This window comes from Bidens hawaiensis, unplaced genomic scaffold (genome assembly GCF_021521415.1).
Source record: "Bidens hawaiensis isolate Kalapana, Puna unplaced genomic scaffold, B.hawaiensis_p1.1 tig00011824_1, whole genome shotgun sequence".
NCBI lineage: Eukaryota > Viridiplantae > Streptophyta > Magnoliopsida > Asterales > Asteraceae > Bidens > Bidens hawaiensis.
The window spans coordinates 730805-794687 of NW_027491941.1; the positions used below are offsets into that span (position 1 = coordinate 730805).

The 63883-nt window shown below is 41.2% G+C and overlaps 2 protein-coding genes across 2 annotated transcripts; one reads left to right on the plus strand and one right to left on the minus strand.

The window, feature by feature from the left end:
- The first annotated feature begins 30512 nt into the window (after positions 1-30512).
- On the plus strand, positions 30513-31550 carry LOC143539203 (uncharacterized). The gene has a single exon (XM_077032584.1). The coding sequence runs from the start codon at positions 30513-30515 to the stop codon at positions 31548-31550; it is 1038 nt and encodes a 345-aa protein (XP_076888699.1).
- Positions 31551-58171: 26621 nt separating this feature from the next.
- On the minus strand, positions 58172-59337 carry LOC143539198 (F-box/kelch-repeat protein At3g06240-like). The gene has a single exon (XM_077032580.1). The coding sequence runs from the start codon at positions 59299-59301 to the stop codon at positions 58219-58221; it is 1083 nt and encodes a 360-aa protein (XP_076888695.1). The 5' UTR covers positions 59302-59337; the 3' UTR covers positions 58172-58218.
- Positions 59338-63883: the final 4546 nt, after the last annotated feature.

Consider the following 63883-nt stretch of genomic DNA (forward strand, 5'->3'; position numbering starts at 1 on the left):
TAACCAGGTTTAAAAGCTATATGAGTTTGGTGAGACCCAAGATCCGTTTATTTTTTTACCATAAAATTGTTTCTTATTTATAATAATATATTTTAAAAAATCATATATTAATTTTTAATATATTCCTATTTTATAAGATTTTTACATCAAATATTTAGTGAGATTAAGTTTTAATTTAATGAGATGTTACAACTCGTTTAAGGAATATATGGGTTTGGTAAGATCCATACCCGTGAATTCGGGTCAAATGCATTAGAAGTCTTCATTTAAAAATCAAGCAATCTAGTGGCTTCCATAAAAAAAGGGGAGCGACCACATCGCGACACGCAGGATTTTGAGTTTTCGTTTATATATATTACTAGTTTTTATCCCCCCCCGTATTACAGGGGTTGTTTATATTATTTTTTTAATATTTATTTATTTTTTGAATTTTTATTTTTTATTGTATGAAAGTTAGTAATATACTTATGGTTTGATGATAAATTGTTTCACAAATAAATGAGATGTTATAACCCGGTTTAAAAGCTATATGAGTTTATGAGACCCAAGACCCATTTATTTTTGTTACTATAAAATCGGTTATTTTAATTATAAATTATATATATATCTTTTTTTAAATAAATCATATATTAACTTTTAGTATATCCCTACTTTATATAATTTTTATAACAAATATTTGGTGAGATTAGTTTTTAATTTAATGAGATGTTATAACTCGTTTAAGAAATATATGAGTTTCATAAGACTCATACATGTGAATTCGGGTCAAATGCATGAGAAGCCTTAATTTTAAAATCAAACAAATCTAGTGACTCCAAAATAAGGAGGAGCGACTACATCGTGACACCAGGATTTTTATGTTTTCGTTTATATATATAGATAGATAGAATATTATAGATTCTTTAATATAAAAAGTATAGAGGTAGGGTACCAAAAAGACCCAAATACCCTTAAGTACCACCCGCGGGTCATTGAGGAACCTCTCATGTATCACCCGCGGGATATTCAGATCACCCGCATATCACGGAAGAGGAAGAACGTCCTCATACCACGCGCGGAAGCATCCGGGCATCCTCAGAAGTCATCCACAGGACAAGACATTGGTCCGCCAAAATGACTGGAGGGCAATGGCAATTAAACAGCTGTCAATAACTAACTACACTCTAGAAGAACGTCCACGATTGTTACTTGAGGAATACTTAGCCAGTTTGTTATAACCGTGCACATGGCCAGGGTACAATTCGTCCTATCATTAGGTGACGCGTGTCCAGGTTGTTATACCCATGCACATGGGACGTATAGCTCAACCTATCATAAGAGGACACGCATCCAGGCGGTTATCAAGATCTTCTAGAAGAGGAAAACTGGCCCAATAACCTTCCTACCTCCTTCGGCTATAAATACCTAGTCAACCCGCATGAGGTATTTATCCACACTCACTTACTCGTATTCTGACTACACTTAGTCTACTTTACTTCAGTACTTTCTCCACTGCGAACGTTACTGATTCTCACGCCGGAGGGTGGTTACAGGAAGACCCCCCACCTTGTCCTTCTTGTAACGAGACTCATGGTGTCTGTTTTGCAGGTTCCGGTCATTGGACTTTGGGAAGTTGTGCTCATACTGTGTTAGTAGTTATCGTATCATACCCTGTGGACTCATTGGATCAAGGACCCATAACAGGGGATCAGATCCGTGTTTCTTCATTGGCGCCATCCGTTTTGGTGTTAGAACTGCACAATTTTTTCTTCGTTGGTTTTTCGGTTCGTTTAAAGTATGAGTAAACTTCCTGAAGGGCCGTCGGGAACTCCTGTACAAACACCACGTGTCGATAATACTGAAGCACCCGAAGGTTTTGCTTCCAGTATTTTTGCACGTGGCTTGGCTTCGGGTTCACGTGCCACCGGTGTAACACCGGAAGGTCGTACCCTTGAGCGTGTTGTTGCGCCAGCCGGACCAACTCCCACCAATTTGGGACGTGTTACGGCTCCGGGGGTTCCAATTTGGCAGATCAAGGACGAATTACTAGAGAGACTCGCCGTATTAGATCAATTATGGATCTAGAAGGTGATTCCGGAGACTCTGAACTAGCGAGATCTCATCGTCATGAATCTAGATCTAGAGGAATGTTGTCTCCGGATGAATGGCTCCACGTGCAACAAGAAAGTTTGGTAGCTGAATACGAACGCATGGTACGTAATGAACGTTATCATGCCCGTTCTTTGACTTACGAAGAGTCTCCTCAGAGATCTCTTTCTCCTCCTCCAACGGTGAGAGAAAGTCAAATTCGTTATAGCCAACAAACTGATCTAGAATTTATTGAACCACGAAGGCTACGTCCTCGACCTCGCATAGACATGCAGATGCCTTCCTACTTGGACGAGTATGACAGTTATGACTCAACTTATCACCCGGAAGATAGCTTCTATACGGGCAATAGCAGGATGAGTTCAAGAGCAAGAAGTAGTCGTCTGCGTGATGTCGTCCGCCATACCGATTATCACAGCGATGCTGAGGAAGATTTCACCAAGCCATACTGTCTGGCAGCCTTTGCCGAGAAGTCAAAATTTATAGCTAGCATTGCGACATCACCCTTTCCTGTCAAAGCTAAAATACCTACAACGGTGGGTAGATACAATGGCATGACTGATCCAAGTGATCATTTGCAAAACTTCGTGGTGGTAGGTGGTGTGAGCGGATGGACGCTCCCTTATTGGTGTCATAGTTCGCATTGACACTAACAGGGGCTGCGAGAGAATGGTTCAAAAAACTCCCTGATGGACAAATTTCTAGTTGGGATGATCTGGTGAAGAAATTCTCACAACAGTTCAGCCAACAGAAGAAACACACGCGTGATCAATCAGAAATTCTGGATGTTATCCGCCGGGATAATGAATCCATTGAAGACTTTATTACCAGGTTTAATGACGAAAGTCTGAACATTGGTGGAATAAGTAAGGACATGCTTCGCGGTGCCTTCCGCAAGAATGTCAAGTGTCACGAATTGATTCGTACACTTACTGGCCGTGATGTAATGCCAAAGGAGTGGGATGATCTTATGACCGCAGCAAAGTTATTTGCTAATACCGAAAAAACATTGGGGAACAACAGTTCAAAACAAAAATTCGAAGTTGAGTTTCAAACTCCACGACCCAATAAACAAGCAAAGGGACCAATTTGGTCAAGACTTCAGCCAAATAGAGAGGCATCAAAACCATTTGACGCAAGATCCCTCACTGGCAATAAGAACAAAACAGGACCCTCGAGTCAAGGTCCTCACAGGTGGACTCCTCTTTCAAAAACTCCTGCGGAAATCCTCACCACTGAAAACGTGAATTTCTGGAAGCCCCAACCACTCACGAGGAGGTCATTCCTCGATAACAAAAAACATTGTTCGTTCCATAATGACATTGGCCATAATACGAACGAATGTAATGCTTTAAAAAGCGAAATTGAAGCGGCTGTGAAGTCCGGTAAACTTGGACACCTAGTGAAACATGGAAATCCGGGGACTGGTAAAGCTCCTATGCGGGACAACCAGGGCCCATCCAAAAAACAAGTCAAGGACTTGAACGTCCATATGATCCAAGGCGGATGAAAGACGGGAGGAAAGAGAGGAGAATGTGATGAGGAAGAATGGAAAAATGAACCAATGATTTTTCCGCGATCAAAGGTGGTCCCAGTAACAAAAATTCCTTAATTATCACTGCTGTTTTCGGTTATTATCGTTCCCAATATGTTTTCTTTGACACTGGAAGTACATCGGACATCATGTACGAACAGTGCTTTGAGCAATTGGATGACGAAGATAAAGAAAGGTTGAAACCTATTCATGCTCCAGTATCAGGATTCGGGGGAGAAATAATGCTTCCGCGGGAGGTGATTTCCTTCCCGGTTACTTTGAGCAATGGAGTTCGATCAAGGACTGAGGAGGTTGAATTTTTAGTTCTGCCAGCAACATCGAAACATGATATCATCCTTGGGCGAGAAGCCATTGGTGACTTCAATGCTCATCCGTCAACTTCTCACGGTGCGGTGGGAGTTCCAACACTCACCGGCGTGGCAATAATTCATGTCAATCGACATTGCTTTGCAACTGAGAATTCAAAACCCAGCAACATTCCAAAACAGACTCAACGACCTGAGCCTGAAAAGTGGGTTTTGAACAAAATGTTTCCTGATCAAACTGTAACAATTGGACCTGTTATCTCTGAGATAGTGGGGACTTTTCTGAAGCAGCTATTGTCAAAAAATATTGATGTCTTCGCGTGGCAGCCCGCGGACATGTCTGGTGTCCCGCGGAGCATTACGGAACACAAAGTGAGGGTAAACCCTATGTTTACACCGATCGTTCAAAAACAGCGTAAGATGGGTCCGGAACAAACAAAAGCAATGAATGAGCAAGTTCAGGACCTCTTACAGGCTGGAATCATCCGGCCAATTCAATATCAAACCTGGGTCGCCAATCCGGTTATAGTTCCCAAAAGCAATGGGACGTGGCGGATGTGCATAGATTTCAAGGATCTCAACAAGGCGTGCCCCAAGGATTGCTATCCTCTGCCCGAAATAGATCTAAAAGTTGATGCTGTGGCACCGTTCAAGTTCAAATGTTTTCTCAATGCCTACAAAGGCTATCATCAGATCCGCATGGCTGCGGGCGATGAAGAAAAAACAGCATTTCGCACCGATCAAGGCACTTTTTGCTACAAAATGGTGCCCTTCGTATTGAAGAATGCAGGTGCCACATACCAACGTTGATGGATATAGCGTTTAAGGACAAATTGGTCGAAATCTGGAAGTGTATATGGACGATCTTGTGATCAAAAGTGTTGAGGAAGACCAGATGCTGAGAGATATCGAAGAGACGTTCGAAACCTTGAGAAGCATCAACATGAAGTTGAATCCAGCTAAATGTTCGTTCGGGATGGAGGAAGGAAAATTCCTCGGAGTAATTGTCATGGGTGCGGGCTTCAAAGCTAATCCGGATAAAGTCCAAGCTGTAGCCCGCATGCCTTCTCCTTCCAACCTCAAGGAAGTTCAGACACTCAACGGTCGGTTGGTTGCTTTGAATCGTTTATTGGCGAATCATGCAGCCAAGTCTTATCCTTTTGTAACAACGCTGAGAAACTGCCTCAAGAAAGCACAATTCAGATGGACCGTGGAAGCGGAACAAGCTTTCCTGGAGGTCAAAAAATGTTTGATGGAACTACCTTCGTTGACAGCACCTTATGCGGGAGAACTTTTAACGATGTACTTGTCAGCATCAGACATTGCTATCGGGGTTGTCCTTCTGACTGATAGAAAAAATGTTCAAACACCGATCTATTATGTCAGTAGAACACTTTCAGACCCGGAGACGAGATATTCCATGTTGGAAAAACTTGTCCTAGCATTGGTCTATGCAGCACGACACCTCCGTAGGTACTTTCAAGGGCATCCCATCAACGTTTTAACTGGATACAAGCTTAAAAACGTCCTCAGCAAGCCGGAATTGTCTGGGCGATTGGCCAAATGGGCCATCGAACTAGGTGAACACGCAATAGAATACAAACCTAGACAAGCAATCAAAGGGCAGGTGTTGGCGGATTTTGTCACTGAAGTCCCGCAACACAAAGAGAAAGAATGTTGGATCGAGCAACAACCCCAAGTACCTCTGGAACAAGAACAGATTTGGTCTTTGTTCACGGACGGGGCTTCAAGCAACGAGGGATGTGGCGCAGGCCTCAGGCTAGTCAATCCCGAAGGGCATGAGTTCACATATGGCATAAAGTTAGATTTCAAGAGTACCAACAATGAGGCAGAATATGAAGCTTTCTTGGCAGGCTTACTAATAGCCAAAAAACTTGGGGTTAAACATTCGGAAGCTCGCGTGGATTCCATGTTAATTGCAGGGCAGATCAACGGCACATATGAAGCAAACAATGACATCATGGCTTCATATGTATCACAGGCGAAAGAATTAATGCTTCAGTTCTCCTCATGCAAGGTCATTCACATAAAGATAAGCGAGAACAAATCAGCAGATGCTCTCAGTAAATTGGCTTCAACAAACTTTGAACATTTTGCCAAAGACATCCACATCAAAATATTGGATCGCCCGTCCGTTCCGCAACACCAAGTGCTAGTGATCCAAACGGGAGTGGAATCTTGGATGACACCCATTATAGCATACTTGTCATCCGGAGCTCTCCCAGAAGGAAAGGCAGCGGCCCGGAAGATAAAACACAAAGCCTTGAACTATCAGCTACACGATGGTGTTCTATACCGACGTTCCTTCCTCGGACCACTACTTCGTTGTGTGGACGCCGAGGACGCGAATTATCTAATTACAGAAGTTCATGAAGGCATATGTGGTCTTCACGCTGGCCCGCGCATGGTCGTAGCAAAGATAATGAACACCAGATATTATTGGCCAGGAATGCATGTGGATGCTGTGCATGAAATCAGAATGTGTGATTCATGCCAGTGTCATGCTCCTAACACGCTACGACCAAAGAACGAGTTAGTTACAGTCACTTCGGCTTGGCCGTTCCAGAAATGGGAAATTGATATAGGGTTGTGCACAAAACCGAAAAAACCGAACCGAAACCAATAAAACCAAAAAAACCGAACCGAAAAAACCAAACCGAAATATAAACCGGTGGTTCGGTTTTGAACTTTAGCAAAAACCGAAATGTTGGTTTTGGTTCGGTTTTGTACTTTGTTAAAAACCGAAAAAACCGAACCGAACTGAAATAACCATAACATCTTAACCATAACCATTAAAACAAAATCTACCGATGAATGTTTGTTTAGTTTTTACTTATTGTTAATACAAATATATTTTCTTTGAAAGTATGATTAAAAACCAATAATAGGTACTTTCGGTTTTGATTTTGAATTTTAATTTCAAATATGTCTTTTATTATCTTTTAATATCTTAGGTCCAAATATTCAATTTTTTATTAATCATTAGTTTAAAGAAAAAAAATGGCATGCTCGATTTCAATATCTTGGGTCAAGTGTTTTTTGCCCAAAAAGCTTTGGCTCGACTAGCAAAAACGAAAAAACGCATTCAAAACCAAACTGAACCCAAAAACCGAAAACCAAAAACCGAAAAAATCGAAACCGAATGGTTTAAAAAAATCATAAAACCAAAAGTTTGGTTTTTGGTTCGGTTTTAGTCAAAAACTGTACCGAACCGCACCACGCACACCCCTAAATTGATATAATGGGATCGTTCCTGAGGCCCCAGGACGTGTCAAATTCTTGATAGTAGCCATCGACTACTTCACAAAGTTGCTTCCATAACAGCAGCAAGTGTTAAGAAATTACTGTGGGAATTCATAATATGTCGGTTTGGTCTTCCTCTGGAACTCGTTAGTGATAACGGAACTTGGTTCGCGGACAGTGGGCTACAAGAATGGTTAAAAGAGTTACACATTTCTCAAATTTTCACCTCTGTAGCTCACCTTCAAGCAAATGGTCAGGTTGAGAGAACCAACCGGACGATTAAGGAAGGAATCAAAGCAAGATTAGGGACTAAACGGACGGGTTGGGTCGACGAATTTCCCCACGTACTATGGGCCTTCCGCACCCAAAAGAATTCAAGCAATTCTGAAACCCTTTTTAGTCTAACTTATGTCACAGAGGCCATGATTCCAGCCTAGATTGGAATCCCATCCGCCCGAGTTTTATTGATTGAGGATAACGATCATGAACTCCGGATGAACCTTGACCTCCTCAAAGAGAGAAGAGAACTAGCATCAATCCGCGAGCACAATTACAAACGACAGTTGCAAAAGTATTATAACTCGCGGGTCCAAAGATGTGAGTTTGATGCGGGAGACTATGTCTTCCGCAATAATGAAGCCTCTGAGCAAGTTGGCCCCAACATGGAAGGACCCTATAAAATTCAGAAAGTTTTATCTAAAGGTGCCTACAAGTTAGAAAAGTTGGATGGGACTGAGATCCCTAGAACTTGGAATGGGGCCCAACAAAAGAAATGCTACATATAGTTTGTTTTTCTTTTGGCATGTGTGCCTAATTAGATATTCACAATTTATGTAATTTGATCTCTTGTAATTCGGCTTATGCCTCATTTATAGAAATTTTCATTTCAGTCGTTTAAGACTTGTATTGTTCTGTAATCCTCTATTGGTCTACAAAGAAGATTTTATAAACACTTATATCATGAAAAATAAACAAAGTGTACCGGATACAAAAAAACGCCTTCTTTATTCATACAAAAGGGATTACAGAGATATGAAGAGGTTAATTACAAAGAAAAAGAAAAATTTATCTATGGCGCGACATCATTGTGTCCCGCACTTTCGCCTTCCGCATCCTCAACATCTTCTTCATCCTCTTCATCTTTTTCATCAAGCTCAAGGAGAGATTTTAGCTGCTTGATGCTGTCTTCCTTGTCCGCAAGCTCGGATATCTGCTCTGTCAAAGAAAATTTCAAATAATCAAAATCCTTTGATTTTTGTATAAGGACGGCAGTAGTATCCTAGCCAGCCAAAATATACTCCTCAGGAAGCCTGGAAGTTGAACCAAACTGGTAACCCTCCTCGAAACCTAGTTTACGGCCGGCTTGTTTGGACGCCTTAAGAAGTATAGCAACACAGTTCCCAAGCTCATCACTTGCCCGAACATCGGCGATGACCTGTTGGAACAATCATGTATAAGTAACTTTAAATACTTAGATTATTTATAATAAAAACAATGTACATACCTTGGGGATAGCTTCCGCCAACAGCCATTTTTGGTCCGCCTTGGCCCGGACAAGCTCCATCTTATGACCGGCGCATTCCAAAGCTTGATCCCGGTTCTTGGCGTTAAGGTCAGATAAACGCTTGTCCTTGGCTGCCGATTCAGCTCGAAGAGCCTCCACTAATTTGGCTTGCTCATCCATTAATTTGGCTTGATCATCTAATTGTTTATGGAGAGCAATCCTGGCATCCTCGGCAGCGGACCGAGCAACCTTCTCCTCCTCCAGAGCCTGGCGGGCCTCTCGGGCCTCGTTTATAGCTTTCATACATTCCTCATTGGCCTCAGTTTCGGAGGCCGCCAGCTCATCCCATTGCTCATTCATCGCCAACCAGTCCCTGGCTATTTTCTGGTTAGTGGAAATAGTATTCGCCAGATAATAAGAATTGGAGTTCAATAATTCTTGGCGAATACTACGGCGACGTCGCTCCCTTTCACCAGGAGGAAGACTCACCACAAGTATTCAAAACATAAGTCCACGTCACGGAATGTTGAATCCCGACGTAAGGACCAGCGTGGTTGGTGTGGGGTAGGATCTTCCTCCTGAGGAGCTGGAGAAGTCTGAGGAGCATGAGGAAACATGCTCACGCCTCCTTGGTCCCTGAAGTGATGAACATTATAAGAAGGAGACAAACTGACATGTTCAGTATTGTCGACCTCCTTATTCTTCAGAGGAGAGTCATCCGCCACCTCAATCGGATCCTTAGCACTATTATGCGGTGGTGGCGGAAGAGGAGTTGAACTTTTCAGACCGGAAACACCTTAAGAAAGGTTATCCAGGTTCACTGAAAAACATTACAATGGGTTAGAAACATTCCAATCCACAGCAGCTAACAAGTAAAAAGATTTTGCGTACCTAAGGAAGGATCGTTTGCGTCTTCTTAGGGGCGGCTTTGGCAGGATTAACCTTGCGCCTGCCAACCACCTTCGAAGCATCCGCATCAGTAACTGCATGTTCACCTGCAGTAGTGGCATCGTCGGGTTGAGGATGGTCTCCTCCCGCAGCAGTGTCAACGTTGTCTTGACCCGCTGCCTAGCTAGTAGTGGCTCTTTGGCGGGTAAGACCTGCAGTTGAGTCCACAACTTTGTTAGCATCAGCCGAAAAACTTCCCTCACAGAGTGACAACTCTTCGTTGGAGGAAAAGAGTACAATCACTCCGCTGGAAGTAATAGCAGTCACAGGTCGAGGTTTTAAGATGCCCTCACCTTTCTGGATGCAATATTTAACGTATGCCTCACCTTTGGCGTACATCACCTCGGAAACTACGGGTTCCGAGCGAAACGCGGTGGGGAAATACAAAATTGGAACGGGTGCGCTCAAGAAAAGGCACATCTCGTTCATCGATTGGGCGGCGTACCATCATTCCTCCCTCATGATCTAACAAAGTGCTGAAGGCGGAACCCTCACCTGCACAAATAATGATAACAGTCAGAAATCTGAGAAATATTAAAACAAGAGAAGGAATACTCCCAAAACTTACTCTTGTCAGTCTGTTTGTAGTACGGTTCCAATGAGGGAAAGGGCCATAGATGACTCATCCTCGCACTCACCATTGCCCCTTCATGGATTGGGCGCATGGGAGTTGGAGTAGCAGTCAAGGCTGTAAACCAAGCAAGCCCCTCATGGGCAGAAGCCGGAACCACCGGCATGGCCTCCTCCGTCTTCCGATAGGTCATCAGGAACGGGATAACCTCCTCCCGGATCCAGAAAATTTTAGGCTTCTAGCCATGAAGGCTGCGGATCCATTCCGTGCCTATAACGTTCTTCCCAGTGGAAGCAAAACTGTACCATCTGTCGCGGAAGGTCATTTTGTAGAATAAGGCAAACATGCCGACAGACGGTTCGAAATTTCAAACTTGACAACAGAATTCGAAGTGCCGAATTCGTAACATCCCGAAAGGATGGACTTGGGAGATATGAATCCCATAAGTTGTCAAGACCGACCGGACAAAGTTCGTCACCGGAATCCGGAAGTTCCCGGTCGTGAAATGATCCATATATAAAGCTATCTTCTTCGGTGGTGGACTGGTGGCAACAAAACCCTCTGCCGGATGTTCTGGCTCCCATTCCGGGGCCAGATCGTACACATAAACGACGTCGTTAAAGTCTTTATCCTTAAGATTTATGACAACGTCATGAATAGTGGGGGTACCTTTCTTTTCTCCAGCCATTTGATAAAGAAGAAGGAGGAAATCTCAAGAAAGCTCTTATGCTTCGAATATTTGAAAGAAGAAAAGTTTTGATTCTAATAAGAGTGGAATGAAATCACAACTGCTATATTTATACTTATCGCAATTAATGCGATTGATGGTGTGCCAGAGGAGAGAGAAACCGCGGACCACCAGATGATTGACACGTCAGGCGAGAGACTCAAGAAACTGTAGACAGACTGTCAAAGACGTCATACCCGTCTTATCAGTTGTCTCCAGAAATTTCTCTCTCCGCCACGTCATACGAGTCATCCGACTTTCAAAATTCAAAAATATCTTCTAAAAAGGTATTTTTTTAGAAACAATTGGATATTTACAAAATGCCCTTTCTCATTAATTGTCCAAGAAATGATTGCAAAAGTGGAAAGGAAAATTGCAAGTTACATAAATATTTAAACCTATTCTAAAGGGTTTGAGGTTGTTTTGTCTTCCGGATCCCTCAATGACGTGTCTTCCGAAGAGTCATCCTCAGACTCCTCACCTAAATAGATCTTTAATTGTTGCACACCGTCATGAGCGGAAGAAAATTCCAGAAGCATGTCCTGAAGCGGGAAGCGTAGATCATCGTGTTCCTCAACCCGTATCCTCCACTCTTGTTTGACGTCAAGGCCGTGAAGAGGATGATCTTTGAATGAACGGTTATTTTGAGCATAATTCATCCCTTCATGAAAGCTTATCACACGTCCAAGTGAAGAAGAAGCAGCCATTATATTAGCAAAGCTGTCAGTAAGCTCCTTGCTTCCCTTGATATGGCGGACGACCTATCAGGATAAAAATACAAAGTTTTCAGTATCAGAAATAAGAAGTAAGCAATGAACACTTAAAAGAGGAGAAAGCTTACAGCATCAACCCCTCGGGTGAGGAACCACTGACGGTCCTGTTCCGCGCGTTCAGCTCGCATTTGAAGCGCCCGAGATTCCGCGACCATTTTCCCATGAGCTTTCAGGAGGGAGTCATAAGATGCTTGAACCTCAAGGGCACTTTTGTCTTTAAGATCATTTTGCTCTCTCTGCAACTTCAATTCTGCCTCAAGCTCCTAGATTCGAGTGCTTTGGAGAGACACTTGATTTTCCAAGGCCGAGTTTGCTCCATGCGCCCGGACCAAATCATATCTTTCCTTTTGAGCCTTTGCCCGAGCAGCCTCAAGAAGGGAATTTTGCTTTTCACAAGCTTCCTTCCATCGGCGGGCAGATTCAGCATTGCGATCTTGTTCACTTTTGAGGGTGTTCTCCGCGTTGGCCTGCTTCCATCTAGCAGTATGGGCCGCAACGCGATGCTCCTCAGCCTCCTTCTTTGCGGCCTCAGCGGCTCGACGAGCTTCTCCCACCTTCCCGCCTAGAGTGTGCCACTCACATAAAACTTCCTGGCTACTAGCTAAGGCATTAGCCAGGTGATAAGCTACATTCGTATGAAGATCATGGCGGGAGAGGTCACGTTTATATGCCATCTCAGCAGGTGGCGCACAATGCTTCATAAAACTCATACAGACCCCGGGGTCAGTAAACCGGGATCCGTTAGTAATGTCCCATGGAGGGACAAACAAATCATGCATATTAACCAAGTTCGCGTCCCCATAGTAACGGGAAACTGAAGGTTCTAGGCGAACCAGGAAGGACGACGATTGTTGTGGAGGAGGACGAAGAGGAGACTCATCAGTCCGGAAGCCTTCCTCATCAACAGCAGGATTAGTCTGCTGATCACCAGTAATAATTCCAGTCTGGAAAAGGCCTCTGGCCGATGGGTTCTTCCATCGAGGTATCAACCAAAGGATTAGTCTGCTGATAATCAAGACGATTATCAGTCCCAGACTGGCCGATGGGTTCTTCCATCGAGGTATCAACCAAAGGAGTTGACAACCTCTCTTCTAGGATAGTCTCAGTTGGAGGAGACGTTGGTTGATCATCCGCGACGAACTCAGCGGAAGGAGTATGAGGCTTGTCTCCCGCTTCTCGTTCTGGAGGAGGAGACGGCTGCCTTCCCGTCTGAGGAGTTGGGGTAGGCAACCTCTCAGACACGTCCTCTGGTAAGATCAATGGATCTGCACAAAAGTTACGCTCAGCTAAACAGTCCAAAATGGTAAAGTATTTCAAAAGTAATACATACCTTCTACCGTGTCAATGCGATCGGCAAGACTGTACTGTGGCTTCTTAGGACGATGGGTTTTTCGTTTCTTCTTGGAAGGACCCGCCTCAGCATCCGCAGTCTTGGCGCCCGCTGGACCTGCTTGGAAAGCCAAAAAAGCCCTCTTTTTGTCTAATTCTGCCAATAAATGGGAGACAGAAGAAGATTCAGGTGTATCATCATCAGACCCCCTCTCCTCTTGAGAGGTGGAAAATCAAAACCATCGCCATCATCATCACTCGATAATAAAGTGGTGATCATCCCATCAGAAGTAATAGAAATAAACGGATGAGGGTTTAAAACATACGCACCTGTCTCAAAGGTGGCGTCCGAGACAATAGGCTCAGCTCGCACCTTCTTTGGAAAAAGGAAACGAGACTTGGTTGTCTCAAGAATAGGTTGGTCCCCGGCTTCCCGGATGCTATGTCGAACACAACCTCTCTCCTCAAAAAGGGCATTGAGCATAGAACTCCGACCTGAAAAGATAAGAATTTAATCATAAAAAACTTCAAAGAAGAAGAAAGAACAGTAGGTAAATTACGTTCATATAAGTCAACAAAGATGGGCTCCATAAACTCCGAAGCCCATAAACGGCTCATGCATGCCCACACCAAGGATTCCTCACGGAGTGACCGCATCGGCGTTGGTTCCGCCATTAGAGTGCGGAACCAATCACGCCCCTCATGGGCAGCCGTAACAACGTCCGGAAGACGAGAATTAACCGGACGGCGGACCATGGCGATAGGTACCACGTCCTCGGAAATCCAAAAAAATTTACTACGCCAATCGGTTGACACCTTCTCAACCTCGTATCCAATACTTCGGTCGGGGAATCCTTGACAAGTATACCAACCATCACGGAGGGCAAGTCGGTAGAAAACAGGAAAACGATCAACATGCGGTACTAGGTCACGTGCTATATATACAAATTCGTAATGGCGAATTCGCATTACAGTACGTGGGTGTAACTGGGATAAATGAATCCCGTAGGCAGTTAATACTTTCACAAAGAATTTCGTCAAGGGAAGACGAAAATTTCCACAGGTGAAATAATCGGCTGATGTGTAGTAAAACACACTTACTTTCCTTATGATTTTATCATGGTTTTTATGCTTAATTGTTTATTTTATGAAAGTATTGGGGGTTAAGTGCAATAATTTTCAAAGTTTAAATGTTAATTGTAGGTTTATGAAAGATGGTGAAAAAAGAGTTAAGTTGGAAGACTTTAGGGGCTTTTTTGGTCAAGTTTCAAAGCTACAACTCAAGGCCCGACCCAAGCCCACAAGTTAGAAGCCTTACATGATATTATATTAAGTTAATTAACTTAGTATTCAGCCATGATCCAGCAACAAAACCGAAATCAAAATAATAAAACCCTAACTCCTACAACTTGCGATCGGCAGCAGCAAAGGAAGAGAAAAAAAGAGCTTGTGGCGGCTGTGGTGGCTGTTGTACGGCTGGAGAGGAAGAAGAACACCAAGGAAAGTCTTGTGCAGCTGCTAGGCATCATATACATTCATAATCTCAGCCATATAACCCTAAGTAATCATCTATAAACTATGTTTTTTGTTCAAGAACCCTAACTAGTTGAATTGATCTTTTTCTTTGGATTGTTTTGCAAGTAATTGATTGTTTGACTTTGATTTAGTTATTCTTGGATTTTGAATGACTTTGATTATGTTTATGTTGATTTTTATGATGTTTTACTTGAATTTTAATGGCTGTCCAAAATTAATGAGTAGTTAATCTTGTTTGTTCTACCTAGGTTTGATGAATATTGTTAGGTTTTGACTAGTAATATGGATTGTTAATGATCATGGCTTATATTGTTAATGTAAAGTTTGATTTAATAGTAAATTAGATTGTGTTTGGTGGCTGTGTTTTGTTTGATTATACCTAATAACCTCGTGCTTTAATTAATTGAATCGGTTTTGATTAGTTGTTGCATGTTTAAGGCTCTTTACTTTGTGTTTAGGGTTTATTTGCGGGAAGTACAACCGTAGGGATAAGTGGGTAAATTAATTAGATAAAATTAGTTGTGAAACACCTTCTTAGAGACCGAGAGGTGATTAGAAGTAAACTCGTCTCATTACTTTTACTTGTTAGAATTAAGATCGCGCGAGAGCGGGTTTTGTTCTTGTCGGGTTTAGATGTTTGAGCGATTAGTTGGTCTAGTTTAAGTTAAGTTGAATTGTTCCTCTATCCTTGGTTGCGTAGTATTCGTTTCCATTAGGCTAGTTTGTCGGTGAGACCGAGAGGTGAGTCGGCATTAGAACACGTTAATAATTTGTTTTCCCGGTTTGTTCTTAAAATCAACTAAAATAAGTTAGAGTTTGTTAGTGAGACCGAGAGGTGATCTGACCTTCTTGAGCGAACCTTAGTTGTGTCTTCCTTTAGGACCGGTGTCGTGAGAGTTTTCAATCCTTTGTCTTGTCATCTCCTTCAATACGATTCTTACCTAGGTAGACGTTTTTATCACTGTAGTAAAAGTTTCCGAAGTTTTGTCAAAAGTTTTCATTTAGTTAAGTTAAGTTGTTAAATTAAATCTAAAAAAATCAATTAAATATTTTGGTGAGTCTTGGTTAGAGTTTAGTGATTAAAAACGTTTTCACGTGTCTTCGAGTTCGATATCCGGACTTTCCTCATCTGTGCAATACGCGACCGGTACACTTACCGTTTGTGTGAACTAGGATAGATTGTTTGGTTTTTAAAGCTTAGTTGCGACTTGTGTTTTATTTATATATATATTTTCGCACATCAAGTTTTTGGCGCCGTTTCCGGGGACACGGTTTGAGGCGTATTAAGAACGACTCGAGTTAGGACTTGCCTTGTTTACTACTTGTTTTTATTATTTGTTTTGTTTGTTAGTTTAAAATAGTTTAGCTAATTTTAGTTTACTAGTTGTACGCGACGTACTCGATCTCTAGGACCACTAGAAACCGAAGGATTTTCCGAACCACAGAGAGAGCTTCGTGAGAGACGTCGTACAAAACCGTCTTCCAGTTCATCTACATCCGTCGGTAATGCGTTCTCTTCTCCTACTTTTTCTGAACCCGTCATTAGGGATAGGATTATGGGCGACGCGAATCCACCACCGAGGAGGACAGTTGCAGACCGAGCCCGTCCGGTCGATGCTGGCACGAGATCCAGCATTGCCCCACCAGCTATAGGAGTTCAAACGACTTGGCAGATTCCATCTAATGTTCTGAACACGATTGCTCATTCTGCTCAATTTCACGGGATACTCCATGAGAACCCACATGCTCATATCACTCGCATCACACGAATTTGCGACACGTTTCATCTTGCCGGCGTATCCGAAGACGCCATCAAACTCCGAATCTTTCCGTTCTCACTCGTTGATCATGCGAGTCTGTGGCTTGAGTCCCTCCCACAGGGATCCATTGCTACTTGGGCTGCCATGCAGACCCAATTTCTTGAAAAATACGATCCTCCGGCTAAGGCCGCTCGTTTGCGTAACCAAATTCATTCTTTCTAGATGGAGGACACCGAGAGCTTCTACGAGGCGTGGGAAAGATTCAAAAATCTACTTGCGTTATGTCCAAACCACGGCCTACAAGACTGGGCGGTAGTTGAGAAGTTCTACAACAGAGTGACGTACGCAACTCAGAGTATGCTCGACACAGCTGCAGGAGGCAACCTACTGACAACGAAGGATACGGATGAGTGCATTGCCTTGTTTAACGGTTTAGCCATGAGTGGATACCAGCGACCACCAGTTAAGAGTACCAAAACCGTCGATTCCCTATCACGCGACATGCATTCGGTCGACACGAGCACCGCACTTGCGGCACAAGTTGAAGTGTTAGCAAAGATCGTGAAGGACTTGCAGGTGAAAAGTAAGTTATGCGAGATCTATAGAGGGCTGTGACGACAAGGAGCGGTGCAGGGGCACGTAGCGAGCCCGTGATTCAAGAGGCGACAAGAGGAGTCGTTAACGAGCCTGCGGTAGATGTAGTGGAGCAGGTAGACGAGGAGATTCAGTTGGAGTCTCCACCGGCCAAGGTGCATCAGAGGCACAGCCCCGGAAGTTCAGAACAGGCCGAGAACCAACCATTACCCAGCACACCACCGAGAGTCTACAAATCTAGACTTCCATATCCCGGGAGAGTCCGTAGGGATAGAGACGAGGAGCAGAACTCCAAGTTTCTTGATCTTCTGAAGCAACTTCATCTTAATATTCCTTTCCTTGAGGCACTTATGCAAATGCCCAAATACGCAAAGTTTCTTAAGGATATTCTTTCGAACAAAGAGAAGTTTGCCGAAGTCTCTTCCATTCCTCTGAGTGCTGGTTGCTCTGCAGTCTTGCAGAGAAAGTTACCAGAAAAGATGTCCGATCCAGGGAGTTTCACAATTCCCTGCATCTTGAGTGATAATACGGTCGTCCATGCGCTGGCAGATCTTGGTGCCATTATTAATCTCATGTCGTATTCCGTGTATCGCAAGTTGGGTCTAGGCGAACCGAGGCCTACCCGTATGAGTATCCAGTTTGCTGATTGTTCTGTGAAATACCCCCGAGGGGTGGTCGGGAACATGCTTGTTCGTGTCGACAAGTTCATCTTTCCGGTGGAATTTGTCATCCTGGACATGAACGATGACGATAGTGTCCCACTCATCTTAGGCCGACCATTCACTGCCACTGCACAGGCATTGATCGATGTCTGCGAGAGTAAATTAATCTTAAGAGTTGGGGATGAGAACGTCACCTTTGACGTTCGACAGTCATTGAAACACCCCAAGTCTGCTGATGACTCCTTATACTTCATTGATACCGTCATGGAGCATGTCGGGGAGTTTCTCAGCGAAAATTGTGGAGGATCTGCCTCCGACACCCAGATTCTCGATAGGGAGATGCGGAGATTGAAATGGTTGCCGTAACCAATCAGTCCTTAAATGACGACACCGAGTCGCATACCCCTGAATCTGGCGTGTCTGCTGAGATCGTACGAGACGATCCGATGGACCGACCTTCAGTCGAGAGTCCTCCTTCTTCCTTAGAGCTTAAGGATTTAACTTCCCACCTTGAGTATGCATTTTTAGATGAAGAGAGGAAGCTTCCTGTTATCATTGCATCTGCTTTGACTGAGGTCGAGAAGGAGAAGTTGTTGAGGGTGCTACGAGAGCACAAGAAGGCTATTGCATGGAAGATTATCGACATCAAGGGTATCAACCCTTCGTTTTGCACTCATAAAATCCTCATGGAGGAAAATTTCAAAACTGTCGTCCAGCCGCAACGGCGGCTTAATCCGAAAACGCAAGAGGTCGTAAAGAAGGAGATCATTAAACTCCTTGATGCGGGGATCATTTTCCCCATTTCTGATAGTGCTTGGGTGAGTCCAGTCCAAGTGGTTCCTAAAAAGGGTGGCATGACTGTCGTCACCAACGAGAGGAACGAGCTTATTCCCACCAGGACTGTGACGGGATGCCGAGTCTGCATCGACTATCGCCGATTGAATGATGCCACCAGGAAAGACCACTTTCCTCTCCCATTTATTGATCAGATGTTAGAGCGTCTAGCAGGTCAGCAGTACTACTGCTTCCTAGATGGTTTCTCCGGGTACTTCCAGGTTCCGATAGCTCCCGACAACCAGGAGAAAACCACTTTCACCTGCCCTTACGGAACGTTTGCTTATAAACGTATGCCGTTCAGACTTTGTAACGCACCGGCCACATTCCAGAGATGTATGGTGGCCATTTTCCATGATATGATCGAGGACTCCATGGAGGTGTTCATGGACGATTTTTCCATATTTGGGAGTTCCTTCGATCAATGTTTATCAAATCTCGAGAGGATGATGTCCCGCTGCGTTGACACCAACCTAGTCCTTAACTGGGAAAAATGTCATTTCATGGTTCGCGAGGGCATTGTTCTAGGTCATCGAATCTCAAGTGCGGGGATAGAGGTTGACCGGGCAAAGGTCGAGACCATTTCTAATCTTCCCCCGCCTACTTCTGTGAGATCAATTCGTAGCATTCTAGGTCATGCCGGGTTTTACCGCCGGTTCATCAAAGATTTTTCTAAAATCGCGAAACCCATGACCAAACTTTTGGAGAAGGATGCGCCATTTGTTTTTTCTGAGCAGTGTATCGAGGCGTTTGATCTTCTAAAAGACAAACTCGTTAACGCCCCAATCATGGTTGCTCCCAACTGGTCGTTACCATTCAAGTTGATGTGTGACGCGAGCGACATCGCAGTCGGAGCGGTTCTTGGACAACGGAAGGATAAACATTTCCATCCGATCTACTATGCGAGCCGGACCTTAAATGGCGCACAGAAAAGCTATACCACCACCGAAAAAGAGCTTTTAGCTGTGGTGTTCACTTTCAACAAATTTAGGTCCTATCTGGTTTTGTCCAAAACGATTGTTTATACGGATCATGCCGCTATTAGATATCTTTTCAGCAAGCAGGATGCTAAGCCTCGTCTTATCCGATGGATCCTGTTGCTTCAAGAGTTCGATATAGAGATCCGTGATAAAAAGGGGGCCGAAAATGTGGCGGCTGATCATCTTTCACGTCTAGAGGGAGTTGATTTAGGAGATTCGGGAGTTAAGATCAATGATCGTTTTCCAACGGAGAGTCTGATGTTTGTTACTGCACAAGAGGAAGGTTTTCCATGGTTTGCTGATTTCGCGAACTATCTTGCTGACGAATACCTCCCAAAGATGCCTTACCAGCAAAAGAAGAAATTCTTTACTGACATCAAATTTTACCTTTGGGACGATCCATATCTTTTCCGCATTGGTGCTGATCAGCTTATTAGAAGGTGTGTAGATGTCAAGGAAGGATGGAAAATTTTGAGCCATTGTCATGTGGGACCGACTGGAGGTCACCACGGTGTGAGTTCTACGGCAAAGAAAGTCTTTGATTCTGGTTTTTACTGGCCGTCTATCTTTAAGGATGCTCATCTGTTCGTTAAGAGTTGTGATCTTTGCCAGCGTGTCGGCAATATTTCTTTGCGAAACGAAATGCCCCAGAATGCCATTCAAGTTTGTGAGGTTTTTGATATTTGGGGTATTGATTTCATGGGACCGTTTCCATCTTCGCGTGGAAACAAATACATACTCGTGGCCGTCGATTACGTGTCTAAGTGGGTTGAGGCCAAAGCTCTACCCAACAATGATGCCCGAGCGGTAGTCCGTTTTCTAAAAAGTCTATTTGCTCGTTATGGAGTCCTGAAAGCCCTGTCATCTTCCTGTTGAATTGGAACACCGCGCTTCATGGGCCCTTCAAAGGGTTAATCTTGATTTACCCGCCGCAGAGGGTAATCGTTTCCATCAATTACACAAATTAGAGGAGCTCCGGGATCACGCATATGCACAATCATTTTGGTATAAGGAGCATACGAAGGAACTGCATGACAGGAAATTGAAGGGTAATAAGCAGTTCAAGTGTGGGGATAAGGTTTTACTGTATAACACACGGTTGAGGTTATTCCCCGGAAAGTTGAAATCCCGATGGTCGGGACCGTTCACGGTCACTGAGGTTTTCCCGTATGGTACGATTGAGATACCAGATCGAAGCTGGAAGTTTAAGGTGAACGGCCATAGATTGAAGCACTACATATGAGAGCCGATAACTGACCAGACAGTCGAGGTGTTCTACCTTGACTCATTCACTGAGGAATAGTCGTGATGGATGCATCACTCGGGAGACAGCACGAGTTGTAGAGTTTGTATTATGATTCTCTTTATTCTCTGTTTTTATTTGTTTTATTTTTATTTATATTTATAAACATAAAAAATAAAAAAATAAACAAATCAAAAAAAAAAAAAAACCTTAAAAAAATCAAAAACACAAAACTATGTTTATTTTTTATGTTTTTGTTTTCTGTTTTGTACGCCGCTACATGCGAGCGAGTTTGAGTTTTTACAGGTATTATTATGCGCATGGTAGCTCTGATGGCATTTTGGAAGTGGTTCACCCGAGGTTGCGGCCGCGAATGAAATGTTATACGGTCGTTCGTTCGAGTCATACACAGCTGATGAAGAATCTGCATCTAAACCAGGGAAGTAACCCGTTCTCTATTTTAATTTCTGTTCTTTCAAGTTTTAATTTTATGCTTTACGTTTTGTTTTTATTTTATTTCTTTTCCTTGTTCTCATCGAGGACGATTTCGTTCTAAGTGTGGGGATGAGAATTTATTTTACTTAGTTGTAGAAAAAAAATTAAAAAAATAAAAAGTTTTCACTTGTTTTTCGTTTTCGTACGTTGTTTATGTTAAAAAAAATGCCCCTTGTTTTTAGTTTCTTTTGCATTAAAGTGGGAGATGATGATATTTATCGGAAATCGGTTTTTCAAACTACTAATAATATGAGATAAATAAAAGAAAACACACTTAACTTGGGATGTGTCGGTAGGCTCAGCCTTGAAAATGAAAGGGCAAATTTGATAAAACGGTTAAACGGAAATCTTTTGTGGGTAAAGCGTTTTGTTCGTGGAAAATAAGCAATGAAAGGTCTGACCATACTCAAGCCTCAAATTTTGGTATGAAAAAAGTGGAAATATCATGAGTTTTAAAAATTTGAATACGTTATCATATGATGCTTGGGTAGGTTTAACGTTAGAGTATGTCGTTTAGCCTGTGATATAAATCTTAAACTGCTAGTTCAGTGTTTTACACCTCAATGGCGTATGGTTTTATAACCTTAAATCCTGTATTGATGGGATGCTTCGGGTCCGGAGACCATGGGTCTGTATGCAATCTATTTATCTGGGTATTCACAATTCCTAAGTGGGGTTGTGGATATTTAAAATAAAGCCAAAGAGCAAACCCTTATAAGTCTATAAACATGATCACAAAAAGTACAAAAGTACAAATACACTACAGACTTGATCATCCACGCTGTTAGCCATGTGGGGTCCCCTTGCTCGCGTCTCATTACCATTAAGAAACGGACCACAAGGGACACGCTACATGTAAGCCCTACAGATGAAATTTTGCATACTCACCTATGGTGATGGATTTGGGGTATTGCTTGATAACGGGGGTATGTCATGTTGTGGGGAACACTAGCTATAAATTAATTAAACCTTAATCGTATCTAATGGCTGCTTGGTAGACTTTGATGCTTAAGCTTAGGTGGATAAACAATACCCTTGATCGTCTTAACTATTCATAAATATTGAGACAAAGTTTTAAATCTGCTAACTTTGAGGTTTAAGTCAAGTTGGGGTGGTCTGGTTCGGTAAAAGCTGAAAATAAGCGGGTCTTAGTTGTGTAAACCACTGAGTAATATCATTGTCAGATCTTATTTGTCCCGGTAAAGATTAAGGCATGGGTTTAGGTAGACAACAATATCGATGATCGCGGTTTTTGCGTTTTTCTGAGCTTTAAAATCTAACCTATATGTTTGATTTGACTTTGATTTTCCGATTCTTATCCAACTGCAGTCAAATCTTTTTCAGGGACGAAAAAGTCTTAAGTGTGGGGATGTTTGATGTGTAGTAAAACACACTTACTACTCCAATCGGTTGACACCTTCTCAACCTCGTATCCAATACTTCGGTCGGGGAATCCTTGACAAGTATACCAACCATCACGGAGGTCAAGACGGTAGAAAACAGGAAAACGATCAACATGCGGTACTAGGTCACGTGCTATACATACAAATTTGTAATGGCGAATTCGCATTACAGTACGAGGGTGTAACTGGGATAAATGAATCCCGTAGGCAGTTAATACTTTCACAAAGAATTTCGTCAAGGGAAGACGAAAATTTCCACAGGTGAAATAATCGGCTGATGTGTAGTAAAACACACTTACTTTCCTTATGATTTTATCATGGTTTTTATGCTTAATTGTTTATTTTATGAAAGTATTGGGGGTTAGGTGCAATAATTTACAAAGTTTAAATGTTAATTGTAGGTTTATGAAAGATGGTGAAAAAAGAGTTAAGTTGGAAGACTTTAGGGGCCTTTTTGGTCAAGTTTCAAAGCTACAACTCAAGGCCCGACCCAAGCCCACAAGTTAGAAGCCTTACATGATATTATATTAAGTTAATTAACTTAGTTTTCAGCCATGATCCAGCAACAAAACCGAAATCAAAAAAATAAAACCCTAACTCCTACAACTTGCGATTGGCAGCAGCAAAGGAAGAGAAAAAAAAGAGCTTGTGGCGGCTGTGGTGGCTATTGTGACGGCTGGAGAGGAAGAAGAACACCAAGGAGAGTCTTGTGCAGCTGCTAGGCATCATATACATTCATAATCTCAGCCATATAACCCTAAGTAATCATCTATAAACTTTGTTTTTTGTTCAAGAACCCTAACTAGTTGAATTGATCTTTTTCTTTGGATTGTTTTGCAAGTAATTGATTGTTTGACTTTGATTTAGTTATTCTTGGATTTTGAATGAGTTTGATTATGTTTATGTTGATGTTTATGATGTTTTACTTGAATGTTAATGGCTGTCCAAAATTAATGAGTAGCTAATCTTGTTTGTTCTACCTATGTTTGATGAATATTGTTAGGTTTTGACTAGTAATATGGATTGTTAATGATCATGGCTTAAATTGTTAATGTAAAGTTTGATTTAATAGTAAATTAGATTGTGTTTGGTGGCTGTGTTTTGTTTGATTATACCTAATAACCTCGTGCTTTAATTAATTGAATCGGTTTTGATTAGTTGTTGCATGTTTAAGGCTCTTTACTTTGTGTTTAGGGTTTATTTGCGGGAAGTACAACCGTAGGGATAAGTGGGTAAATTAATTAGATAAAATCAGTTGTGAAACACCTTCTTAGAGACCGAGAGGTGATAAGAAGTAAACTCGTCTCATTACTTTTACTTGTTAGAATTAAGATCGCGCGAGAGCGGGTTTTGTTCTTGTCGGGTTTAGATGTTTGAGCGATTAGTTGGTCTAGTTTAAGTTAAGTTGAATTGTTCCTCTATCCTTGGTTGCATAGTATTCGTTTCCATTAGGCTAGTGTGTCGGTGAGACCGAGAGGTGAGTCGGCATTAGAACACGTTAATAATTTGTTTTCCCGGTTTGTTCTTAAAATCAACTAAAATAAGTTAGAGTTTGTTAGTGAGACCGAGAGGTGATATGACCTTCTTGAGCGAACCTTAGTTGTGTCATCCTTTAGGACCGGTGTCGTGAGAGTTTTCAATCCATTGTCTTGTCATCTACTTCAATACGATTCTTACCTAGGTAGACGTTTTTATCACTGCAGTAAAAGTTTCCGAAGTTTTGTCAAAAGTTTTCATTTAGTTAAGTTAAGTAGTTAAATTAAATCTAAAAAAAATCAATTAAATATTTTGGTGAGTCTTGGTTAGAGTTTAGTGATTATAAACGTTTTCACGTGTCTTCGAGTTCGATATCCGGACTTTCCTCATCTGTGCTATATGCGACCGGTACACTTGCCGTTTGTGTGAACTAGGATAGATAGTTTGGTTTTTAAAGCTTAGTTGCGACTTGTGTTTTATTTATATATATATATATTTTCGCACATCATCGGCATAAACAGCCATTTTACCAGGGGGAGACAAATTGGCTATAGAGCCCGGAGAAGGAAACTCCGGCTCCCACTCCGGTGGAATGCCATACGTCTCTAACAGCCTCTCGTATACCGAGTAGTCCCATGAAATTTCTACCTCGTCAACTTCGGTCTGAACGTTCGACATTGCAGAAGAATTCAATAAAAGGATATAGGAGAACATTCAAAGTTCTATCAGAAAGAAAACCAAAGAAGTCAATTAGAGAAAGAAGGCGATAAAACTTCAATTAGAAGATTTCCCTTCCTTCTATACCCATCGCAATTAATGCGATGGGATATGAACAGTGGAGAGAGAAACTTATCGCCTAATCACAAATCGCCACGTCACGCGGGAAATTCGAAAAAGAGAAAAGCAGCGCAGTCGGGTACAGTGACAGCCGGCATAAAAGTCTCATCATCTGTTCACGCGCATGCGAGTGGTCAACTTGTCATTTTTCATGATTATCTATATCATCAGAAGATATTATCTACCTAACTTCGAAATTCAAAAAACCCCAAAATACATTAAGTCTAGAATTTCACCAGCATAAAGAATTCACACGGAAGAAACACTGGACTGGGGGACTTATAGAGGTAGGGTACCAAAAAGACCCAAATACCCTTAAGTATCACCCGCGGGTCATTGAGGAACCTCTCATGTATCACCCGCGGGATATTCAGATCACCCGCATATCACGGAAGAGGAAGAACGTCCTCATACCACGAGCGGAAGTATCTGGGCATCCTCAGAAGTCATCCGCAGGACAAGACATTGGTCTGCCAAATTGACTGGAAGGCAATGCCAATTAAACAGCTGTCAATAACTAACTACACTCTAGAAGAACGTCAACGATTGTTACTTGAGGAATACGTGACTTGCCCACCAATGAAAGAAGGACACCTGACCAGTTTGTTATAGCCGTGCACATGGCCAGGGTACAATTCGTCCTATCATTAGGTGACGCTTGTCCAGGTTTTTATACCCATGCACATGGGACGTATAGCTCAACCTATCATAAGAGGACACGCATCCAGGCGGTTATCAAGATCTTCTAGAAGATGACAGCTGGCTCAATCACCTTCCTACCTCCTTCGGCTATAAATACCTTGTCAACCTGCATGAGGTATTTATCCACACTCACTCACTCGTATTCTGACTACAATTAGTCAACTTTACTTCAGTACTTTCTCCACTGCGAACGTTACTGATTCTCACGCCGGAGGGTGGTTACAGGAAGACCCCCACCTTGTCCTTCCTGTAACGAGACTCACGGTGTCTGTTTTGCAGGTTCCGGTCATTGGACTTTGGGAAGTTGTGCTCATACTTTGTTAGTAGTTATCGTATCATACCCTGTGGACTCATTGGATCCATGACCCATAACAGGGGATCGGATCCGTGTTTCTTCAAAAATTAACGTTGATTAATATTGTTTTTCTTATACCAGAACAAAACAAGACTTTCAATAACTATAATGCGTTGTTTTATGGAGTAATTCGTGAGTGAAAATGCTAACCTCTTGTGAAGTTCTATGGGAAATTCGATCACAAAAAATACATTACTAATGACGCACTAACGGTGGATTACACCCATGGATCACTAAGTATCGGTTCACCCTCACGATTGTATTTTGATGGACTATAATCCATCGTAAATACATTTTTTTTCTAACAAACACTATACAATATATTAATTTGCAATTTTCTTATAAATCATAAATAATTACAAGCTAAAGTATTTTCTTGTGGTTAAAGTTTATATAGGTAATTTATAAAATGTTATCTAGCTAGGACAAGAGCGATATCTTGTGCATATACCGCGACCTCTATGCCTAGAACTCGGTATATATGTTGCACTTGGAGGTCCACGACATGTTCTTGTTCAGCCACAAGCTACACACCTGTTGCTTCTACTATACCACCCTTAGCTATTCTTTTTAGGGCAATACTAACAAACATCAAAACTTATACACACAATCAACATGTACTTGTTGGCGATCAAATCTAAGTTACTCACGTAAGAAACTTACACCCGCAAAACTACAAGGGTAAGAGTTCCTAATGACGTCGCAATCACTGGTCAAGGCATAATAGAGATCCAATGTGATCCCAAAAGAAAAGAGACGGTCCTTCTTCTAGCCACATGATATGTGAATAATTATAGACATACGTTATCATGAATTTGACAAATTGAGATGGAATTATATTTTATTTGAATTTGCAGTTATTATTATTGTTTGGCAATAACGAAAGGAAAAGTGAGAAAATCATTAAAGTTTAGAATAATGGAGCCTTGCAACGCAGTGTAATAAATAGGCACAATCGCGCCAACCCTTAATTTGACAAGTTTTAACAAAGCTGGATTAATAAGATCTCGACATGGTCGTGATAAAATATGGTATGGTCGTGCACAAGGGCTGAGGTGCATGATTGTGCTGTGTGAAGTGACATAGTTGTGTGAGTCATTATGCTTGTATTTTAACATAACTTTTGGCACATTTAGACATCGGTTTTAAGAGCAAAATCCAACTACATGTTCATGTTCCCAGCCAGCTTTTACGAGAAATAATGCAAAGATCTACCAATCCACGGAATAAGCATCTAGCACTACACAAAGGGTGAATTCTTGCCCATGGCATATAATAATAGTATCCTTAGTAAGTTTCGGTGTCCCAAAACAAATGAAGAGAGAGAGTACGAAGAAGACTCCATATGCTTCATACTTGCAAAAGGATCTATCATGTATGTCATGTTATGTAGGAGACTTGATATGCTTTGAGCATGGCGAGCAAATATCAACAAAACTTTAACGGAATCCATTGGATTGTTATCAAGAATATTCTTGAAACATCCAAATTAAATTTCATAACAGACTAGACGGCTATTTCTCTGTTTCTCGTTCGCATGATAAAAGAATTGATCAACTTAATTATTTACAAATCTTTTGTTCAAAGTCTACATGCTTCTCGCACATGTATCATCAAAATCACATGTAAATGGGTCGTTCATATACTTCTAACTCATAACACTTAATTTATTTCATCAAGACCCACTATTAGTAATTAAAATTTCATCGTGCATTAACCTAAATGAGTAAAAACATCAATTACCATCTATACAGTTTGAAATTCACATTATGCATCATGGCTTAGAAATGACAAATATCATAAATGATATAAGTATCGAAACCTAAATGGGTAAAAACATCATTTATCATCTATACAATTTGAAATTCACATTATGCATCATGGCTTTGAAATGACAATATCATAATTATCGATTATTTAAATCACCTAAGACATCATACTGATTACAAATATACATATCATACGTCATCATTATTAAAGTATATCATAATTAACCATTCAAATAGGTCATTTAATCCACACTCGTGACCCAATTACCATAACTACTAACGAGTTACATTATGCATCGTGGATGGGTAAACGCTTACAAGACAACACCCCCTTCTTTTGCAACTCATTTAATGATGGTATATGAGCATGATGAGGATGAGTTGTCATGAGGACAACATCCCATTACGAATGTTCAAACAAATCTTTGAGGCATTTGAACTCGAAATATTCTTTATATCCTTACTCTATTAAAAATACCTTTTTGTTTATGAAAATTATAGAGGTAGGGTACCAAAAAGACCCAAATACCCTTAACTATCACCCGCGGGTCGGAGAGGAACCCCTCATATATCACCCGCGGAACATATGGATCACCCGCACAACACGGTAGAGGAAGAACACCCTTACACCACACGCGGAAGCATTCAGGCACCCTCAGACGTCATCCACGGGACAAGACATCCGTCCGCTTAGATGACCAGGAGGCAATGCCAACAGGACAGCTGCAAATAACTAATTACCTTCTAGAAGAATAATCACGATTGTTACTTGGAGAATATGTGACTCGTCAACCAATGAATGAAGGACACCTGGCTAGGTTGTTATAACCATACACATGGCCAGGGTTTGGTTTGTCCTATCATGAAGGGACGCGTGTCCATTTTGTTATACCCATGCACATGGGACGTATAACTCAACCTATCACAAAGGGACACACGTCCAAACGGTTATAAGATCTTCTAGAAAGGGACAGCTGGCCCAATCACAATTCCCACATCCCTCGGCTATAAATACCCTCTCAATCCTTATGAGGTATTCATTCACTTTCACTATACTCTCTCTATATACTAAAGTACTTTATCTCCTTCAGAACTGTACTTATTCTCATGCCGGAGGGTGGTTACGGGAAAACCCCCCTCTTGTCCTTCCCGTAACGAGACTCACGGTGTCTGTTTTGCAGGTTCCGGTCACTGGACTTTGGGAAGTTATACTCATATTGTGTTGGTTGTTATTGTATCCTACCCTGTGGACTCATTGGATCCAAGACCCGTTAAGGGGATCGGATCTGTGTTTTTTTATTGGCGCCATCCGTTTTGGTGTTAGAACTGCACAAGTTTCAGTTGGTTTTTTGGTTTGTACGATATGAGTAAGCTTCCTGAAGGGCCGACGGGAACTCCTGCACCTGCTTCACGTGTTACTAATACAGAAGCGCCTGAAGGTTTTTGCACGTATCACGGCTCCCGGTTCACGAACTGCTGATGTGACACCTGGAGGTCACACCCTCGAGCGCGTCACAGCACCAGTTGGTCCAACTCCTACTGATTTAGGACGTGTCACGGCACCAGAAGGATCTAATCTGGGTGACCTTAGACGAATTATGAGAGAAACTCGCCTAACTACATCAGAACTGGGTCTGGAAGATGATTCTGGTGATTATGATCTGGCGAGAACTCATCAACGCAATTCCAGATCTAGGGGACCACTGTCCCCAGAAGAGTGGCTTCGCATACAACAAGAGAATTTGACAGCTGAATACGAGCATAAAGTGCGCAATTAACGTTTTCATGCCCGCACTCTGACTTATGAAGAATCTCCCAGGAGATCTCTTTCTCCTCCACCAACAGTGAGAGGAAGTCAGATCCGCTATAGTCAACAAGCGGAACAGAAATTCGAAAAGTACAGAGATTGCGTCCCCGTCCTCGCATGGATATGCGGATGCCATCTTATGTAGATGAGCTCGATATTTATGATTCAACATACCACCCGGGAGATTTCAGTTTCTACACTGGTGATAGCAGGATGCGTCCGCGGGAAGGAATTAGTCGCCAGCAGGACGTAGTCCGTCATACCCAATACCATAGCGATGCGGAAAAAGATTTCACTAAGCCATATCGCCCAGCAGCCTTTGCTGAGAAATCGAAGTTCATAGCTCGCATCGCGACATCACCTTTTCCAATCAATGCTAAAATACCTACGTCGGTAGGTTAATATAACGAAATGTCCGATCCAAGCAATCATCTCCATAATTTCATGGCGGTAGGTGGTGTTAGCGGATGGACGCTCCCTTATTGGTGTCACATGGTCGCATTGACACTAATAGGGGCAGCGCGAGAGTGGTTTGAAAATTTACCAGATGGACAAATTTCTAGCTGGGATGATCTAGTGAAAAAATTTTCTCAACAGTTCAGCCAGCAAAAGAAACATACTCGTGATAAGTCGGAGATTTTAGATGTTATTCGCCGAGATAACGAATCTGTGGAAGATTTCATTACTCGGTTCAATAACGAAAGTCTAAACATTGGTGGAATCAGCAAAGATATGCTTCACGGTGCCTTCTGCAAAAATGTTAGATTTGATGCATTAATTCGAACCCTAACGGGCAGAGATGGAATGCCACAAGAAGGGGATGATATCATGACCGCGGAGAAGTTGTATGCCAGAACTGAAAAACTTTGGGGTATAACAATTCAAAGCAGAAGTTAAAAGTGGAATTCCAAACTCCACGACCTAACAAACAGGCAAAGGGGCCAATTTGGTCAAGACTTCAGCCAAACGCGGAGGTATCAAAACCATTCGATGCAATGTCTCTCATTGGCAATAAAAATAAATTGGGACCCTCAAACCGAGGTTCCAACAATTGGACTCCACTTTCAAAGACCCCTGCCGAAATCCTCACCACAGAGAATATGAATTTCAGGAAACCACAGCCACTCACGAGGTCGTTCCTCGATGCCAAGAAACATTGTTCGTTTCACGATGACATCGGTCACAACACGAACGAATGTAATGCTTTGAAAAACGAGATTGAGGCGGTTGTAAAATCTGGGATACTTGAACATTTTGTGAAAAGTGGAAAACCCGGGAATGGAAAGGCTCCCACGCGAGATAGCCAGGGCCCACGGAAAAAGCAAGTCAAGAACTTAAACGTTCATATGATTCAAGGCGAACATAAGGTTGGAGGAAAGAGACGAGAGTCCAATGAAGAAGAGTGGAAGAATGAGCCAGTGATCTTTCCACGGATCAAAGGAGGTCCTAGTAACAAGAATCCCTTGATCATCACTGCTCTCTTCGGCCATTATCGCTCGCAATATGTTTTCTTCGATACGTCGGACATAATGTACAAGCAGTGCTTTGAACAGCTGGATGAGGATGATAAGGAGATATTGAAACCCATTCATGCTCTTGTGTCGGGATTTGGAGGGGAGGTAATGCACCCGCGAGGGGTAATATCCTTTCCGGTTACTCTTAGCAATGGGATTCATTCAAGAACCGAGGAAGTTGAGTTTTTGGTCCTTCCAGCAACTTCCAAGCATGACACCATCTTAGGGCGAGAAGCAATAGGTGACTTTAATGCTCACCCGCCCATAGCTCACGGCGCGGTAGGGGTTCCAACCCGCACCGGTGTAGCGATAATTTATGTTAATCGACATTGCTTCGCAACAGAAAGCTCAAAGCCCAACAAAATTCCAAAACAAACTCAAAGGACTGAACCCAAGAAATGGGTACTAAACAAGGAATTCCCAGAACAAACTGTAACAATTGGACCTGCTATCTCTAAGAAAGTGAGGACCTTTTTGAAACAGTTGCTAACAAAGAACATTGACATCTTCGCATGGTAACCCGCGGACATGACCGGGGTTCCGCGACAAATTGCAGAACATAAGCTGCGAGTGAACTCGGCATTTACTCCAATTGTACAAAAGAAACGTAAGATGGGTCCGGAACAAACTAAAGCAATGAATGAACAAGTTTAGGATCTCTTACAAGCTGAGATTATCCGTCCAATCCAATATCAGACCTGGGTTGCAAATCCGGTTATTGTCCCTAAGAGCAATGGGATATGGCGGATGTGTATAGACTTCAAGGATCTAAACAAGACGTGTCCCAAGGACTGTTATCCATTGCTAGAAATCGATCTCAAGGTCGATGATGTGGCCTCGTTCAAATTCAAATGCTTCTTAGACGCTTACAAAGGATATCATTAAATCCGTATGGCAGTGGGTGATGAAGATAAGACAGCATTCAGAACAGATCAAGGCACATTCTGTTATAAGATGATGCCATTTGGTTTAAAGAACGCGGGGGCTACGTATCAGCGATTGATGGATATAGCATTTAAGGAACAGATCGGTCGAAACATATAAGTTTATATGGATGACCTTGTGATCAAAAGCATCGAGGAAGATCAAATGTTGAGAGACATCGAAGAGACATTCGAAACCTTAAGAGGTATCAACATAAAGCTGAATCCAGCCAAATTTCTGTTTGGAATGGAAGAAGGAAAATTTCTTGGAGTAATTGTCACTGGTGCGGGCTTCAAAGCTAATCCGGATAAAATCCAAGCCGTAGCCCGCATGACTTCTCCTTCCTCCCTCAAAAGAGGTTCAGACACTTAATGGGCGATTGGTTGCCTTGAATCGCTTTTTGGCGAATCACGCAGCTTAATCCTATCCATTCGTCTCAACATTGAGAAACTGCCTCAAGAAGGCACATTTTAAATGGACCACGGAAGCTGAACAAGCCTTCTTGGAGGTCAAAAAATGCTTGATGGAATTACCCACGTTTACAACACCTTCCGCGGGGGAACCTTTGACGTTGTACTTGTTGGCATCGGACATTTCCATTGGGGCTGTCATCCTGACGAATAGAAAGAACGTTCATACACCGATTTACTACGTCAGTAGGACATTGTCAGACACGAAGATCAGATATTCAATGATGGAAAAACTTGTTTTAGCATTGGTCTACGCTGCCCGACGCCTCCGCAGGTACTTTCAGGGGTATCCCATCAATGTGTTAACTGGATACAAACTCAAGAACGTTCTGAGTAAGCCGGAACTGTCTGGGCGATTTTCGAAGTGGGCCATCGAGCTAGGTGAACATGCGATAGAATATAAGCCTAGGCCAGCAATTAAGGGGCTGGTGTTGGCGAACTTTGTCACTGAGGTTCCGCGATACAAAGAGAAAGAATGTTTGATTGAGCAGCAACCCCAAGCACCTATTGAACAAGGACAAATTTGGTCATTATTCATGGATGGGGCTTCAAGTAGCGAGGGATCTGGCACAGGCCTTAGGCTAGTTAATCCCGAAGGCCACGAATTCACATACGCCATAAAGTTAGACTTTAAGAGTACTAACAACGAGGAACGAGGCGGAGTATGAAGCTTTTCTGGCAGGCCTGCGGATAGCCAAGAAGCCTTGTGTAAAACACTTGGAAGCCCGCGTGGATTCCATGTTAATCGCGGGACAGATTAATGGCGCGTACGAAGCAAAAAATGAAGTAATGGCTTCATACGTGTCACAGGCGAAAGATTTGATGCTTCAGTTTTCTTCATGCAAAGTAATTAACATAAAAAGAAGCGAGAACAAATCAGCGGATGCCCTTAGTAAGATGGCATCAACGAATTTCGAACACTTCGCTAAAGACATCCGCATTGAAATATTGGATCGCACATCCGTCCCGCAACATCAAGTTCTGGCATCCCTGTCATCAGGAGCTCTCCCAAAAGAAAAAATCGCGGCCCGGAAGATAAACCACAAAGCCTTGAACTATCAGATGCATGATGGTGTTTTATACCGATGTTCCTTCCTCGGCCCACTACTTAGATGCGTGGATGCCGAGGACGCGAACTATTTAATCAGAGAAGTTCATGAAGGCATCTGTGGTCTTCACGCAGGCTCGCGTATGGTCGTAGCGAAGCTGATGAATGTTGGATATTACTGACCGGGATTGCATCTGGACGCTGTGCAGGAAATCAAGAAATGTGATTCGTGCCAGCGTCATGCTCCCAACACACTACGACCGAAGAACGAACTCGTTCCAGACTTCCAGTCACTTCTGCCTGGCCGTTCCAGAAATGGGCTATCGACATAATGGGACCTTTCCCTGAAGCCCCCGGACGCGTCAAGTTCTTAATAGTAGCCATCGACTACTTCACGAAGTGGGTGGAAGCCAAACCAGTTGCATCCATAACAGCAGCAAGTGTTAAGAAATTCCTTTGGGAATTCATAATCTGCCGGTTCGGTCTTCCGCTGGAACTTGTGAGTGATAATGGCACTCAGTTCACAGATAGTGGGCTACAAGAATGGTTGAAATAACTACATATCTCTCAAATCTTCACATCTGTAGCCCATCCACAAGCAAATGGTTAGGTTGAACGAACCAACCGGACAATTAAGGAAGAGATCAAAGCAAGGTTAGGAACTAAAAGGACGGGTTGGGTTGACGAGTTGCCCCATGTACTTTGGGCCTTCCACACCCAAAAGAATTCTAGTAATTCTAAGACTCCCTTTAGTTTAACCTAGGCACCGAGGCCATGATTCCAGCCGAAATTGGGATCCCATCCGCAAGAGTTTTATTGATCGATGATAATGGTCATGAACTCCGGATGAATCTTGACCTCCTCGAAGAGAGGAGGGAACTGGCATCAATCCGCGAGCACAATTATAAATGCCAATTGCAGAAATATTATAACTCGCGGGTCCAGAAATGTGAGTTTGACGAGGGGGACTTTGTCTTCCACAACAATGAGGCCTCCGGACAAGTTGGCCCCAACTTGGGAAGGACCTTATAAAGTTAGGCAAGTGTTATCTAAAGGTGCTTACAACTTAGAAAAGTTGGACGGGACCGAGGTTCCTAGAACTTGGAACGGAGCCCAATTGAAGAAGTGTTACATATAGTACGCTTTTTCTTTTTGGCCTGCGTGCCTAGTTATAAAGCACAAACTATGTAATTTCATCTTTTGTAATATGGCTTATGCCTGATCAATGAAAATCATATTCTAGTCTCATATGTTGCTATGTAATCCTTTATTGACAAACAAGAAGATCCTATAAACACCTATATTATGAAGAATAAGACAAAGTGTACCGGATGAAACAAGACTTCTTTATATATACAAATGAGATTACAGCAAAATTGATGAACTACAAAAAAAAATATATGCAGAGGAAGCTATGCCTACGATGTCGCGCCTTCGTGTTCCGCATTTTCACCTTCCGCATCGTTCTGGTTGTCCTCATCTTCCTCAGTAAGACCAAGGAGATCCTTTAACTGGTCTATACCATCCTTCTTATCCGCAAGATCAGATATCTACTCCGCAAAAGAAAACTTTAAAGTATCAAAAGTTTTTGTCTTCTGGATAAGTACGGCAGCAGTATCCTGGCCGTGCAAAATATATTCTTCAGGAAGCTTGGCTTCTGAAGCAAATCTGTAGCTTTCCTAGAACCTATTTGACGGCCAACTTGTTTGGACGCATTCAAAAGTACGGCAACACAGTCTCCAAGCTCGTCACTATCCCGAACATGGGTAATAACCTGTTGGAATAATTAAACATATATGATTATGGGTAATTTAATTATTTACGATAGATGAGATAGATACCTTGGGGACTCCTTCCGCCAGTAACCACTTCTTGTCCGCCTTAGCCCGGACAAGATCCATCTTGTAGCTAGCGCATTCCAAGGCCTGTTCTCGGTTCTTGGAAGCAAGGGTGCTAAGGCGTTCGTCCTTGGCTGCTGATTCAGCCTTTAAAGCTTTTATTAATTCATCACGTTCATCCAGCTGTTACTGGAGAATAGCTTTGGCTTCCTCAACGACAGAACGAGCAGCCTTCTCTGCTTCTAGAGCATGGCGGCTCTCCTTGGCTTCATCCATAGCCCCGATAGCCTCTCTCTTCTCCTCAGCCATATTGACTTCAAGATCATCCCACGCATCATTTATAGCCAACCAGTCACGGCATATCTCTTGACTGGTGGAAACCGCATTCGCCATGAAATAAGAATGAGTGTTCAGTAGCTCTTGGTGAATATGGATGCGTTGACGTTCCCTCTCCGTGGGAGGAAGGTTCTCTCGCAAATACTCGAAGCACGCATCTGAGTCGCTAAAAACTGAATTTTGGCATAGCGACCACTGCAGACGATGTACTGAAGCCTCTCCCTCATGAGGAGCGGAGATTTCTGCCGCCCGTAAGTAAACGCACTAACTCCTCCTTGATCCTTGAAATGATGGACATTGAAAGAGGGCGACATAACAAGATCTTCAGAGTTGTTGATATCCTTCTCTTTAAGAGGAGAGGTATCAGTTATATCAATCGGATTTTGGACGGTGTTGAGCGGTGATGAGGGTGGAGTAAGAGGCAGAGTTGAACTCTTCAGACCTTAAACGTCTTCAGAAAAATCTTTCAGGGCTATTGTAAAACGTCAATAGTAGATCAGACATGTGTTTGGTCCATAACAATTGACAAATTTGAGAAGCATTAAACTTACCCAAGGAGATATCGTACGAAGCAAGTTGGTGAAGGCGCGTTTCCAAATAATCAGGTTTTTGCCTTTTTGACTTCTTTGAGGGAGCAACCTTGGCAGGTTGAACCTTGCGTTTACCAGCCGCCTTGGAAAAGCCCGCATCAACAGTATGATGCTCACATTCAGGGGTGACATCATCAGCCGTTTTATGATCACCCTCAACAGTGACATCAGCACCGTCATCACCTGCAGAAGCGCTAGTGGCTGGATTCTTACCAAGTTTCCGGGTCAAACCTATAGATGAAGGCAAGACGTTCGTAGAATCAGTAGTATCAATAAGTGCTTCTCCATCACGGGGCAGTGATTCTTCACTAGAAGACAGAAGCACTATCACCCCGCTATGAGTCATAGCAGTAAGAGATTAAGGTTTTAGAATTCCCTCACCTTCGACGATGATCTTCTCACCTTTCACGTACATAGCCTCAGACACCACAGGTTCTAGGCGAATAGTGGAGAATAAAAAATTGTTCCGAGTGCGTTTAAGAAACGGCAACTCATTTGGATGAATGGGCCGGCGCACCATCAGACCTTCCACCTTATCCAGAAGAGAGCAAAGAATAGAGCCTTCACCTGTAATTGAAAGTGTCAAGATTATGAAACGAAATTCTGAACAATAAAATAAAGGCTCACTTTTGTCAGAATTCTCGAAGTATGGCTCCAAGTCGGGGAATGGCCACAAGCGGCTCATCTTCTCATACACCAGTGCTCCTTCATGAATCGCCCGCAGCGGCGTAGGTGTCTTGGTTAACGTGGGGTACCAAGGAAGGTTAATTTCGGTAGTAGCGGTAACGGATGGAGGGGCATCACTCGCCTTGCGAGGAGTCATCACGAATGGGATTTCATCATCCCGAACCCAAAAAAACTTGGGTTTCCACTCATAGAGACTCCGGTACCACTCGGTACCAATTGGACCCTTCTTGGTAGAAGCCCAACCGTACCACCCATCGCGACTCGTCAATTTATAAAAAACGGCGAACCGGCCAACTGTAGGCTCAATAACGTTGGCCTGACAGCAGAACTCAAAATGACGAACACGCAACATCCCAAAGGGATGAATTTGGGACAAGTGAAGACCATAGGACGTCAAGATGGCCTTCATAAACTTCTTTACGGGTAACCGGAAGTTCCCTGTCGTAAAAAAGTCAACTTATACGGGTAACCGGAGGTTCAGTATCAATCGAACCGTCGGCCGGACATTCCGGGCCCCACTCCGACGCCAAACCATACACGTTGACGGCGTCATTATAGTCTTTTTCCTTTAAATTCACAACGACTTCATGAATAGCTGAAGTGTTCTTTTTATCACCAACCATCAGATAATGTTGTTTGCTCAAATGGTGAGAAATAAAGCTGGGAAGGTTTAAGATCTGGATGTTTGAGAGAGAAAAAGGGTTCAAAGATAAGAATGAATTAGAAACTGCATGTGATGTATTTATACTCATCGCAATAATGCGACCGACTGACTGTCAGAAGAAAGAGAAAACGCGGACCGTTAGATGGTTGACACGTCAGGCGGGAGATTCAAGAATATGCGAACAGGCTGTCAAAAGGCGTTTTACACGTCTTGTTAGTTGTCCCACGACGTTTCTTTTTCCGCCACGTCATCACAACCATCCCACTTGCACAAAATTCAAATTATTGATAAATCACAGATATCTCATAAAAGATATTTTACCTCATGTAATATAATATTCACAAAAAGACAAAAAAAAGTTCTTCCTCATTCATATTCAAAAGAAGATTACAAAAATATGAAGAAACTTTTACAAATTTTAAAGTTCATATCTATCCGAAGGATTAGGAGCGGACGTATCCTCCGGAGAAGTATCCTCAGACGAGCATCCTCAGACTCGTCATCAAGGTAATTCCTCAGCTTTTGCACACCATCATTGGCTGAGGCAAACTCTGGGAGCATATTCTGTAGAGGAAACACCAGGCCGTCATATTCCTTAATCGCATGTCATATGCTTGCTTGACATCAAGGCCGTGAAGTGGATGATTTTCAAAAGAACGATTAGTTTGAGCATACATCATCCCTTCATCAAAGCCTTTCAAGCGGCCGACCTAGGAAGAAGCAGTCATTAAATTAGCAAAGCTATCAGTTAGCTCAGAACTTTCGTTAATATGTCGAATGACCTGACAAAGGAAAAAGATAATTTATTAGCATTAAAAGCATGGGGTATGCAATGAAAAACATATGAAGGAACCTTACAGAATCAAGCCCTCGGGTGAGGAACCATTTTTGATCTTGCTCAGCACGCTCCGCCCTGCTATGAAGCTCCCGCAACTCGTCAGCCATTTTTTTGTCATCGGAAGCTTCAGTGGCACAAGATTCCACTTCCGCATGAGATTGCAGCAAAGAGTCATAAGTAGACTGTATTTCAGCAGTATTTTTGTCTTTAAGCTCAGATCGCTCCTTCTGCAGCTTCAGTTCTGCCTCGAGCTCATGGATCCGATTGCCTTGGTAGGTTACATGGCTTTCTAAAGCCGAATTAGCTTCAAGGGCCTTCGCCAAGTCATCATTCTTCTTCTGGGTCTCAGCACGAACAGCCTCAAGGACCACATTTTGCCTCTCGCAGGCTTCTTTCCACTAGCGAGCAGCGGCAGCATTCCGGTCTTTCTCACCCTTAAGAGCGATTTCGGCATCAGATAGCTTCCACTTCGCCGTGTTTGTCGCTGACCGATGCTCCGCCGCTTCCATTTTAGCTTCCTCGACAGCTCGAGAAGCTTCTCCAAGCTTACCACCCATTGTGCGCCATTCGCGTAGTATTTCTTGTTCACAAGCCAAAGAATTGGCATATGACAAAGAAACATCCATATGAAGATCATGGTGAGAGCGACCACGCTGATGGATCCGCTCCGCGGGTAGCACGCATTGCTTAATAAAAGCCATGCATACTTCAGGATCAGTGAAGCACGACCCATTAACAATATCCCAATTTGGGGTAAACAAGTGATCATCCTCCCCGGGGTTCGCCTCTCCATAATAATCAGAACTTGAGGAGTCAAGGCGAACTCGGATAGAGGAAGATTGATGAGGAGCGCCATGCGTCAACCCCCCTCCAAAATCATGGACAGATTGTCCAAATCGAAAGTCTCCTCCTGCACCCGTTGGCAGAGGAAAGGAAGTAAAAGGAAATGAAGGAGGAGGTCGAGGTGGAGATTCTTGTGCCGAACGATCCATTAGAGTTGGGAGTTATGTTCAAAACAGGATTGAGGAAGAACTGATCCACATACTCGACAAAACTGGTCTTGACGATCTGACCTTAAAGGAGTCAATAGGGTTGTTTAAAAAAAAAAGTTTAGCAATCGGGAGAAAGTAGCTAACCGTTGAAGACATCTTAAGACTCCTGACAAACAGCGGAAGTTGTATTTAACGTCCTCATCCTCGTTAACCTAAACCCTTGAACCACCACAAAATACCAAATCCCTACTCACACAAAACCAACCCATATTACCTTCTAATCTATGCAACCCTTCACAAAGGTGGAGACTTGAAATTGCTACAAGCTTATTTTTCGCAAGTAGCATTTTGACTAAGAGTGTTCACATACATACATCACAGGTATGATCAGATATAAAACCAAGTGTGAGTGAACATTGTAAGAACGTGACGTTTTGCATAAACGGAAACTCATAAAACCAAAATCACCTTTTTATATATCACTACATATATTCCTCTGATTTTAAGGTTGGTTATTCTGTTCCCATTTTCTTGGAACTCATTTGGGGATGTTTAAGCTATGGTCCTAACTTGCTATTTTTAGAGAATATTTATAAGTAGCTTGCTTGAGGACAAACAAGGTTCAAGTGTGGGGATGTTTGTTGTATATAAAAATATACATCTTTTTAGCATCCAATAATCTCTAAAAACTGCAACTTCTATCGTATAATATAGTTAAAATAACTACTTATCATGTTAAAATATATTTTAAGGTGAATCCAAGCCTCAAACCAAGAAACGAATGAAAAGCCAAAGAAAAACCAAAGAAAACAGCAAAACATGGGGTTGTGCTTCAGGAAACCTGGGGATGTGCTTCAGGAAACATGGGGCTGTGCTTTCAGGAAACATGGGGCTGTGCTTTTGGAAACACGGGGTCGTGCTTTTGGAAGCACGGGGCCGTGCTCACCTTTCAGAAACTACAAAAAGAATTCGCACATGTCATTAAAAAGCACGGGGGCGTGCCTCAGGAAGCACGGGGCCGTGCTTACCTTCCAGAAACGACAAAAAGAATTAGCACATGTCATAAAAAAAGCACGAGGCCGTGCCTCTCAACCACGGGGCAGTGGCCACGTCACAGAAAAGACAAAACAAATCTGGCACATGTCTTAAAAATGCACGGGGGCGTGCTTATCCAGCATAGGGCCGTGCCTCACTCTCCAGATTGCCTATAAATAGTGGCTCTTGTGCCATTTGAAGAGTGTGCCTTGAAAAGATTTCTATCCGGTTCTCTCTTATAAAAACACACACTAACACTCACATAGAAGGTTTAGTGAAGAGTTTGAAGGCTTGGAGATCATTACCATCAACCATCATCACCATCATTAAGAAGGAAAATTCATCTACATTTGGTTAGATCATTCCAAGTTTAATCATGTATTTGTTACCATCATTCATCTTAATGTTTATCATTATGCTCATTATGAGCTAAACTACTTTTACCATCTAAAATCTATGAAGAAGCTTTGTTTTTCTTAATAATTATATAAAACAAGTGGTATAGTCTAGTAAAGTACATGGTTATATTACAATTATATTTTGATGAGAAATGTTTCACCATCTTAAATCACTAATTCAAAGTTGGTGGTTGTCAATTCCATTGGCAATCGTTCATGATCGATTCATGTTCTTGAAAGATAGAAATACTTTGATACATTATCGAAACATGGATCCTTATATTGTACTTAGAAATGATGAGATATAAGTTATGATGTGTTTTTCTAAACCTTGGTAATCCGAAAATGGCTTTGCTTAGGATATCAAATTAGTTAAAGAAATCATATCTTAATGGAATGTGTAATTATAACATACATAAATCAACCAAGCGGAGGTTGTGTGACTAAACTACAACCACCCGAAGTTGTTAGAATTGGTATTTTGAGAAATCGAAGTCAATCCTAATCTTTCTACTTTACGAAACTACTTGCCAACTTAAATTGACATCAATGAGATGGCATGACATTAGGAAAGGGTGGACTTTAAAATACGCATGCTATCTCCTTAGTGCCAAAGATGCTCACTTAAGGTTTAAGGAGCTATCTATCATATATTATTATGGCAAGTTTACCACATGTTCAAATATTATTTATCAATGCTAAAATGAAGTGGATTCTTGATCTTAGATGGTAACCTTCGCATAATTGAACAACTCGTTTAGAATCTCTTTTCTTGGTCACCTATATATTATATATATAAGTATTTATATTTTATAAGAAGTTTGAAGAAAATTAACCCCAAAATGATTAAAACCTCCTATTAAAGTAAAACAACGATTCATTATTAGAAACATTTGTGTCCACGGATCGATACTTAGTTCTTACCAATACTATTCTACATATACGATAGGTACACTTGCCTATTTTGTGTGTGTTTAGTCTTTGTAAAAATCACTTTTATAAATTTAAAACACGATCTTGTGCAAAAGCTAAATATCCAATCTATCATATTTATACAAGCTACGCGCACGCACATCAAAGTTTTTGGCGCCGTTGCCTGGGACACGGTACGTTTCTAAGAACGATCCAAGTTTTAATTTAATTATTGTCTATAATTGTATAAATTTTTAAATTCTATTTTTATTTTACCTTTAATTTTATTTTACTAAATATTAAAACATATAATTTTATGGCTAGCCTACTTTTTACCTTTATTTACCTTACTCTAGCTTAATTAACTTAGACCTTAGGTAGTTTAGAATAGCTTAGCCTAATTCGTAGTTTAACTTAGACTAGACTTTAGTTTAACTTTAGCTAACTTTTACTCTAGTGTTTACTTTTGATTTAGTCCCATGTATGTCCTATATTTTTGAGCCCGAGCTTGTTTCTCCAATTTCTGAACCGGAACGACTCTTTCGTCTACGAACTCGTAAACGGACAGCAGAAACCGCCGAAGAAATCAAAGACGAATCAGTAGACGCCACCACAGCAGGAGAAAATCAAACCGAAGAATTGATGGCGGCCCAGAATAATGAGCCGAACATGAGCCAATATGCCAAGCCAACTCTCGAAGGCTACGACAATGGAGTGGCTCCACCCGAAATCACCGAAAATTTCGAAATCAAATCAAGCATCATTCATATGGTGGAAAATTCAGTTCAATTTCATGGTCTTCTCGACGAAGACCCTCTTTCTCACATATCTCGATTCCTACGAATCTGCGGAACCTTTAAAATTCAAAACTGTTCAGACGATCAAATCAAACTTAAACTCTTTCCTTTCTCTCTAAGGGGTCAAGCCTTAGAATGGATAGAGTCCCTTTCCTCTGGTTCCATCACCACTTGGGACCAGATGGTTGAACAGTTTCTCCTCAAATATTTTCCGCCCGATAAAACTGCCAAATACCGAGCCAGCATTACCGGATTCCGGACCGATGATGATGAATCGTTACACACAGCATGGGAAAGATACAAAAGTCTTCTAAGAAGATTTCCACATCATGGACTTAGCGTATGGTTACAAGTACAAACTTTCTTTGACGCCCAATCCAGACAAAACATACAGGCCATCGAACAGATCGCTGGTGGAGACCTGGGATCCAAATCACCTAACGAAGCATTTGAAGTCCTGGAGAAGGCCGCAAAGAAGAGTTTCGCTTACAACCCACCAAGATCTACACCTACCCATAAAGGAATACACCACGTTGACTCCAACACTCTTGTCACAGCACAGCTTGAAGCTCTTTCTAAAAAATTCAAACAACTTCAAGCCGAACTATCAAAAACTAGACTCACCTGTGACACTTATGGAGGAAATCATAAAGCAAGTGACTGTAAACAAGTCATTATGGCCATGGAAAAAGTCGATTTCATCGCACGTCAGAACAACGCTTTCAGCAACAACTACAATCCAGGATGGAGAAACCACCCGAATTTCAGCTGGAAAGACGGAGGTAACGCTCAACCCTTACCAGGATTCGAAAAAAGACCGATGAATCAACCCTTTCAGCCTAAACCTCAATTTCAAGATCAAAGTTCTAATAGCCATCAAAACCCAAGCTACTCAAAGATCGAAGAAATGCTAATCCAACTAATAACAAAAACAAATGAAGCTGAGAAGAAGGCCGACTCAAGAGCTGTTGATATTAGCAGAGTATTGTTAAAACATGAAGCTGACCTACAAAGTCAACAAGCATCATTGCAGTATCTAGAGACTCAGATCGGACAGATTGTCCAACAATTGTCATAAAGACCACCTGGCGCTCTTCCAAGCAACACTATAACAAACCCAAATACAGTAGCCAACGCTGTTACATTAAGAAGTGGCACAACCACTGTTGCCTCACCAACTTCAGAACCAGTTATGGAGAAGGAATTCCCTGAGAAAACGCTGGAAAGACTGATCCCAACAGGCACCGTACAACCTAAGGAACCAGTCCGAACTTATGTCCCACCTATTCCATACCCTGGACGGCTGAAACAGGAGAGATTGGAAGCTCGGTACGGGAAGTTTTTAGAACTCTTCAAACAACTCCACATCAACATCCCTTTCGTCGAAGCCATTGCTCAAATGCCGACATATGCAAAGTTTCTCAAAGAAGTGTTGACCAACAAGAGAAAGCTGGAGGAGCTCTCGCATGTCACCTTGAGTGAAGAATGTTTAGCTGTCCTTCAAAGCAAGCTGCCACCGAAAATGACCGATCCAGGGAATTTTACTATCCCTTGTCTCATAGGAAATTTGTCTGTTAGCAATGCCCTGGCTGACCTAGCAGCTAGTATTAATTTAATGCCTTATGTGGTTTTTGCAAAACTAGGGATATGAGAACCAAAGCCCACCCGCATGAGCATTCAATTAGCTGACCGATCAGTTAAATATCCTCGGGGCATTGTTGAAAACATGCTTGTCAAAATTGACAAGTTTGTTTTCCCAATAGATTTTGTGATTCTAGACATGGAGGAAGACAAAAGTGTACCTTTGATTTTAGGAAGACCCTTTTTAACCACCGCAAAGACTATCATTAATGTTTGCACCGGCAAACTCACTCTCAGGGTTAATGACGAGGCAATCACTTTTGACATAGGAAAATCTATGCAATATCCGCAACATCACGATGACACATTATACTGTGTTGCATCATCGATTCTATCGTGAGTTGCTATGTGCGGAAATCTTCCATTAATACCTCATTAGAAACACAAATCCTAACTGACACTATTACCAAACCCATTTTAGGAAACGATAATCTCAATACTGTGAATAACTATTAGGAAACATCAGAAGTAGTATTTGAGATCACTGAATCCAATGAAAAATCAAAACCATCAATCGAAGAACCACCAGCCTTAGAGTTAAAAAAACTACCAAACCATCTCGAATACGCCTTTCTAGAAAAAGACTCAACTCCTAGTAATTATTTCATCTCCCCTTTCTAAAGAAGAGAAAGACAAACTTCTTAAGGTCCTCAAAAACCATAAGAAGGCTATCGCATGGAAGATCATGGATATCTAGGGCATCAGTCCCTCCTTTTGTACTCACAAAATCCTCATGGAAGAAGAATACAAACCCGTGGTCCAACATCAAAGACGTCTCAATCCCAACATGCAAGATGTGGTGAAGAAGGAAGTAATCAAACTGCTTGATGCCGGATTAATCTACCCGATCTCGGATTCACCTTGGGTTAGTCCCGTTCAAGTAGTACCCAAGAAGGGAGGAATGACTGTTGTAATGAATGAGAAGGACGAACTAATACCAATGAGGACCATCACAGGCTGGCGAGTTTGCATTGACTACCGGAAGCTTAATGACACCACAAGAAAAGATCATTTTCCACTTCCTTTAATCGATCAAATGCTTGAGCGACTATCTGGAAAAATGTTCTACTATTTTCTTGACAGATTTTCCGGATATTTCCAAATTCCCATTGCTCCTGAGGATCAGGAGAAAAAAACCTTTACATGTCCGTATGGAACCTTCGCCTATCGAAGAATGCCATTTGGACTATGTAATGCTCCGGCCACCTTCCAACGTTGCATGGTGGCCATATTTCATGAAATGATCGAACACTCTATGGAAGTTTTCATGGACGACTTCTCAGTCTTTGGAGACTCCTTCGATCATTGTCTGAAAAACCTAGACAAAATGTTGGCTAGGTGTGAAGAAGTAAATTTAGTACTCAACTGGGAAAAATGCCACTTTATGGTCAAAGAAGGCATCGTTCTAGGTCACAAGATATCCCAAGCAGGACTAGAAGTTGATAGGGCCAAAATAGAAACCATATCCAAACTCCCACCACCAACTTCAGTCAAAGCCATTAGAAGTTTTCTAGGTCATGCCGGTTTCTACCGCCGCTTCATAAAAGACTTCTCAAAAATCTCAAGACCTATGACCAAACTTCTAGAGAAAGACGCACCATTCGTCTTCTCTGAGGAATGTGTTGAGTCATTCAATACACTGAAAGACAAACTTGTCAACGCACCAATCATGACTACACCCGATTGGACCCTTCCATTCGAGATCATGTGCGATGCAAGTGACTTTGCAGTTGGAGCCGTACTCGGACAACGCAAGGAAAAACACTTTCACCCAATTTACTATGCTAGTAAGACTCTTAATGATGCACAAGAAAATTATACCACAACAGAAAAAGAGTTACTAGCAGTAGTCTTTGCCTTTGAAAAATTTAGATCATACCTCGTTCTTTCCAAAACCATAGTTTACACCGATCATGCCGCAATATGATACCTATTCAACAAACAAGATGCCAAACCTAGACTCATCCGATGGATCCTACTACTCCAAGAATTTGACATCGAAGTTAAAGACAAGAAAGGAGCAGAAAATATAGCCGCGGACCATCTTTCACGATTAGAATGTCCAACTCCCGAAGAGCATCAAGAAGAAATTATCAACGATAATTTCCCACATGAGGTTCTCATGCACATTCAAGGAGTGATGGAAGAAAAGGACGAAAGTCCTTGGTATGCCGACTTCGCCAATTACTTAGCTTGTAGGATCCTCAGAAAAGGACTTACTCATCAACCGCGGAAGAAATTCTTTTCCGATCTTAAGTTTTACTTCTGGGAAGATCCATACGTGTTTAGGATAGGTGCGGATCAAATCATTCGTAGGTGCGTAGCAGGAAAAGAGGCCTTAGATATTCTCAAACACTGCTATGAAGGACCAACAGGCGGACACCATGGTACCGCCACCACAGTCAGAAAAGTGTTTTGATGCAGGATTTTTCTGGCCCACTATATACAAAGATACACATACTTTGATCCAAGCATGCGATGCTTGTCAAAGAGCCGGGAACATCTCATCGAAAAATGAGATGGCTCAAAAAGGCATTCAAATTTGTGAAATCTTTGATGTATGGGGGATAGATTTCATAGGGCCATTTCCTAACTCATTCGAAAATAAATACATCCTTGTAACAGTCGACTACGTGTCTAAATGGATAGAAGCACAAGCTCTTCCCACTAACGATTCTCGAGTAGTTGTACGATTTCTGAAAAAGTTATTTTCACGATTCGGTACTCCGAAAGCCCTAATCAGCGACAGAGGTACCCACTTCTGTAACGTTCTGATGGACAAAGTCTTAGAACGATATGGGGTTCACCACCGACTGGCAACACCATATCACCCTCAGACTAGTGGGCAGGTGGAGGTCTCAAATCGAGGAATTAAAAGGATTTTAGAAAGAAAAAGAGGAATGAATCGCAAAAATTGGGCAGAAAAGTTAGATGACGCGTTGTGGGCCCTCAGGACGGCTTACAAAACCCCCGTAGGAACAACACCATTCAAAATTGTTTATGGGAAGGCATGTCATCTACCCGTAGAACTAAAACACAAAGCGAATTGGGCTCTGAGAGCAGTGAATTTTGATCAAATGTCCGCCAGTAAAAACCGAGAAGATCAAATTCACGAGCTCGAAGAACTAAGAGCACTGGCATATGAAAATTCTTGGTCTTACAAAGAAAAGACTAAACGTTTACACGACGCCCATTTAAAAGTAAAAGAAATTTCAAGTTGGCGACCGTGTACTGTTATATAACACACGTTTACGTCTTTTCCCAGGAAAGTTGAAATCTCGTTGGACAGGTCCACACATAGTTGAATCAGTTTTTGACGATGGGGCGGTCGAGATTTCAAATTCTGAAGGCCAGAAGTTCAAAGTTAATGGACATCGATTGAAACCATACATCGATGGACCATTCGAGACCGTCTCGGAGGTACTAATCCTCCACCCAGATCAAAGAACATTTTGGAAGTAGGGTCTGGCCAAGACCCTGATTAAACTAGGCATTGAAATAAGGTTAAAAATATATAATAAACAAATAAAATAATAATAATAATAATAATAATAATTTTAAGTATTATTATGCTTGTTGGCCGTATGCAGTTTTTTTATATAGGTACACTACAGGAAAACGGACGAACAACAGGGGACGCTCTGTCAAAATTTCGTTGGCCCGTAGGGAAGTTCCTTTCCATTTTACCCTCCATACTTCATATGAATCTTATTATTAATCTTTTATGAATCTTTCCATATTGAGGACAATGTGAGATTCAAGTGTGGGGAGGGGAATTACTTGACCAATTGCTTGCTCAACTAATTATAAGATTCTCTAATAACAAAATTTTTTGTAGCAAACAAAGACTATTTTAGACAAAACCAAAAGAAAATCCAAGAGATTTTTTTGCAAATAACCAACTACAAATCTACTATAACCAAAAAAGTGAAAAAGTAAAAAAGAAGTTTTGTAATAATGAGAACAAATTTATGCAAAATATGGCGTTTATACCCAATCCATCCGTTACTGTGAGATAAACCTCATGCCATATAAATATTTTTTCGGAAGCTTTGAGTGAGTCATATGTTTCGTGTGAATTGGAACTTGTCGCAATTATTCATTTCAAGACCACACGAAGCGTTGTATAAGGAAGAAGGTAATATGATCACAATCCCATCAAACCATTCTCCAAATCACAAAACCCAAAAACCCTATCACACCACTTTATCCCTCTCACCGGTAAAATACAACACTGGTCTTTTACCGGCAGACCCTAAAGAACTGGAAATGCATTATTTCGATTTCAATTTCCTTTGCTGCATCACTTCACAAAACCTAGGTTGCCTCGAGAACCTAGGGAGAGAATCTTTCTCTTTAGCAATGAGGTGAGGAAAAAGTGGCGCCAAGATGAACAAAGGCCACCATTTTGTGGAGTTTCCAACAGCGCAATGAAAAGAAGTGCAAAAATATATGAAAGATGCTTAGGCTGCGGAAACTAGTCCCACTAAGGAAGATGTAGAAAAAGTCAAACTCAATCTCAGCATGAATATACCGAACTAATGAGGGTGGGGGCTATTAGGCTCAAAGCCGAACGATCCATCAGAGTTGAGAGTTATGTTCAGAGCAGGATTGAGGAAGAACTGATCCACATCCTCGACAAAACTGGTCTTGACGATCTGACCTTAAAAGAGTCAATAGGGTTGTTTAAAAAAAAAAAGTTTAGCAATCGGGAGAAAGGAGCTAACCGTTGAAGACATCTTAAGACTCCCGACAAACAGCAGAAGTTGTATTTAACGTCCTCATCCTCATTAACCTAAACCCTTGAACCACCACAAAATACCAAATCCCTACTCACACAAAACCAACCCATATTACCTTCTAATCTATGCAACCCTTCACAAAGGTGGAGATTTGAAATTGCTACAAGTTTATTTTTCACAGGTAGCATTTTGACTAAGAGTGTTCACATACATACATCACAGGTATGATCAGATATAAAACCGAGTGTGAGTGAACATTGTGAAAACGTGACGTTTTGCATAAACGGAAACTCATAAAAACAAAATCACCTTTTTATATATCACTACATATATTCCTATGATTTAAGGTTGGTTATTCTGTTCCCATTTTCTTGGAACTCTTTTGGGGATGTTTAAGCTATGGTCCTAACTTGCTATTTTTAGAGAATATTTATAAGTAGCTTGCTTGGGGACAAGCAAGGTTCAAGTGTGGGGATGTTTGATGTATATAAAAATATACATCTTTTTAGCATCAAATAATCTCTAAAAACTGCAACTTCTATCGTATAATATAGTTAAAATAACTACTTATCATATTAAAATGTATTTTCAGGTGAATCCAAGCCTCAAACGAAGAAACGAATTAAAAGCCAAAGAAAAACCAAAGAAAACAGCAAAACATGGGGCTGTGCTTCAGGAAACATGAGGCTGTGCTTCAGGAAACATGGGGCTGTCCTTTCAGGAAACATGGGGCTGTGCTTTTGGAAACACGGGGTCGTGCTTTTGGAAGCACGGGGCCGTGCTCACCTTTCAGAAACGACAAAAAGAATTAGCACATGTCATTAAAAAGCACGGGGGCGTGCCTCAGGAAGCACGGGGTCGTGCTTACCTTCCAGAAACGACAAAAAGAATTAGCACATGTCATTAAAAAAGCACGAGGACGTGCCTCTCAACCAAGGGGCCGTGGCCACGTCACAGAAAAAACAAAACAAATCTGGCACATGTCTTAAAAATGCACGGGGGGCGTGCTCATCCAGCACGAGGCCGTGCCTCACTCTCCAGATTGCCTATAAATAGTGGCTCTTGTGCCATTTGAAGAGTGTGCCTTGAAAAGATTTCTATCCGGTTCTCTATTATAAAAACACACACTAACACTCACATAGAAGGTTTAGTGAAGAGTTTGAAGGCTTGGAGATCATCACCATCAACCATCATCACCATCATTAAGAAGGAAGATTCATCTATATTTGGTTAGATCATTCCAAGTTTAATCATGTATTTGTTACCATCATTCATCTTAATGTTTATCATTATGCTTATTATGAGCTAAACTACTTTTACCATCTAAAATCTATGAAGAAGCTTTGTTTTGCTTAATAATTATACAAAACATGTGGTGTAGTCTAGTAAAGTACATGGTTATATTACAATTATCTTTTGATGAGAAATGTTTCACCATCTTAAATCACTAATTCAAAGTTGGTGGTTGTCAATTCCATTGGAAATCGTTCATGATCGATTCATGTTCTTGAAAGATAGAAATACTTTGATACATTATCGAAACATGGATCCTTATATTGTACTTATAAATGATGAGATATAAGTTATGATGTATTTTTCTAAACCTTGGTAATCCGAAAATGGCTTTGCTTAGGATATCAAATTAGTTAAAGAAATCATATGTTAATGGAATGTGAAATTATAACCTACATAAATCAACCAATGGGAGGTTGTGTGACTAAACTACAACCACCCGAAGTTGTTAGAATTGGTATTTGAGAAATCGAAGTCAATCCTAATCTTTCTACTTTACGAAACTACTTGCCAACTTAAATTGACATCAATGAGATGGCATGACATTAGGAAAGGGTGGACTTTAAAATGCGCATGCTATCTCCTTAGTGCCAAAGATGCTCACTTAAGGTTTAAGGAGCTATCTATCATATATTATTATGGCAAGTTTACCACATGTTCAAATATTATTTATCAATGCTAAAATGAAGTGGATTCTTAATCTTAGATGGTAACCTTCGCATAATTGAACAACTCGTTTAGAATCTCTTTTCTTGGTCACCTATATATTATATATATAAGTATTTATATTTTATAAGAATTTTGAAGAAAATTAACCCCAAAATGATTAAAACCTCCTATTAAAGTAAAACAACGATTCATTATTAGAAGCATTTGTGTCCACGGATCGATACTTGGTTCTTACCAATACTATTCTACATATACGATAGGTACACTTGCCTATTTTGTGTGTGTTTGGTCTTTGTAGAAATCACTTTTATAAATTTAAAACACGATCTTGTGCAAAAGATAAATATCCAATCTATCATATTTATACAAGCTACGCGCACGCACATCAATCACACTTAACTACCAGTCAAAACAGTGAAGTATAAAAAGTGAAGTACGTACCAGTTACCGTCTTAATGCGTTCAGCAAGACTAAACTGCGGCTACTTGGGACGATGAGCCCGCTGCCTCTTAGCCGCTGGTTCACCTTTGGTACCCACAGAACTCGTACCTGTGTCGCTCGCCTAAGAAGACTTGAAAGCCCTCTTTTGTTCAAGTTCTGCCAACAGATGCGAGACAGATGAAAATTCAGAAGCATCATCAACGCTTTCCTCTTCTTGGGTCACAGAATCGTTACTCGATGATAAAATGACGATCACCATATCAGAAGAAAGAGCGTTAAGTGGAGGAGGATTTAAAATGTACGTACCTGAGCGAAAGGTAGCGTCCGAGACTAGGGGTTCGGCTCGCACCTTTACCGGAAAAAGGAAGTTGCCCTTAGACTTTTCAAGAACGGGCTCGTCACCCACATCAAGAATGCTCTTCCGCGTACAACCCCTATCCTTAAAAAGAGCATTTAGCATAGGTCCAGGACCTGAAAGATAAATATAAAAAATTAATCATAAAACCTCAAACAGAAGAAATAGGAAGAGGGTAACTTACGCTCGTCTAAACCGATAAAGACAGGTTCCATGAACGGCGATGGCCATAAACGGCTCATGCCAGCCCATACAAGGGCTTCCTCAGGTAATGCCCGCATTGGCGTCGGTTCTGAAACCAAGATACGAAACCACTCTCGACCCTCATGGGAAGCCGTGACAATTTCTGGGAGCGCTTCAGTGGCCGGGCGTCGGACCATAGTATTGGGCACTACGTCCTCAGATATCCAGAAAAACTTACCACGCCAATCCTTAGAACCTTTCTCGACCTCGTAACCAATACTCCTATAGGACACTCCCTGACACGTGAACCAACCACCACGGTTGGCAAAGCGGTAAAAAACAGGAAATCAGTCAACTCGAGGTAACATCCCATGAGCAGTACACACAAATTCGTAATGGCGAATTCGCATAACAGGACGTGGATGCAACTGGGATAAATATATCCCATATGCACTCAATATTTTCATAGAAAACTTTGTAATGGGAAAAAGGAAATTCCCATAGACAAAATAGTCAGCATACACAGCCATCTTGCCAGGAGGTGGCAGACTAGCTATAGATCCGGTAGAGGGGAACTCAGGTTCCCACTCCGGTGGAATACCGTAGGTATCGATCAACTTTTAGTAATCAGATTGATCCAATTGAATCTCTACCTCGTCAATCTCAGATTGACTAGTCGTCATTACAACAAGATATGATGAAATAATGAGCAGATATAAGAAAAGGTTGAACGATTAATCGAAAACTTCAGAGAGAAAAAGAAGAAAGATATTCAGAAACCAATGGCGATTAAACTTCAAAAAGAAGCAACCTCCACTATTTATACCCATCGCAATTAATGCGATGGGATATAAACAGTGGAGAGAGAAAATCATCGCTCAATCAAAAATCACCACGTCACGCGTGAAATTCGAAAAAGAGAAAAAGGTGCACAGTCGGGTACAGTGACAGCCGTCATAAACATCCCATCATCTGTTCACGCGCATGCGAGTGGTCAACTTGTCCTTTTTCATGATTTTCCACAGCTCCCAACGAATATATTTCTACAACTTACAAAGATCCAAAATCCCCAAATGCATTTAGTCCAAAATTTCACCCGCATAAAAACTTCACGCGGAAGAAACACTGGACTAGGGAGACTTATAGAGGTAGGGTACCAAAAAGACCCAAATACCCTTAAGTAACACCCGCGGGTCGGAGAGGAACCCCTCATATATCACCCGCGGAACATATGGATCACCCGCACAACATGGTAGAGGAAGAACGCCCTTACACCACAAGGGGAAGCATTCAAGCACCCTCAGACGTCATCCGCGGGACAAGATATCCGTCCACTTAGATGACCAGGAGGCAATGCCAACAGGACAGCTGCAAATAACTAATTACCTTCTAGAAGAATAACCACGATTGTTACTTAGAGAATACGTGACTCGTCAACCAATGAATGAATGACACCTGGCTAGGTTGTTATAACCGTGCACATGGCCAGGGTTTGATTTGTCCTATCATGAAGGGACGCGTGTCCAGGTTGTTATACCCATGCACATGGGACGTATAGCTCAACCTATCACAAAGGGACACGCGTCCAGACGGTTATTAAGATCTTCTAGAAAGGGACACCTGGCCCAATCACAATTCCCACATCCCTCGGCTATAAATACTCTCTCAATCCTTATGAGGTATTCATTCACTTTCACTGTACTCTCTCTATATACTTAAATATTTTATCTCCTTCAGAACTGTACTTATTCTCACGCCGGATGGTGGTTACGGGAAAACCCCCTCTTGTCCTTCCCGTAACGAGACTCACGGTGTCTGTTTTGCAGGTTCCGGTCACTGGACTTTGGGAAATTATACTCATATTGTGTTGGTTGTTATCGTATCCTACCATGTGGACTCATTGGATCCAGAACCCGTTAAAGAGATCGGATCTATGTTTCTTCAAAAATAAGGTGCATTAAAAGGTGGCGGTGCATTATTAGGTGCATGAAACTGCAATTATATGTACTTTAAAGTACGATTACTAAAATCTTATTCGATTACAAGTAGATCTTTCTTAATAAACATATATATTTTATTTTATGCGAATCATATCCGACTTTGTTTAATAAGCACGTCCATCACTAAATAACAATATTTAATGTTTTATACCATAATATCGTCCACTAACAGCATCATTAAATACTAATAACGTGACAGACAATTAAAAGAAATTTTAAAAGCTATATTTTTTTTAACAAATTTAATTTTAATGATAATCACACACGGTAATCCAGTCTAGAAGACCCATTTTTGCTCCTTTTTAGCCATAGGAATGCGTGCGCCATTATTATCTCCAAATTTTATCACGACTTATAATTAATATGTTATTAAAAACTTCTCATTTGTAGCTTTCTAAATTTTTTTCTTTTTTTTAACGGCCAAAAATTTTATTATAAACAATCGTTACAAGCAAGACACTAGCAACGACTAATACACGAAAAAACAACCCCAAATGTGAAAAACCTCAACCAAACACAAATAAAACAAAAGCGACTCGAACACTCTTACAATGTTATTCAAAACTTCTCATTCCTAGATTTCTAAATGACCCACAATGTTGACACATAAGAATGTTTGTAGTACCCTTTTGTGGGTACCCATTGAGCTAGTTGAGTCGGGGAGGCTAAAGAAATGGTTACACTTTACAAGACTGATTTTCAATTCCTAAAGAAATGCATTGGAGACTGAAATAACATATGACACTAGAGACTGATTTTACTCATGACATGGTACCAAGGAACAATTTAAGGACTCAAATTATGTGTATTAGACACTGGATGTTACATGTCATGCAATGGGAAGTAATTTTCAGTTACTAAACTAATATCTATGATATGATTAGGGGGCTGGCAATATCAACCCCGATAACCATTAGGGATTGATTTGGTAGTATCGATACTAATATTTAATCCTAGATACCAATCTTTTCTGTAGTGGCTGGACTAACAAGAAGATAATTTTGATTTGAACTTTTCAATCACTAGTCAGCAGTTCTTAGCGAGGTTCATGTTGGCACCCACCTGAAAGCCATTAGTTAAGGGGCATTAACCTTCATGACAATGCATAACAACGCCATTGCAGAAACACGGGTCGGTGTATATGAGATGTGAAAGAGTTGTTCCATCATTAAGCAATTTAAAGCCTTGTAGGTGTTGGTTCAGGCCCCAAGCTACACACAATAATTCACGTATGTATATATGTATGTAGTATGAGAAAACAAAAATGCAAAACGTTGAAGAAAGCTTCTGTTATAATATTAAAGAAGAAGGTACAAAAAAAAATACAAGAGCTACTCCTATTTATATAAAAACTAAATAAAGCACATGCCAAAAGCTTAGTCCACGATTCCCTTAAATCAGCAACAAACTAACGTTCTTTAGCCCCCAATAAACTCGGTCAAACAAAGACTAAATCTTCCACAAACCCACTAAACTGACATGGGTAACCCATTTTCTTGCTAACCTATTTCAGATCTTCGACCCGTATCCGCTTCATGACCCGACTTGAACCGTACTCGACCCATAACATCAAGATTATACCCAACAGTAGGATGCTCATATTGCAAGTTTAAAGAATAACCACATGTAAGCTTCCATACGGATAATGAAGAAGTAAGAGCGGGCCCTCTTGTCTCACCCCTCGATGTGCTTTAAAGTCCTTAATTTACGTGACTGGTCTATGGTTCTTCCAACAATGTCAAACCATTTTCTAAATGTTTAGTATTTGCCCTTCCAACAATTAACTAGTTTGAACTCATTATATTGCTACCACTCAAAGGCCATTTAGGGTATGCACAATAGTTTCTATAATATCAAATCTAAAGTTTACTGTTATTTTACAAGAATATCAATCAATCAATCAATCAATCATGCCCAGTGAAATCCCACCGACAGCAAAGCTATAAGTAGGGTTTGGGGAGGGTGGGATGTAGGCACACCGTACCTCTATCCAAAGAAATAAAGAGGTGGCTTCCAGAGAGGCCCTCGGCTCTAAGTACATGTGTATGAAGCAAAATAAAAGAAATCAAAGTTTAACAGTTATATAAAAACTAATACTAATTATAATAATATTGATAATAAGTTCATAGTTTAACAGCTATATAAAAGCTAATAATAATTATAATAATAATAATATATGTAAGGGAAATACCATTATGGTATGTGACCTAAATAAGTAAAGTCTAAGCCCTAAGGTATTCAATTCTCTCTAAAAATCCTTAACTTTAATTCTACTTCTCCACGAATTCCTATCCTCAACCATGTCCTCGGAGAGGTTTAGGTCTATCAAATCATGCCTAATCCTCTCATCCCAAGTCAATTTCGGTCGTCCTCTACCCCTCATCCCCTCTATAGTAATGTTTTCTACGGATCTAACAGGATTCGTCGTCTGTCTTCTCTTTACATGTCCAAACCATCTCAGTCTCTACTTTCTTATCTTGTCTGCTATGTTCGCCACCCCTAATCTCTCGCGAAACACAACGTTTCTTATTCGGTCTAGCCTTGTGTGCCCACACATCCAACGTAGCATTCTCATTTCTGCTACCTCCATCTTCCGCACTTGTGCCTTCTTGATAGCCCAACAATCTGTTCCATATAGCATTGCAGGTCTAACTGCCACCCTATAGAATTTTCCCTTTAGTTTAGTCGGGAAACTCTTGTCGCACAATATACCTATGGCTACTTTCCATCTACACCATCATACCTGAACTCGGTGGGTCACATCACTGTCTAATTCCCCATCGCTCTGTACAAATGATCCTAAATACTTGAACTTCGTTACCTGCGGGACCACCTGCCCTTCAATTGTGATCTGTGCGTCTTCATTGTCGTTTATCCCACCAAAATCACAGTGGAGGTACTCCGTCTTAGATCGGCTAATCTTTAAACCTTTTGTCTCCAAGGCTGTTCGCCACTCCTCAAGCCTCATGTTTAGATCTTGTTTTTTCTCAGCAAGTAACACAATATCGTCTGCGAACATCATGCACCACGGGAGAGTCCCCTGAATCGACTTTGACAACTCATCCAAGACTACTGCAAAAAGAAACGGGCTCAACGCTGACCCCTGGTGAAGACCTACCTCTACAGGAAAGAAATCAGTATCCCCCACTGGCGCACGGACACTTGTTTCACTCCTGGTATACATATCCATAATTATCTCTATGTATTTCCTTGGCACTCTTCTACCCTCCAAGCACTCCCAGAGCACCTGTCGTGGCACACTGTCGTAGGCCTTTTCTAGGTCAATAAACACCATATGTAGATCACGCTTCTTCTCCCTATACTTTTCCATTAATCCTCTTATAAGGTGTATTGCCTCTGTGGTGGAACGCCCCGGCATGAAGCCAAATTGGTTGACCGTAACCTGAGTTTCTCGTCTAAGTCTAACCTCAATCACTCTTTCCCATAGCTTCATAGTATGACTTAGTAGTTTGATTCCTCGGTAGTTACCACAACATTGGGCGTCTCCTTTGTTCTTATAGATAGGAACTACATCGCTGCTCCTCCACTGATTTGGCATCTTACCTGATTTGAGAATACTATTGAACAGATTAGTTAACCACATGACTCCTTCCTCCCCCAGACACTTCCACACCTCGATGGGTATGTTGTCTGGGCCAACCGCCTTAGACCTTCCCATCCTCCTAAGTGCATCCTTCACCTCCTCTCGTGTGATCCGTCGGCAGTAGCAGTTATTCGATTGTTGTCGTTGAAAGTTTGTGTTGTCATGTTCTTCTTGGTAAGCTCTCCCATTGTTAACAAGATTGTGGAAGTAGGTTTGCCATCTTAGCTTGATGTCCTGCTCCTTGACCAGTACATGCCCATCTGTATCCTTTATGAACCTCACTGGTCCTAGATCTTGCCTTCTACGCTCCCTGGCTTTGGCAATCTTAAACATAGCATGTTCCCCCTCTTTTGTTTCTAGACTTTCATACATCCGTTTAAAGGCCGCCTTCTTTGCTTCCGCCACTGCCTTCTTCGCCTCTATCTTGGCCGTTTTATAGTTGTCCCTCAATTCCACTCGCTCCTCTTCATTCGTGCACCTCATTAGCTCCCTAAAACATCCTTGTTTTACAAGAATAAGTAATTAAAATCTATTGTCTAAAATAAAATATATATTATAAGTTGTTTGGCCTGAATCAAAAGATATAAACTGGATGAGTCAGGGCATTTAATTTCTAGTGTTTGAGATCACAACTTAACCATTAAAATCATAACCAGTAATGTCTTAAGTAACAACTCACATAAGTCATGCTTCTAAAATCTCTCTCAACATAATAACACCACAAGTAAACTTACGGTGCCCCGCTGATGCATTTAGGCGATTCCAAGCTCTCCAAATACGCACCTCCAATCGCAAATCCACCCGTCACCCCTTCAACCCTCACACTCCTGTGCCGTCTTTCATCTACATTATACACAACAACTTCATCTTCACCACCCAACACAATATCCCGATCGCTCCCTTCAACCATACACACAGGCTTAACATCATCCAGCTCAACCCCATCGATACAAACCTGAGTCCAAGACTCACCAACACCATACTCCTCCATCACCCACAAATCATTCCCTACAGGAGTCCCGAACATACAAAGCTTCCCACCAAGAACAACCAACTCATTAAACACGCCTTTCTCGTTATCAACCAAACTCGGCAACTCAATTTCGCTAAACTCCTCATTTTCCAAACTAAACGCAACAATCTTCGACGCGTATCCGGGCCGTGTGGTTGTCAGCCAGTGAAGCTTCTGGTTAACCAAAACACCACTGGTTAAATGCCCGACCGCATGATCGTAAGGTGAGTTGTTCAACCTCCTCCACGAATTGTTTCGCAAGCTATAAACGGATACGAACATATCGGTGCAATAGGGATTATGCTCGTTGTCGGTGTCCCAAAACGAGATGGAGACTAGTTTGTAATCATCACTGGATGAATCATAACCGAACCCGTACATAATAAAACTCTCATGATCTGGTAACGCGTAAGGGTTAACTGGAACCTTCCAAAGCTGTCGTGTGGTTGGATTTGTTAAGAAGATGGAATCTAGTTCGTCTTTGGCTAAAACGATGCCGTTGCAGGATCCTAGTATTTGTTCCCACATGATCTGACGTGGCGGGAAAGTTATAAGTTGTATTACGGTGGTGGATAGGTTGTTTATGTGGAGTGAGTACAGAGATTTGGTGTCGGAGACGAGGATGAGTTTAGTGATATTATTATGGTGAAGGAGGTGTGTTTTGATGAATTTGGGATTGGAGATTAATGAGTTCCATGTCTTTGAAACGGATTTGAAGCGGCCGAGGGATTTGGCGGGTAAGCGACGGAGTATGGCTTGGGTGATATTCGGAGGGAGGCCGGTGTGGGAAGAGGCGGACATTGCCGGCGGTTTGGCTTTGGTTAGGTTTGGTTCGGTGTTGATGGATGATTATATTTAAGACGTGTGTACAGATTTGGCACTATGAGATAACTTATAAAAATGTTTACCGAATATATTAAGATTTTTATGGTACATGTGTTATCATTTTTAAAGTGTGTACGTGTTAAGTTATCATTTTATATATGTCATCAAATTGTCCTTATTAAATAAAAGAAAGTGAAGTGAATGTGGCCCAATGATATAAATAATACCCTTAAATTAGATCGTGTATATGTGTATGAATGTAGAGTACAATGGTCAAAGAAGGACTTGTATTAGGCGTAGTTGAAGTCACTAATTTGTGAAAAACGTCTAGTTGTGAGTGTTGTTTTTCAAAGATCACAAAAAGATAAGATAGGGTGTATGTTAACTAAATAAGTGTTGTGCGGCATCTTTGCATCCTGAACGATAACCTTTTTGTGCCGTATGCAATTGAGATTCACTAGTTTTTGTCCTGTTTTGAACTCATAAGCGGAGTGGCCAATTAATTCTCAACTGTAGAGAACCGAGAAGTTTAAGCAATTCTAGAACACACCTTTTCTTAATCATTAAGACCATCTATACTTGTGACGTTTTGCTAGCTTGGCACAAAGTTTAAAATAAAATCTCCTTTTGACCGTTCCAACGGTCACATTACCGTTTAAAAAAAATAAAAAAATTGTTTTATTTATATTCATCCTCAATCAAAACTCACCAAATTTATGAACCTTTCTTTCTTAACTCTATATTTTCTCACACCAAATTCCCTATAAACCCTAAATGGATTCTCCCACTTCTATATATAACCAATTTTTCGGGCCCGACCGACAAGCCGAAGACGACGCGGAGGAAGAGGCGGTTACAAGTGCGATTGTGCTCGCGACAACTTATATGAATTCTATTAGCTCTCCTCCACCCCCAGTTTTAAAAAGAACATATATCGAACGAGGTAGCCAACGACTCGCCTAGATTCAAGAATCAGAAGACTTTTAAGCGTCGCTTTCGGATGTCTAAAAATTTATTTATGCGCATCACCAATGATTTGGAGCGTGAGCTTAATTACTTTAAGCAAAAAACGGACGGTCGGGGGACGCTAGGATTCACAGCTATTCAGAAGGTTACGTCAGCCATACGCGTGCTCGCCTAAGGAAACACGACCGACATCAACAACGAGTATTTAAAGATGACCGATAAAACAACTCGGGACACATTGGAGTATTTCTGTTACAGTACATTTCATTTTTTAAAATAATTATATCACTTTTTTTACTTTAACTAATTATTTTATAAATTGTATAAATATAGAAATATTAAATTATATTGACCACATTATCTAAGAGAGCCCAACTTGAACGATCTACAATGGGTATGTTTGGCAAAACTAGCTGGTAGCTGTAGCTGAAAGCTGGTGGCTAGAAGCTGTAGCTGGTAGCTGTTAGCTGTAGCTTTTTAGAAATATTTAGGTGTTTGGTAGAGTAGCTGGAGCTTTTAATAAAACTAGCTCGGTGCTCGCGCGGTGCATCGTTCTAATCCGAAACCTATTCTGACTCGACCCCTTTCGACTCAAAACCGTACCAACATGAACCAGACTAAATTAGCCCTTTTTGCATCGACTCGTTTCGACCATAATTTGGTTTTACATATGACTTGGGCTTGCCTGACTCGACTTGTTGCCGATCCTAACCAATAATCACATAATATGTTAATTTTTTAAAGTTAAAGAATTATAACAATATGATATTCAAATTAAATAGAATAAAATGCTCGTTTTTATGATGCAATTTTTAAAAATAAATATTAACATGTGAAAAAGTTATGGTCTTTTAAAAAGTCATGAGGGGTAGTTGGTTGTGAATATGGGTTAAATATGTAATTATTATATGAATTAACAAAATGTGATGAAAGTTCAAGTACCAAAGTTGTAAAATTTGAAATATTAAAAGCTTGTAGCTTTTTCTAAACGCTATTAGTTGGAGCTTTTAGCTTTAAGCTTTTTCTCTTAACCTAAAAGCTTCAAGCTACTTTAACCAAACAAGACTTTTCAATAAATTTGAGTTTTTTCTTAAAAGCTTGTAGCTTAAAGCTCTTAAAAGCTCTTTGCCAAACATACTCAATGTCTTTATGAGGCACATGCAAGGGTGCGTGGTTTACCCGACATGATCGGGAGTTTAGATTGTATGCATTGGGAATGGGCTAATTGTCCAACTTCATGGCAAGGTCAATACACAAGAGGTGACCAAAAGGGACCAATGGTCAGCCTTCAAGCGATTGCTTCATACGACCTTTGGATTTGGTCGGCATTCTTTGGTATTCCCGGTTCCAACAATGACATAACCGTCTTAGAACAATCGCCTATGTTGGAGAGTTACATCTTTGGGACCGTTCCCATCGCTTCGTTTTGGGCTAATGATAACTTCTCCGATCATGGGTACTATCTGGGCGATGGAATATATCCAGAGTATGCGATTATCATGAAAACATTTAGAAACTCGTTGGATAAAAAAGACAGTATTTTAAGAAAGTACAAGAGTCTGTGAGAAAGGATACCGAGAGATGTTTTGGGGTTCTTCAACAACGCTGGCATTTTGTTAAAAATCCTTGTCGTTTATGGTCTTTAGAAATAATGAAAAGTGCTATGTATGCGTGTATCATAAAGCATAACATGATCATCAAAGACGAGGGAAGAGCAATATGTCCAACTTTCATACCAGACTCAGATCTACCACGAACTCCAGCAAATATGGCGCAAAGACTTGAGAATGCGTATTTTGTGCGGTCAAGAGAAATACATAATGCATTTAAGGGGGATTTGGTCAAACATCTTTGGATGAATCGGCGTTTGCTATGTGAAAATGAAAACCTAACCACAATGAATACGAAGACGAGATCGATGATGAAGACGACGACGACGAGGGTGATGATGGAGGCGAGTAGTTTTTGTTTTTATATTAATGCAATATTTATTTAATAATATATTATTATTATTTATTTACTTTTAATAAAAAATTAAAAAAAAAAACAAAAAAGTGTAAAGGTGACTGGGCGTCACGTGACGCAAAATGCCCAAGGATAGAGAGTTATGACTACACCCTCTTTTTGTAAAATTTGGAAAAGCTAACTAGACGTCACATGACGCAAAATGTTCACATGTGAAGAGTTATGACTACACATGTCTAAGCACTTTCAAAATATATAGATAAGTGACCACGAGCCATATGTTAAGTAAATAATCAAATAGACTGAATCAACCCAAAAACATTTGACTCCTCATATTTTATAAGTCTCGTCAAATCACACACATCGTCATGTTTCTCTTCCACGAACACCATCCTCAGTGGCTAAATATACACTTGACATAATACTCAATCAAAGTGTTCACGTAATACTCAATCAAAGTTTCGAACTTTATGAAGTTTGATGATATAAAGTCTGAATACTCTTGTGTCAAACCTTACAACTAAAATGAAATAGAGAATTCTATCACCTTGCAAACCCACAAGGATGCAAAATTCAAAAAAGAAAACAAGGTAATCTAAAGTTGCTCCAATATCCCATCCATTCAAAGCAATAGCAGGCTCCATAGGACTGTAGGATCGCCACCGGGTGTGATTTTGGTTGTAGTTAAATCCCGATGATACCGATTGTCACATCTTTGTTGTGGTTAGTTTTATCCAATCCATAAGGACCAATCATCCGTTCTCATGTAAATAGAGGTTCACAAGTGTTGTCCTAGCGCATGGCTGATCAGGGAGGTGGCAAGAAACCATGCATTAACCACATTTCTTAGTATATTTGGGACACTCCCCCAACACACCAATAAATATTGTCCACTTGAGCTCACAAATTTGGTTTTCCTTTGTTGCTTGAGTGAAAATTTCCCAGGAGATTATTCAACATAGATTGTTCACTCAAGCATTGTTAAAAACACAAACTCAGATCACTTTATTTCAATCAAACAATCAAAATACAACTATGTTCAAATCAAATTACACCATTGATTAATCCTAACTGTTCTGTTCTAATTTATTTGACTTTCTTTTAACTCTAAAACTTGTATTTGGTTTCAATTTGTAAGATAGATAGCTTTCAAAATTGATATGTGTTTGGGTAAGCTTTTAAAACAGCTTATTTGCTTTTAGAAATGAATATGAATATGAATATGAAAGGATAATTTGGCATCTCTCAACCATCTTGTTGCTTCCTCCTTATCTTGGTCGCCATTTCATACACTCTTTCACTACCTTCCTTCTTCCCCAGAACCCAACATCGTACGCACGATCTCTACCCATTTCATTTCTCTTTATCTGTGTCCCAATTATGATGCTTCTATCTTTTCTTATTCTATGAATAATAATAATAATAATAATCATCTTCTAATTTCTATCCAATTGCTTTCACTTTTTTATGGGTTCGGAAAGTGGTATGTTTAGTTTTTACCCAGTTGCCATGGTCTTTGCTATGCACACCAACTGTTTGTGAAAATGCCTAGCTTTATTTATTACACTGCCTGCTTAATTTACCAGGGATTAAAGAACTCACTGGATTGGTGATACATGTAGTGTCT

What these genes read in the sequence shown, in the direction of transcription:
- LOC143539203 (XM_077032584.1), top strand. Translation starts at nt 30,513, where the DNA reads ATGTCTCTCATTGGCAATAAAAATAAATTGGGACCCTCAAACCGAGGT.
- LOC143539198 (XM_077032580.1), bottom strand. Translation starts at nt 59,301, where the DNA reads ATGTCCGCCTCTTCCCACACCGGCCTCCCTCCGAATATCACCCAAGCC.